Source organism: Glycine soja, chromosome 13 (assembly GCF_004193775.1).
Source record: "Glycine soja cultivar W05 chromosome 13, ASM419377v2, whole genome shotgun sequence".
Lineage (NCBI taxonomy): Eukaryota > Viridiplantae > Streptophyta > Magnoliopsida > Fabales > Fabaceae > Glycine > Glycine soja.
In genome coordinates this window covers 21,020,470-21,078,553 of record NC_041014.1, presented here as the reverse complement: position 1 = coordinate 21,078,553, position 58,084 = coordinate 21,020,470, and the positions used below count along the sequence as shown (strand labels likewise).

At 30.9% G+C, this 58,084-nt stretch overlaps 7 protein-coding genes across 10 annotated transcripts; 2 read left to right on the top strand and 5 right to left on the bottom strand.

The window, feature by feature from the left end:
- Positions 1–3,750: 3,750 nt before the first annotated feature.
- On the bottom strand, positions 3,751–6,086 carry LOC114381139 (AAA-ATPase At5g57480-like). Its single transcript, XM_028340321.1, has one exon. It carries the CDS (start codon positions 5,868–5,870, stop codon positions 4,323–4,325), a length of 1,548 nt encoding a protein of 515 aa, XP_028196122.1. The 5' UTR covers positions 5,871–6,086; the 3' UTR covers positions 3,751–4,322.
- Positions 6,087–17,659: 11,573 nt separating this feature from the next.
- On the bottom strand, positions 17,660–21,802 carry LOC114382509 (protein YIPF6 homolog). Its single transcript, XM_028341980.1, has 3 exons — positions 21,230–21,802; positions 18,311–18,385; positions 17,660–18,152 (listed from the first exon to the last, which is right to left on the bottom strand). Exons 1-3 carry the CDS (start codon positions 21,716–21,718, stop codon positions 17,892–17,894), a joined length of 825 nt encoding a protein of 274 aa, XP_028197781.1. The 5' UTR covers positions 21,719–21,802; the 3' UTR covers positions 17,660–17,891.
- A 941-nt stretch (positions 21,803–22,743) lies between these two features.
- LOC114382600 (mitochondrial outer membrane protein porin 6-like) lies at positions 22,744–28,214 on the bottom strand. Of its 4 annotated transcripts, none has more exons than XM_028342135.1 (7): positions 28,069–28,214; positions 26,940–27,016; positions 26,197–26,264; positions 25,101–25,211; positions 24,569–24,655; positions 24,226–24,434; positions 22,744–23,480 (listed from the first exon to the last, which is right to left on the bottom strand). In XM_028342135.1, exons 2-7 carry the CDS (start codon positions 26,986–26,988, stop codon positions 23,171–23,173), a joined length of 834 nt encoding a protein of 277 aa, XP_028197936.1. In that variant the 5' UTR covers positions 26,989–27,016; positions 28,069–28,214; the 3' UTR covers positions 22,744–23,170. The 4 variants fall into 4 exon arrangements, with proteins under 4 accessions (XP_028197936.1, XP_028197939.1, XP_028197938.1 ...); XM_028342138.1 differs by having other exon boundaries at positions 26,940–27,032; positions 28,069–28,180; XM_028342137.1 differs by lacking the exon at positions 28,069–28,214 and adding an exon at positions 27,915–28,017.
- LOC114381698 (arogenate dehydrogenase 1, chloroplastic-like) lies at positions 27,633–30,289 on the top strand. The gene is made up of 2 exons (XM_028340925.1): positions 27,633–27,706; positions 29,384–30,289. The coding sequence occupies exons 1-2, from the start codon at positions 27,633–27,635 to the stop codon at positions 30,192–30,194; spliced, it is 885 nt and encodes a 294-aa protein (XP_028196726.1). The 3' UTR covers positions 30,195–30,289.
- A 1,729-nt stretch (positions 30,290–32,018) lies between these two features.
- Positions 32,019–33,582, bottom strand: LOC114381464 (beta-1,3-galactosyltransferase 6-like). The gene has a single exon (XM_028340725.1). It carries the CDS (start codon positions 33,348–33,350, stop codon positions 32,427–32,429), a length of 924 nt encoding a protein of 307 aa, XP_028196526.1. The 5' UTR covers positions 33,351–33,582; the 3' UTR covers positions 32,019–32,426.
- A 3,811-nt stretch (positions 33,583–37,393) lies between these two features.
- Positions 37,394–38,385, bottom strand: LOC114381784. The gene has a single exon (XM_028340998.1). It carries the CDS (start codon positions 38,121–38,123, stop codon positions 37,725–37,727), a length of 399 nt encoding a protein of 132 aa, XP_028196799.1. The 5' UTR covers positions 38,124–38,385; the 3' UTR covers positions 37,394–37,724.
- A 10,224-nt stretch (positions 38,386–48,609) lies between these two features.
- LOC114381477 (4-coumarate--CoA ligase 1-like) lies at positions 48,610–55,609 on the top strand. The gene is made up of 5 exons (XM_028340743.1): positions 48,610–49,661; positions 51,435–51,630; positions 53,865–54,078; positions 54,825–54,927; positions 55,261–55,609. The coding sequence occupies exons 1-5, from the start codon at positions 48,663–48,665 to the stop codon at positions 55,384–55,386; spliced, it is 1,638 nt and encodes a 545-aa protein (XP_028196544.1). The 5' UTR covers positions 48,610–48,662; the 3' UTR covers positions 55,387–55,609.
- Positions 55,610–58,084: the final 2,475 nt, after the last annotated feature.

Genomic DNA, 58,084 nt, shown 5'->3' with positions numbered 1-58,084 from the left:
GTGAATTTTGCTACAAAAATATTAATTTTTCATAATTTGTTATCCAACTTTTGAAATTTTATATTTTTTGATAACTTTTCAAAATTATTTTCTTATCTTATGCCTAAATTACTTGTGTTGCAGTGGTCCAGCTTCAGTGCTTCACCTACCCACGAGAGTAGAGCCCAATGTAGAAACTCCAATTAAATTAAACGCTAAAAAATATGAAGAAAATGCCAGCACGTGCTATATAGAGGTTCAAAAAGGTAAAAACAAAAAAAGAATGAGACAATTCATTCTAAGTAAAGGAGGAAATTCATTGTGAGGTGTGACTCTGAAAATCTATTGATTATTGAAGCAATTAACGTATTCTAAGCAGAAACTACATAAATAATAATTTTTTATACCAGAAAGATAAAAAGGAGTATTTTAGGTCAATTACATTAAAAAGAAGTAAAAACTAATTTCATTTAAATTTAAATCTTATTTTTAGCTATAACTTTAAAGTAATTTTTAATATCTAAAAAATCCATGCCAAATGTTATTTACAGTTTTCCTCGTCTTACAAATTTTAATCATTCTAAAAAAATTATTTTATTAATTTAAAATTACTTCATCTTTTTTATGAAACTTTATCTATTGATTACATGTTTTTATTTCATATACATAAATAAAAGATAACAAAGATTTTTTTATTCTATACATATTTTCATAAGACCAAAGTCTTATTTAAAAAAACTAATTACTTATTAAAAGGGAAAAAATAAATATAATAAATGATGAATATTTTTTAAAAAAATAAAATAAAATTTCTATCTGTTTTATGTAAGAATGGGATATTTTTTTCTATTTTACTCCTAATTTAAACATAACAAACGAAGAAAATGTTGGACCGAAATCAAATTTACGGTCTTTTTTTTTCTGATTAATGTAGAGTTTAGAGAGTGTGATGGTAATATTTTTCTAATAATAATTTTAAAGGTAATAGCTTGTCACTTGTGGGCACTTACCACTTACCCTTGAGCCAAGCCCTTCTCTATAGTCTTTTGTTTTTGGTTCATCCCTTTTTCTTAAAGTGCACAGCACTACTCTTAGCTTGACATCCTGATAGCCTTTACAACTCAATATCAAAATCAACAACCAAATATTGTCAACTTTTTCTCATTGCATGAGAAGACTTTCTACCTTCCTTTTCCGAACACACAATATGGGTCTTCACCACTTGTTTTGTTTTCCACTTATTACTTCTCCCCATAGTTCCCAAAACACTCACTCTAAATCTAATCCTATCCACCCGCACAGTTATTTTAAGCATTCCAATTTTTTTAATAAAAGGTTAACCTTATCAATCCAATCAGACACTGATACGTTTGCCAAACTTGAATTAAAAAAATAAGTGAGCTTTTACGAACATTCTATCAATCACAGTACGCGACAAGCGCATGTTGTTTAGTAGAAATGTATTATTTACTATATAATATACTTTTACAATATCTTCCGTAAATCTGTACTATTATTTTTATTTTCTTTGTTATATACTCATTTATCAAATATTTTTTAGTTCCTCGTTTCTCTATTTTATATAAAATATTGTACAATCTTAACGTACAGCTAACACTTCTCTTGCCACTAATCCAGTTTTTGTCTATTTTATAAGTAATTATTAATAATAAAAAACACATATCATTTTTTACATTAATCAGACTTTGATGCCATGTTAAAGTTTCTCTTAAAATCAATTGGTATTAAATGAAGTTGTTCATCAGATATATAAGTTGCACCTCAAGGACTGAAGCAGACGATGTGAGACTTCCTAACATCCCCCTTCCAAAATCTCATTAGGGTGCAGCTTATATATTTATTAAACAACTTCATTTAGTGTCAATTGATTTTAAGATAAAATTTAACATTTTTTTCCCTTTGTTGTGCTACTAGCTTAGAGAGATATCAACCGTTTTCAGAGCTTAAACTATACAGCTGAATTTCGTTGGGCATGGCATTTCTTCACGTTATCCTGCCTACATAGGTTTTAATTTGTTTGAGTATTTATAAATTTATTTTTGAACTAATTTAATCCATGAAAGTAATTTTAACTAATATTGAGATTCAAATAAATATGTTACGGTTAAAAAATTCTCTTAGAAATGATTTTCATGAATGATACATGGATTCTAATATTGTAAATACTCATGTAATACATTTGACCTCTTTTCTCTCCTATCTCATCATATCGCATTTCCATAAAAATTACTACAATGCACAGTCCCAAATTTCAAAGCACATAAATAAAAAAGAAAAAAATGTTATTTTAAAATAAAAAATTGAGCTTTCTCTCATGACATCCAAACATACTAAATGCATGTTTAAAAACCTATTCAACACTTTCCAAAATTACATTCAATACAAAAATTACAATTTACAAAAGAGTTATGTTTTTGTTATCATGAGATTGAAGCAAAGTATTCATTAGTTTATTATTGACTAATTTTTTTAAAATTTGATTGACCACGTAAGATTCAAACTTAAAATCTTACTTAAAAAAATTAAACTTAGGACCACTTTAATCAACAACTTGTTAGTCAAAAGAGTTGCTCTCAGCCAGATATATTCAACATCTAACTAGCTACCCAAATATAGCATTAGTACTAAGCAATAGCAAAAAGTAAATGATGGGTAAGACCATGTAAAAATTCACGGTGTAGATGTTTAGAGAAAATGACCTCAAAGGAAATATTTCCCTACCACTCATGTACAGATAAATCATATATAGATGTTGACCTTAAGAAATTCTTAATATCAAAGTTTGAACTAATTGAATTTTGTAGAATTAAATTGTAAAACTTTTTGTGTATCTATTTTAATTGTGGGAGATATGATCACCGTTAGGAGCAACACACTGTTACACTACACTGGAGACTTGACTAGTAGAGAAGGATGATGGTAGCAAAATGATTATTTAAGTTCGTGGATGATAGTTAAGTGAGATTCGTGAAGAAACCACACTAAAAGTTGTAAAAACAAAGGAACAAATCTAGGAGGAATCATTGACAAATAAGAAGAAAGGGATACAATCAATCTCAAGACTACACTGAATCAGTCTTGGTAAAAATTCTAGAGAAATATCAAAAAAATTGGATCATGATATGATGTTTGTAATAATAAAAGGGATATGATCAAATCTTAAAGAGCCGCATCGAATCAACATGTGGAGTAAGATTACACAAAAATTGACACCAACTCTAAAAATCCTACTCATAGACCCACACTAGTAAACAACCAAGGCACTTCTACGTCCTTAATTAGAACAAATCAAGTAGAATGCCACCAAACTAAACCCTAAGTGGATGATTGCTTTAATACATGTGTGTTTTTGTGGTGGACTTGTAACAATGCGAAGCTCAAAGTCACTTCATCGTAAAAGCATGAAGGTCGTGTTTCTCAAAACATAGGTTGGAATTTGGCATAAGAGTGATTCCAACATGCACTTAATTAAAGTCTTTTAGTTTTTTTTATAAACAAATGTTAATTGTTAAAATATTAAGTTTTATTAGGTTAGAAAGATCCAAATCGCCTTATATCTATTGAAATCTTTCAGTTGAAGCATATAGAAGTAACTTATGTGTCATTTTAACCTATATAATTTGAAATTATTGATACACGGGTTTGTTAAATTAATTCCAATTTTACTGACTGTGAAACTGTGTCATGATGATTACATCATGACCAATTTTATATCATAACATTGTCATATGATGATTACATCATAACCAGTTCAAAAACAAGTTTATATAACTTAGAATTTAAAAATAGGCAGCGTCACAAATCGCTTAGAACAAGGATAATCTGAAGGCACAACCCAAACAGCCCTCATCTTCGTTGTATGATTCAAATTGGCATTAGGTAATAGTCCTACCCTACTTATTACCAATATTCCCCTACACGTCCCATCAAGACACCAACCTTTCCCATGCCATGTGCACCCAAGTGTTCACCAACATCCCAGCTGGCTCCCAAAGCATGTCAGGGTGTAAAGTCCTACCCGGAGCCAAAACAAAATGTACTAAAGGGAACAAATCTTAAACTACATAATCACGATGCAAATAAACTTTCCCTACATATCTAACAATAAAGGAGTCCATTATTCAAAACTAAAAGAGACACAAGTATGTGACATGTTTTTAAAATTGGAAGCCCCCCTAGCCTCTTCCCCTGTATCTCACAAGTCATATCTGATATCCCCCGTAAAAAAAATTGTTGATGATGATCGAGTACTACACTTGGATAGGATCCATTCTCTCCATTGGACGGGGGAACAAACAACATTATTATCACATCACTATATATCACTTGATCTTCTCTTCTTCCTCCTCCTCCTCCTCCTTGCAATTGTCCTCAATCTCTGACTCCTGCTTAGGACTCTCACTGTCCAAAGCCCTCTTCTCTTGCTCTTCCTCTTCTTCCTCCTCTTCAACCACATTTTTCCCCCTCAAAACACCACTCTTCTCATTCATCTCCGCTCTCAGCTTCAACGTCTCCAACAACTCCTCCACCGCCTTCTCCTTCTTGCGCCTGTTCTTGATCAAGACCTCGCTGATATCGGCCGGAGTCATCCGCGCCACGTCGACAACCTCCTCCAGCTGCTTCAAAATCGACTCCTCAAGCTCACACGCTTCACACCCCAAGTAATTCTTCAGCAGAATCTTCAGCGCCGGGAACGAACAGTAACTCATGAAAATATGCATATCCATTCTCCCACTCCGCAGCAGAGCCGGGTCAAGCTTCTCAATGTGGTTGGTGGTAAACACAAAAATCCTCTCACTTCCACAACAAGACCACAAGCCATCAGTAAAATTCAGCAACCCAGACAGAGTAATATTATTCCCACCCTCCTCACCACAACCACCACCTGCTCGTATCTCGGAATCATAGTAACTCCTCGAAGCAGAAACAGAAACAGAACCGTTATTGTTCTTTCTACCGGTGAGGTTGATGGAGCAATCAATATCTTCAATGACTATTATCGACTTGGAGCTGGTTTTCATGAGAAGCTTCCTGAGTTCAGAGTTGTTATGCACCTCAGTGAGCTCAAGATCGTAAATATCATAACCGAGAAAATTGGCCATGGCGGCGATCATGCTTGACTTGCCAGTACCTGGAGGGCCATATAGAAGGTAGCCTCTCTTCCAAGCCCTACCGGTTTTATGGTAAAAAGATTGTCCATTGGCGAAGTCCAGAAGATCCTCCATGATCTCTTTCTTCTTGTGAGGGTCCATAGCCAATGTGTCAAAGGTGCTGGGGTGCTTGAAGGGCACAGATTCCCAAGGGTGGCCCCGGGAGTCCAGGGAGCCACCCCTGGAATTCGTGTAGAGGAGCCGATCCTGATTGTTCCTCCGAATGTCGCTGGCTCTCTCCATAATGTAATCCAGGTAGGAGTTTAGGATGAAGGACTTGTCCTTCTTCTTGATCCGGAGCGTGAAGCCACGCTTCTCGTCGGGGAGTGGGCGCCACGAGAAGGTCTGGGCCTGCCGCTGCGTCACCACGTGCTCCCACAGCACGTTCACGCCATTGAAGGTGTCGACGATGCTGTCATTGTTGGCCAGCCCGAAGGTGAAGCCCGAGGAGTTGACGGCGCGTGTGAGGCTGAGGCGGTTACCGGTGATGGAGACGGAGGAGCTCAGGTAGAGCTGGACGGCGTTGTAGAGCTCGTTGGTGTTGACGCCGTCGATCTCCGTGATGTCGAAGTAGCAGTAGGAGGAGAAGCAGTGGAAGATACGGTAGAAGAGCTTCACGGAAGCGAAGCGGAGCTCCGGTGGGAACACTGCTTGGAGGATGGTTTGGCAGAAGGCAAACACACCAAGAAGTGACGCCAACGAGGTCCAGTATTCATTCATTCTTTTTAAGTATAAGACAAGAAAAAAAGAGAGATGTGAGGTTGGGAAAAGTTGTTGTAATTTAATGGAAATGGTGTAGGGTGTATTTATAGAGAGTGAATGGGAATGGGGGAGAACTGAGAAGAAAAGGTTTGTTTGTGGGTGGGCCAAAGAGAGGGGATTATAACTCAAATAAGTACCGAGAGAGGGTGTGGAAGAAACAAACAAAAAGGTTTTGGGAACAAATCACAAATCAGAGATGGGGCCTAATCCATTGGACTTGAGAGCCAGCCAGTGTGTGTGTGTGTGTTTACGCTACACTACACACCTTTTCAAAGGATTCTCTCTTTTTTTTTCCCTTTACACTAATGTGGAAATTTTATTTTCAACTTTGCTGCTGTTGCTGCCACAGATGGATGGATGGCTGACCATGATTCTGAAATGCTATCAGAATGCCCCGTTTCCATATCTTTTTGCAATTGGACAATCAACAACTAAGTTGGAAAGGGAAGGTTTTACAGCTGGTTTGCAGTGATGTAAATAAATAAAACATCATCTATAACCAGCGTGGGTTAAAAAAAGTTCACATAATTAGAAACCAGAAAACAGAAGAAGATTGTTGTTGTTATTATTATTTCAAAACTTACTCCTAGTCTTACCTACGTACCTGGTGCTGATAGGGATATGTCATATGTGCATGTGTGTTTTGCAGGAATTAATTAGTAGTAAAACCGAGAAAATCATGTGCCATTGGATTTGGGGTATAGTAAATTCGCGGAGGCTTGCACTTTAATTATTGTGCCTCAGTGGAAAAGGGGGTTCAGAATTGGAAGTGTGGGATTTTATTTCAATTCGTTCAACCAGTTAATCCATCTATCTGTGTGAATTTAGTTTTAAAATGTTATCATTGCCACTCTAAACAAAGGAGGAACGGAGACGCATAAGAATATTGGGGCCCCAATCTAGCAGAAGAATTGATTGAAATTTGGAAGGCAATATGACCCCACCACACTCTTGCTCACTTGTCAGTTGAGAAAAGATTGGGGAAATAGTTAATTGAGGGCATCAACATAGAGGGATTCGGTGGCCAGCTCTCCTACAATCAAATTCGAGGCCATTTTGGGAGCATAAAACTGGGGTTTGTTTAATCTCATGTTATTACAATTTTCCAATCCACAATGGGTCCAAACTGCCAACCTCATTCGTAGCATTAAAACACTTCTTTCCTTCTCTTTCTAGACCTCTTTCTTTTTTAAAACAAAAAGTCACTAATAGTGTTGAGTTATTATTTTTTTTATCAAACTATCATTCATAAAAAAAATAAAATTGACATTATCGTTCGACTAATAATTTTCTTATCTCAATTCCTTTAGTTAAGAAAAAAATTCGGGTGCTTCACTTTCATATAACAATTTTCAAGAAAAAAATATTTTACTTTATGTTATTTAATGATATACCAACAATTCATTAGTCTAAACAATACTAGACTCTGTTTTTAAGTTTTATGAATAAAAAAAATGTGATTAGAAAGAGGGAATTTCATGAAGATTATTAAGTTTTTGATTGGCGATTGATCATAATAGAATTGATGAATATTTTACACTAATAATATGATAAAAAAAATATAGATTTAAATATGTTTTTAGTTTATGTAAGTTCATATTTTTTCAATTTTAATCTCTATAGATTAGTTTATTAATTTTTAATCCTTGTAATTTTGTATCTTTTCACTTTTAGTCCACATAATTTATTTTGTTCCTTTTTATTTCTTGTTATAAGTTTATGTTTTTCCATTTCAATTCTTAAAGACTAAAGAATGAAATCTTAAAGAGATTAAAATTAAAAAAAAAAATCCAAACTTACTGAAACTAAAAATAACAATTATTTTTTACAAAAACCAAACATAAATTTACAAGAATAAAAAATATATTTAAAAAAATATATGACTGAATGATACATCAAATTAATTTTCACCATCCAAGACGCATCGAAGAACCAAATAAATATATATTTCGAATGGCAGTAAGATGAGGAAAAATCAATTTTAATTTCATGATGAATATAAAACTACCCTTTTTACATGATTTCTAATCACTCATCACGATTTTGCATGTACTCAATCACACTATGAAGGGTAAATAGTTTACTTTTGTTTCTTAATGTATAATTCGTTGACAAATGCGTTCCTAAAATATGAAAATATAAAATTTAATCATTGAAAGTGTAAAAAGTGCGATAAATATATTCAGTTGTTAACTTTCATTCGTCACTATTAATAAAATAGTCTACATGGTACGGAAGAATAAATTTGTCACTGAAATAATTCTCAATGTGGATTGTCAGCGTATGGGCATATTTGTCATAATATTTTTTTTGACTTTTCGTCTTCCTATTCCGTTAACAAATGCGTTCGTGAAAGATAAAAATATAAAATTTAGTTCTCGAAAGTATAAAAAAATGCGACAAATATATTCAGACATTAATAATAAATTGTATAAGAGAGAAGTTAGGAAAAAATGAATTAAAAAAACAATAAAATACAACTTAATATTTGAACTCTTATACTATCTATCTATTTATCCATCTATTAAATTGCTAATTAGTTTTTTAATTAATCAATATAACTACTTATTTTTTAAAATAAAATAAATTTCTTTAGTTTTATGATATAAAAAATTGAGTTGCCATTTTAAAAAATGAAAGTATTTTATTTCTTGAAATTTTTTATTTCTTCAATTAATTATTAATCTTTATTACATACTCTACCACAGTATGCCAAATGAAATGCAAGGTCGTTGCAGTCCGCAAGAAATACAACTTTACGTTCTAAAGGAAAAAAATAAACCTCTCTATTAGTTTTTTTTTGTTTTGTTTAAGTTAACCTTTGTATTAGTTTGAACATTATTATATTTTTTTAAAATTTATTTGGATTATTTATTTGTTAGTAACCATTTTTATTTCATTAATATTATGTATAATAAGTGTTGTCTCGAGTGAAAAAATATAAGATTTATCCAATGGATTCTTTCATATTTGAGGTATATATATACATTTTATTGATTAAAAAAAAACTTATAATTCCACTTTAGCTTTATCTAGTTTAAATTTTGAGAGACTTTTTTTTTTAAAAAAAATAATAGTTTATTAAATTATTTTTTAAAATAAATAAATTTGGTTCCACGACCGGTTGTGTTTTTTCTACTCAAAATTCTCAACATATTATTTTCAATCTAAATATAAGAATACTTAAATTGAAATTGAGATATGAAATAATTTTAAAGATTAAAAGTGAGAAATTTAATAAAAATTTAATAAAATTATAAGATATAAGATAAAATTTTTTTTTAACAGCAAAGATTAAAGTTTGACAAGGAAATCAAAATAATATATATATATATATATATATATATATATATATATATATATATATTAAAAGGCCATTTTAAAAACATATTGCATAAGTACTAATCAAATAAGAGTAGTAAATTACAAACACATAATAATAATAATAATAATTATTATTATTATTATTATTATTATTATTATTCACAATCTATTATTAACGTCTGGATATATTTGTCGCACTTTCTGGTATTAAATTTTTCATTTTTATATTTCAGGGACGCATTTGTCAACAGAGTAGGAAAATGAAAAATAAAAAAAATATTATGACAAGTATGCCCTTATGTTGGCAATCCACGTTGACAATCATTTTAGTGATAAATTTGTCCTTCCATGTCACGTAGGTTATTTTATTAATTGTGATGGACTGAAGTTAACGGTCAAATATATTTGTCGAACTTTTTATATTTTCAAGGACTAAATTTTATATTTTTATTTTTCAAAAATGCATTTGTTAGTAAATTACACAAGTGACTATTTATCCACCATGAATTGATTATCAAAAGACATGTAGTGTTTGGATACAACATGTAATCGATTTTGAAAGCAAAAATAGTGGTGTGACTGAATTTTTAGAAGTAACAATGTGTTGTTTTAGTCCACCATAGGATCGGCCATGATTTTACTTAACCGTGCCGCCATCCGAAACACACATGTAAATGTACTGTACAAAAAGCATAAGCACGAGCTTATGTCTTTGCAAAACGAACTTAATAAAATAAAGAAAATTGATGAATGTAAACCTCATTTTTCATTATAAGAGGTGGAAGGAAGACCAATATAAATAGACTGTAAAAATATCAGAAGAAAAAGAAAAATAAGAGAAAAAAAGTAAAAGATATGATAAGTAAAGTGTTGTGATAAAAACAAGTAAAAATAAAAATAGAGTGCAAATATCACACTGTTAAAAATACAAACATTTCAGTTTACATGTACTAGTTATTTTTCCTAAACAAAAGTAGTACTCTCTTCGTTTTCAAATAATAATCATCCTAAATTGTTTTATACATATTAAGAAAAATAATAAATAAATGAAAGAATAGTAATTTTATAAAATTAATTTTATATTATCATTACTTTATTTATAAATTTTGTCATCCACTATTAATATTATAAGAGATACAAACAAAACAAAATAATTAATATTATATTATAAAATTACAATATCAAATATTTTGGAACAATTAAAATGGGATGGTAGGAGTACTATTCATCATTCATCAAATTGATTTAAACGATAATTTTGTAATCGGTAGAAAAAGAAACAATAATTTCTGAATGATTAACTATGAGAAGTTCAGTCCAAAGAAGAGTACAACCAAAAGGCATGTTTTTCATTTGAAACAATGCACTTTAAACCAACAATAGTGATCAAAATCCTGCATTTAGAGGTAGAGATACTGATAAATAATATGGATAAACAAGTGAAAAAGGTATGGCAGGAGCGTGGGCAAAAGGTGTAATTTGAATTGATAATTAAGAGAGAGGGTACTTTGCCTAGGGAGAACAATCGAGTATACTTTATCGAATCTTACAGTCCAGAATCCTGTTGTACTCTATTTTCTCACTTTATACGCTTATCCAAAAACGTGCAAAAATGCACAATGCACTTCATTTCCATTCATTGGAATCTGCTGTGGGGCCGGAGAAACTAATGTATATATGTTATAAGATTATGTGATTTCAACTATTTTTTATGAAATATGTAATTATATTTTTTAATTTATGAAAAAAATACTTGATAATGTAATGGATAAAGATTGATTAGGATGACATAATTCTGGATTATACAATAATTTTTTGGATAGACTTGTAGGAGTAAAGACTGGGAAAAAAAAGGGGGACAGAGTAAAAAATGGCCAACTTGCTAGCTGTATTAAATAGATATTTTCTCTATAAATTGAATTGATCGTGTTATGTTGTCTCTCAATATTTGGTTGCATTAAAATAGACTATCGTTCTTATAAATTGTAGTGAATCGAACGCGTTATGTTATCTTTTAACTTTTTTTCTTTCGTCACGCCTATATTTAAACAAGTCTTTGAATATTGAGTTGGTGAAACTAAATATTATATCTTTATGATATACTATGTATTAGTTATTTACTTTTATTATCATATCTGTCATTATTATGCCATTTTAGTTACGATAGTATTTATTTAGTCAAGTATTTGAATATTGAGTTGGTGAAATTAAATAATATCGGTTGTAGAAATTAATATTATGCCATTTTAATTATGAAAATAGGCATTTTTTAAAGAAGATAATAGGTACTAGTATTTATTATTGAATTCTTGATGTGAATGATCATTGCTCACTTAATAGTTAAGGTGTGCCCGTATTCTAATCAAACTAACTATAAAATGAGTTATCTCATTAGACAATTTAGCATGCGTAATTGTGATTTGTGAGAAAACCATAGTCATCATTGACAGAGCAATTTTCTCTCATTTGTTATTTTATACCGTATGAGATTAAAAATTGTATGACAATTAAATACTAGTATTTTAAAAAGTAGTAATTTTTGAGAAATGTATCATAAATCAACACTTTACAAAACTTATCGGAAGGTACAATTAAGGATCAATCATAGAATCACTTGTCTAATTTTGTTTGGGTTTTGCAGAGAAGTGAAGTGACCACTCTGAATCGCAGAGTTCCAAGCGCCTAGTTAATGCTATTAATTGTTACTGATAAGCACTGTACCCTATACGTAAATTAGTTTAATCTTGAAGATTGTGGAGATAAGAATCATTTTTGGGCTTTGTTTATCTGATAGGCTCTGACCCATCGTTGAATGGTAAATTGGTATTCTTCAATTTCAAAATAATAACATTTTAAGTTGTTTTAAACATATTAAAAAAGATAATAAATAAATAAATAAATAATAATAATTTTATAAAAACTAATATTATATTATTATTAATTTATTTATAAATTTTATTATCTATTATTAATATTATAAAAAATAATAATTAATATTATTTGGCAAGATCATGGGTGAGTTTGTTGTTTCACGAAGCACAGGTGCAAGTAAGGTTAAAAGGTCACCCATTACGCAAAGCAAACTCTTTCTATGTCTCTGCCATATCTCTTATTGCCGTACAAATTTCACCATCACGTAAAACCAGAACAGAGACCACAGTCACGCAGTCATGAGTTGCTTGCGTCTCATCAGTTCTTTGCACCGTACAATTTGTTCATTCCTACGCAAAATCAAACAGTTTTATGATTAACACCGATGATACATTGAATCAAAACGTTGACGTACCTATTTCTATAGTTTTAATAATTTCTTTTGCTGATAAATTTCAAAATTAATTGTAATAATAGAAAAATATTTGACTATTTGGGCCTAAATATTTAGTCAAAACCAGGAGCCATGTAGGAATAGGAACACAATTGAACCTATATATATCATGCTTGTAGGAAAAAAAAAATGAACTAAACCGTGTTTGACTACGGTATTCCCAGCTTAATTGGTCCCTCTAAAAATGTGTTGCCACGAGAGGCATCTCCATGACAAGAAAACTTAAATTGACAATATAAAGTTTTTTGTGCTTGTTGTTTTAACACACGTGAAAGGAAATATGCCCTTATCCAAAATTCCAGATTTTCCATTATTGAAATGCAAGGAGTTGAAATCAAACAATTTACACTGCAACTCACATGACCCGATCTTAAGTGTGGCTAATTAACTTGTTTTAAATTTTAATCCTCTTACAATATGTTAACATATACACTTGAAAGTAGACAAAGCTAAATACACCTTTTTAAACCAAAACTTAGAAAATTTCACTTCCGTGTTTTTCATTGCCTTTCATTATTGACGAATAATAAGAAGGATAAGATTGTAAGGATAAATTACCTGTTTGTTCCTTTTATTTTATTTTTGAAGAATTTTAGTCACCTTCTTGATATCGTCCGAAAGTAAATTTGTGTTGAATGGTAATGAATGACTTGCTTTAGTTTGACCAAAAAATTAATTTAGAAACTAACCGAAAACGAAAGGAATGAACTTCTGTATGAAACTTCAACTGATTGTTATTCTCTCTTAGAAATTGACCTAGTTTTTTATATTTTACTTTTACCAACAAGTATAAGTGATAACTAGTTATGTTTCTTAAGTAAATAGTTTAATGTTATTGTCTTAATAAACATGTACTGTTTCCAAATTATTATTTTTTTCACTTAATTTTAACAACAAACGAAAAACAATGAAAGATATAAAAACTTTAATATTTGAAAGTACGACTTTACAGAATGTTGCCAAAAACTTAATTTCAAACTATAATTATCTTAATTTGGTTCTTTCCTTGTACACTTTCGTCAAAATATTAAACTTCAAAAGAAAACAAGTAATAATCTAGAAGATTTGTCAATCTGGAATTTTTTATGATAAGTTCGAGGTTGGACCACCCAATATCCCTCGTTATTGTTCTTATTGGTTAAATGAATGAGAAATTTAGTTAGTAAGAAACTTCATGTACGTACCCTTTTGAGTTTTTTTTTTCATTAATTAAAGAAAATTTTGGTAAGTTTGTCCTGGAACTCACTATTACCAGAATAGAGATACAAATTGTTCGCCCACAAAATTCTTACAATGAATTTGAATGGAACTTACATTCATGAGTATGATTCTTTCAAAATAATTTTTGTTGGCATGTACGTACCCTTTTGGTAAATATACGTCTCTCTCAGCCTCTTTATGATTCAAAGTAATTAAGCTCACAAGTTTTTCTCCCTAGTATCCGTTGAAATTCGGTCTTATCAAACTGCGTATTGCTACGTACTTAGCTAGGTTAAGCAAGTGAAATGATGATACCATAAGAAGAATCTATACTACAAGCCAACTAAATATATATTATTTGACCCTACATACGAACTTATATAGGATGGAAGGCTTATCGTAAAAAATTGGATTTATGGCGTGTTCAATTTCTATCCACGACCATGCACATATAGATGAGACTAGAAATTGGAACGTTCATCTATGGGAAAGAATAGAGACAATCGATGGCCATGCTAAAACAAGGGATCCTATTCATTTGATTTGATCCCTAGTATCACATATTATTTATGTATCTAATTATAAGATTATTTCAATTAATTTAAGTCTTTTAATAAAAAATTGTTAATTTGATTAATTATATTAAATTTGTCAATTAATTATACTATAATCATTAAATTTTTCTTTTTTTTTTCTTTTTCTATCCACTTAATTACTTATTCTCATTAATGTTTGGAGAAAAAATAATTAAGTAAAGATATATATAAAAAAATAATTAACATATCTAAAATTTTAAAAAAATCTTATAAAAAATAATAAATAAATTTGTAAAAATAATCTTATAATTTGGGATAAGAGAATACAAATTATAATTGGAGAGGAAAGAAAGACGCGCGATCCGTACCTTCTTTTGATGTTCATTATGAACTAAAGTGTTTAAGAACTAACCCAGTATCATCTTAAATTTATTCATAATCACATACAACAAAGATGAAAAATACCCTGGCTATAGCTATTAGCTATACAATGATTTGTTGGTGTCCCTCGCCACTTTTTTTTTCTAAGTTGCAATCAAAAGTGAAATGAGTAAATATTAGTAGTAACTGTTGAAAGGATAGGGCAACTAGTCTATACACTAACAGCGTCACCAATCTATATATAGGGAAACAATGAATGCTCTAATGTCTCAATCTTAACCTACTAATCCTAATTATTTAAGCTTTTCTGAGCTTTTTCGGTTACGAGATTCCAACATGTATATTATTATTGTCGGATAGGACGTGACTAAGGAATTGCATTGCAAATGGGTTCTCATTTTAAAGCAACCACTACTAGATCAAGAAAGAAGCAACACGAACCATGTAACAATTTGTTGGCTCACAGTGTGCTGGCGAAGCAACAAATCTGTTATGATTGGCCGAATCAAAGGACTCACCTATTTACTTTGGGAATTTGAGTTGCCAAGTCATTGCTAATAGAGTAATATTATGTACACCACTATTTCTTAAATAGATATTTCTTATATGGTTTCATGTATAAAAAAATATATTATATGCTAAATTTAAATATAAGTAAGTTTAATTAATTTTGTTATATTTAATGTTATTATTTATAAAAAAAAATATTTTATTTTATTTTATTTTAAATAACTCATTTTTATTCATAATAGTAAATTCTAATGAAAATTATTTTAAAAAAAGTTTTATTTTTTATTTGAGATTAAAAAATTAAATAATAATATCAATTAATTTTTTTAATTAGTGTGAAATTAATTATTTTTTATTTATATATATGAGGTGAAAGGAAATATATGTCCAAGTGTCCCACCTTGATTCTTTTAGGTTAATCAATAATTGAAACCCAGTTGTCACAAAAGAGCTGTACCCTGGAGCAGTTCGGATAAGATCAATGTATTGATGGAGGATGCCGTCATTCATTTTAGGTAAACTAATAAAAAAAATTCTTAAAAAATAAGTTTAAAATATTCAAGTAAAAGTGTGTTCTTACATTTATACTCTAAAAATTAATAATAAATAGAGATAAATCATTAAACTTTTTTATGTCAGTTTTTTGTTGTTCAATTTTTTAAAATAAAAATCTAATTCTAGTTCAAAATATTAAAATACTGTATCTAAAGTTTATCCTATAAAAAAGTAATCATATTTTTTTCACTTTTTCTTATCAATCGAGAGACCGTTGAAGAATAGTATCACATGCTAAGCTCTTTTAGTATTGTGAAGGGGTAAAAAGAGACAGAGAACATTAAATGGGAATTGAAAAAAAAAATCTCGTATCAAATAACATTATTGAAAATTTGTTTTTTAACTAAATATATATGATGTGATTATGTGACCCATATAACTAAACCCTACCCAGTGAAATAAAACTACTGATGTTGTACATCCCATCAATGACTCCATTAACTTTATGAGGTAAAAAATGAATTGTTTATTCAGTGCACAAGTAAAAATATGTTCACCCTTAATTTCATCTGAAAAATACACCCGTAATCTGAATCTTAACAAAAATTTATTGTTTTAATGAACAAAAATGGTAGAAAGAATCGCACATCTTTTGGACTACTACTCAGACTGAGCCCAAATCCCCTTCAGGCTTCAGCAGAACACAAATCGCAGCAGGATTGACACAGGTTGAGAACTTACACTGTACTTTTTGGTATAGACACTTACAGTTTGATAGGAAGGAAAATAATATGGATAAAAATAGAGAAAGAAAGAAATAAAATGAATAGAAATAACGTAAAAATATGAGTATTTAACTTTAGAGAAATAAGAAAAAATTAATAAATAGTCGGACAATCAATTATCATACACAAAAAGTCCATTGTTTTTCTTTATTTAAAAAGACATTTTTTTTTTGTTGTGGTAATCAATTATATACTCTGAAAATCAATTATTTGCAGTTTGTTTAAAACCACCAATAAAATAAAGTTCTTAATGCTTAAAAACAGCCACAAAATATCACTCACTTCGCTGATCATTGCTCATTATCAGTGTTTTGCAGGGAGATAAAAAAATGCAAGACCCACACTTTTTTTATTTTATTTTGCTCCGTTTTTTTTTTCTCTCTACTAAACACTATTTTCCATTTCTCACCTATTTTTTCTCTCCATTTCTGCGACATTACTCAGTCATATTCCAATGAGTGATAAAACAATTTTGTTGACTATTAAGCAACATTTAACTGAATTTAATATGCACAGAGTTCGGCCACTCGTCAAGTCTGGAAACGTTATTAAGCGAATTAGCAGTCATCCGTGCGGTCCATGCAACAAAATATTAAATTGAAATCCATGGAAGTAAACAGTATCCGAAAAGTTGAAAACTCCTTCTAAGCATCCATTAATGCCTTACATCTCAAGTATTTTTTTAAGTGGTAGAATCAAAGAACAAGGGTACAAACAGATGCAGCCAAATATAATAAAATGAAAACTATTAAAATGTGAGGTGATATGTTTATAGGAGTATTACATATTTTGCAAAGTTGTCAGCATGACGCTAAGAAAATAAAAAAAAAGCGCATATTGCACTCATGCTTTAAGGTTTAATAAAATCCCACTCAATATCCCTCCTTTTTTTGTCCTACACAACCTCCCATAATTTATATACAAATACAGTATAACACCATATATATATATATATATATATATATATATATATATATATATATATATATATATATATATATTCCGTAAACAGAAACCTCACTTGTATTCTTATGTGGTTATATAAATCAAGGTGTGCGCTCATTAGACCCCTAACATAAGGGGTGTGACTGTAATTTCCCCAAAAAATAAAATAATCCATTTGTTCAATTCCTTTCTTTCTTTGGGTCCTTCAATCCTATCAGTATTCACATTCACACATTAAATAATACATAATAGAAAGAGAAAAACAATACTTATGTAGCAAGTTTGATCCCACCGTATACTTTCCACGTAATATTATACAACTGTCTGTCTTCAAATATATCTAACCAAATTTTAAACAGAAAAAAAGGAGGGGTAGAAATGAATTAAAAAGAAAAGGTTGATCATTAAACAAAAATTCCTATTTAGATGAAGATTCCAAGTGGTTATCGAAATAAAGAAATCAGAAGCATTGATGCATTTAGTCAATGGCAATGATGAGAAAACCAACAGATACATACATGAGAAAAACTGGGTATAGTGCAAGAGCTTTTCTCCTGGGGCTGACTGCAGAACTCATGAAAGGATATGCAGCCCAAGAGCTCCAAGCCAATGTCACACACACCACAACCACTTTCACAATGACATTGTCCTTCAACATACAAATTAATGCACCAACGTCCAGAGGGAACAAGCAATAACCCAACAGACTCAGACTCTGAAAGAAAATAATGTGTCCACCCTGAAATTTTGAAGAGATGATGAAGACAGTCAAATATTTGGCCTCATTCATCAAAGTATACTTTTGAGAATGGTCAGGTCCACCACCCTTCAGCATCACACAAAAAGTTCGGCACTCAAAATATGAGTAGATGAAGAGAGAGAGAAAGAGGCTATTACCAGAAGAAGTACATTCAATGTCAAAATTACAGCGCCAGCAGCAAGTAAAGCAAATGCAACAGCAAAAACCTCAGACTGAGACACAGTCAGATAGAAAGATGTTAGAAAAAATGGCATTCACCAAATTCACTTAATTATACAACACATGCAAACTACAAAATCCAGTACACAAGGTTCCCACCTGGTGAGGTTTGGGGAAGGTAGATGTACACAACCTTATTTCCGAGTCTATTTCTAGGGGATTCAAACCCATAATAGTCTCTAGGTCACCAGGCAGCAACCTTACCATTGCACCAAGACTCACTCATCATGCAAACTACTATGCAGGCAAAAAAAAGAGTATAGACTAGAGAGCCACCAAAGTGAGTAGAATATGGTACAAAGGAACAAGTAGTGGACTAAGAAATTTTAACCCCAGATAATATTTAGTTTACAAGCACAGTAACCATCAATCTAGGAGCAATAAGAATATAGTAATGAAGCCAAAAAATGAAAGATGATGGTGAAATTAATAGAAAAAGAACATAACAAATTAAATACTAATTTTTTTTAGTAGAATGTGAAGTCTAAAGGAAGAAGAAAGAATGCAACATAGGATAAAAAATAGTCCAATAATGTGTGAAGGAATAGAGGTCAAAACAGAAGTAACTTTTTGAGAAATATTTTACCCAAAAAAACCCAATGATTTTCCAGGGTAGAAATCGGTTTTTGAAACCTATATCATGGTAGTGCCACTATAGTGCACGAAAAGGCACTATTTTGGCCACTAATGAAAACAACTCCACTTTAATTCCATAGTGGCAAAAGGCTGCTCCACTATCCCTCTGTAGCACCCTATTTGATTACTATGTCATGGAGAAGAGATAGATTCTGTTGAAAGATGCAATTAGGAGTAGAACATAGTACAAAAAAGGACTGAGGGAGTGGACAAAGATATTTGAACCCGTGATACAAAGTTAACTGCCAGCTTCCATGCCATTTGCTCCCTGGAAAACTCAGTAACCCAAAGCTATGAGTATCTCAGCTCTTCGGGGAATTTCAAATGACAATTCTCACTCTGAGTACTTGCAGTTGATTGTTTATGAAAAAATAGAAAAAGAAATGGCATGCACTTAGATAACTTGTATCTTTGCAAGAAATTAAAAAATGCAAACTTCAAATAAGTTTGCAAACTTGAAGGAATTTAAAGTAAGACAAATTTTTATAAAAGATTAAAAAATACAACAAATCTTCCAGAATTAAAATACAAGTCTCAAAAATCACTTAAAAAAAATCAACACTGAGACAATATAAACTAAAATTAATGCATATGCAGACGATAAAAAAGAAAACAAGGCTTTTACTTCTCTATTTTAAAAATTGATATGTTCCAATATTCCAATCCCAATGCTATAAACACAAACATGGATAGATAATCAATATATATTAAATGTTGACAATATAAAGAACCAAATGCCAAAACACAAATTTAGGACAATCCCAGCAAGAAATTCAATTCTATATGTGATGAGATGAAACTGAGGATAATTAACAATATGGTTATCAGTATTGTATGATTCGTGCAATACAATATGATTCTTCAGCTTGGCAATACAAATTGTGGATTGAATCAATTTTGTGCCTGAATCGCACATGAATTGTGTGAATCACAAATGAATCATGCCTTAATCACATCTTGCACACGAATCTTGCAATTCTTCCACAGCAGGTTGCAGCACCTTGCCGTCCAAGGGCTGTCATGTCACACCTGGCCATCATGGTTGGAGTGGTGCTTTTTGTGGCCAAAAATCACAGAAAATGGCAGCCAGAGAATGCAAAACACATCACACTGCAGTTCTACACCTTCTGTTCTACTCACGGCTGCACTTGCTGCTAGTGGATCAGAGAAGAGAGATGTTGCAATTCATAACCCTAACCCTAAACAACAGACTACTCTTTTTTTTTTTTTTCACTTAAGCAACTTTTGTGTTTTAGTTCCACGACAAAGACCATCAGTTATTGGACCCTTTTATTTATGTGACTCTCTAATCTCTTTTAATCAACATATAGAAAAAAAAATAGTCAAATCTATTTTTATTATAATCAAGTTTTATTTTCTAATCAAAATATTTTGGAAATAAAAAAAATTATTTTGAAGCTTTTATATATATATATATATACACAGAGAGAGAGAGAGAGCGAGATTTTTCATATTTTTATTTATGTTAAAATGTTCCTAGAGTTATGATTCATGATACGATTCGATTCACGTTTCGAAAAAATAGGCGTGCTGGTTCATGATTTGAATCCCATTTTACTACCATGATTAACAATATATAATTTGGAAACTTCAAGCAGAATGATTTAGGAAAAACACTTGGTAGAAATGGTGCTCCACATGACATAGGTAGTACATGTGCAGCAAACTGACGGACATAAATGCTGGTTGGCAAAAATGTCAAGCCAATGCCACCATGAATCCTAACAGGCAGAATCAGAACCATCAACCTAATTTGAAAGGATAAATCACCATCGAATTCTGTAATGTAATGCAGAAATAATGTAACAAAAAGAAACAAGCAAAGTACAGCAAAGAAACCAAACATAACCAGATCAGAAACAGCAATTAAGCATGTACGAATACATTTACTCACTCTGTTCATTTTACGTTTCTACCATACATATACAATCGCGCACCGCATTAAGGAAAGACCCCACACATTCACAATCAGTAACGATCAAGATCAAGCACAATGTGAAACTCCTAAGTGAATTTTAAGTTTCTAACCTAGGATTATTAACAACCAGAGAAATTTCAGCTGAACTAACCGCTAACAAGGTCAAAACCTAACAGCAGGTCAGCTGAGTGATGCAGATCGACAAATTGTAACAATAGATCAGGAATGTAAGATTTGCTATCCGAAATGAAAAACCTAATACCTTTTTGACAGAGGCAGACCAAGAGAGGGTGAGGCCGAGGAAGACAATGAAGAAGAATGGGCCCCACAGATCCCAATCCCGGAGGGCCTTACCGGGGTCCTCACGGTAAGGGTTGGGGAACACAACGAGCTTCAGATTGCTCACGATTCTCGAGAGATCGCGCTTCACGGTGTCCCAGACGGGCTCAGTGAGCGTGTTGGGGGCGGGACCGAAGCCGGAGGTGGCGATGCCGGGGCGAGGCGGAGGTGGGGACGGAGGGACGGCGGAGACGGAGGATTTGGGGAGGGGAGGGGGCGGAGGGAGGTTGGAAGAGATGAAGGGGGAAGGGGCAGTGGAGACGGAGACGGAGACGGGGATGGAGGCGCGTGGGGGACTGGGGGGTCTCGCCGAAGGGACTGATTGGTGAACGCTGGCATTGATGAGGTTCTCGATCTCGTCGATGTCGGATTGGGAAGATGGGTGAAGGGGTATGGTATCGCTGTGCGACATTTTCACACCCAAGACTCACACCCAACAACAAAATGATCACTGCACTTCACTTCTTCCTTTCGTCTCCTTAATCAACCTTGCGTGCTGTTCATATAAACTATTATTATATTCCTCACTTTTCTTTTTTCTTTTTCAATTCTAAGGAATTTTATTATGCATTTGATTTGATGCGTATTTAGATTAATTTATTCAGATTTAATTTAACGTGCAGAAAATAGAGATCTAATAATAAAATATTTTATTATTATTTTTAGGATAAAAATGATTTTTTTTCCAATACTACAAATAATTATAATATAATAAAATATTTTTACTATAACGATAAAATATTTTTTATATATTAATATCAACTGACTTTACTAATAATTAATTTTTATTGAAAAACCTTTATTAATAACTAATTTTCATTAAAAAAAAACTTGAATTCCATAAAGTCTCTTATCTCAAACAGTCAAACACTTTTCTTCATATACTTATAAAAACATTAAATTACTACTACATTTTTAATAATAAATAAATATTCTACTTATAATTTTTATTTAACGCTTTCAAAAGAATCAAACCACCAATTTAACATTTGCCTAGCTCTTATAAATATCAATAGCATTAGAAAAAAAGCCACTTTCTCCATTTCTTTTCATCTATCTTAAGGGTATAATACAAACTATAAAAAGTAATTAAATTCGAGCAATATTATTTGTAAATCTGTTATATATGCTTTATTTTTCTTATTTTTTTTACTTTGACATTTTACATATTATCAATAAATAGTAATTAGTTTTCAAAAAAATTAAACTTAAAGGCATTATGGAACCATTTAAAAAAAACATAAAAGACGGGAAGAAATAACAGTATAAGCTAGTTCTTGAGTCTAATTTAAAATTAAATACTTTAAATATGTTGTCACCCTGTCGTTTTCTCGTTTGATTTCCTTAATAAGTTCACCATCAAATCCATTTTCTCCATAAATTTTGTGCGCCTCTACGGGCAAGGTAACATTTAATATTTAAACTAGGAACCGAAAGTATAAAACATATAATGAGTGTCACTATATCAGGCATATCAACAAATCCACCTGATCATGATAAATTGGTGCCATGAGTAGACATTAGGGAGAAGAAAAAACTATGAAATGAGACATCAGGCATATCAACAAATCCACCTGATCATGAGTGTCACTATATCAAATAATAGAATTTGGCCCCAAAATCATAAGCTAGATCCTGGATGGTAGTGTAATTAACCAGCTACAAAACCCTATAGCAATTATGTAGGTATTTCAAAACTGGGTCCTCCTTACCGGTGCCGCATAAGAAGATTTCACAAATATTACTAGTTTCTTTGGTTTACCTTATGATGGGCTCAAAACAACCCAACATGGGTTTTGGAAACAATGTAAAATGATATGAAAAAAGTTGATGTCGCCAAACAAGATTTAATAGCCAGGGCAAGTTAAGGCTTGAGAGCAAGAGCAAGACCGAACTTGGTGGATGAACCAAAGATCTTTGTGGAGTCATATTCAGCAGACAGGGTTATAAGTGAATTTGGCCTCCATGCTCGTTGGCATTGGAAGGCAGCTTTGCCATCGTCACTGAACCGTGTCTTTACAACTGTCTTTGAATCTATTGACTGTGAGCTCCCAATAGTAAATCTGTTCTCAAAGGTGGAAAAACTGTGGGAGATTTCAGCAGCAACCGTAAATCCATCGGGGCGATCAACATAATTTATGTATGATGCCTTCAGGGTCTGTCCTTTATCAGCCCTGCATAGTGAGTCAATGACATTATATATACCGTATCAATGCAGATAAACACATTTCTTGAACCCACCAACTTTTGTCGACAAAGAAAAATCTTTCACAAACTCTTGAGCAAAAGTAAGAGCCACACACGTTTGGATATCCCCCTCTCCCATGCATTAATTTCAGTAACATAGAACCTTCTATAGTATCGTATCAGGAGCTTCCAAAAAAGACTCATTTAAATTTGTGACTGATAAAGAATTTTATATACTGTGTACAGTCTACAGTTTATAATAAATATCATGTAGTTTCAAGAGATAACTCTTAAATCAAATGAAAATGTAAAAAAATAAAAATAAAAAACATAAAAGATTCACAAATACTCATGCTTTTAAAAATTGAAGCATGAGATGTAACGGGTCATTATGGGTGGTGATGTGATAGAGAAAAAAGTGTTAGTGTATAAATTTTGATGTATAAGTTGTTGTATGTATGAATAACACAACTCTTTAAAAATCACTAAAAAAACAACACCATTTTCAAAGGTATTTTGCTGGTATGGTATCCTCTCCCCATAAATCATAGAACTCACTGTTAGAATCTATGTCTAACTATGTCTTTCCATGCTGATAGGTCTTCTCAGACACTAGTTGAGAGACTTCAGAACATAAAAAAGAAGAAACAATAAGCAGGTAACTGAAACACAAATAACAAGACATTAGGACACGGAACTGAACATGCAATATATGGTATCAACATTACTTACAGCAAAAGTGCCGCAGAGAAATCTGGTTTATTGAAGGCAACTCCAGCATTATATTTTGTGAATGAAGCAGAAGTTGTATTAAATCCAACTTCAGCACCCAGACAAACATCTTTGCTGCCAATTGCAGCTGAAAGCTCCAACAGAGGGGATGGATTCAAACCAATACTAGAATCAACGGCTGCATGAGGATGAAGGTATTGCACATCCAGCTGAGGTAATATTGCATGGTCAGATACATTGTACGAATGCCAAAGTAAATTCATTGCTTACATATTGCTAAGCATAAAAAAGGATGCCCAAGTGCAGAAGTCAGGAGGCTCCCAGAAAGCTAGATTATACCCACCTTTCCTGACTTGTGATCAGGTATGTTGAAGCTCAAAGCGGCTTTTGTACCATGCAAGATATCATTCACAGTCACTTTTGTAGATATCTGAAGAAGTAAATCAGAGATGGCATCATCATCCGTAAAAGATAGTAAAAATTTCAAGGGAGCACCATACTTATTGGAAAATATAAAAATATTCTACCCTATCTTTGAATATCTTCATCCTATAGGATTAGTTTCTCTTTTCCCTCATTATCTCTTAAGATTGATTACCAAATTCAAGATTTGTTTCTGATTTAGTTAGGATTATAATTGGTATATTATTAAAAGTCTATTCTCTTTTATTTTTCTACCTCCCACAATACCTAAAACCCCATAATTTGAACAATACTAACCATTGGTTTAACTAACATAGATAACTAAACCAAATTTGGAAAGCTTGAACTTTTGCTACAATCAGTCATTGACAGATTAAGAGTAGCAGTAGTAGCAACACTATCTATAAATCAAAGAAAGCATATTTGAGTAAAAGTAGACCTCTATTTCTTACATTAGAATATGTATCAACTTTCACATCCACTGTAGTATTTCCACTCTTGTAGAGTGTACTTATGTCACCAACAAAAATTTGATCCTTCTTCAATCCGGTTGCTATAAGCCCCTGCAAAATGGAAATTAGAATTTCAAATCAGGAGCAATAGACAGGAGGACGGACTGAAGGTTGCAGTCATTTTAGACTATTTGATGAAATACAGAAATTAATGCAAGTTTCCAATTTCCTTGAGTATTTCATCCTCCTTAGCGCTCACAAAAATGTGTAAACAACCCATGAAATGAAAGATATGTGCTGCTAACTTTATAAGCCCAACTTGCTCAAGAAAGGAGCAAGCAATATTCATCCTCTCCAACAGCACTGTATTTGGAAGTACAATTCCACATGGGGGAGGGGGGAAGTTTAGATGACACAAATGATTTGTAAGTACACATAATTAGTTATTTAGAGATTTTGATGATGTCTTCCAGAGTTTAGTATATTTGTTAATAACCTTAAATAGATAAAACATGATTCCTTATGAAAAATAATATTTCTATAGGAATCCAGCAGTTAACTTTATCTCACAACCCATGATATTTGACTATAACAGTAAGAATAACTAGATTCAAATATTATTTTAAGGAATGAAATGTTATTAACTTAATGTCATCAATAAATTAATTATTATATTAAATCTATTCATTCTTTCTCTCTGCCTTTTTTTACTCAATAGTTGAAAAACAAAGAATGATGAAAAATGGATGTGATGAACTTTTATCCTCGCATAATAAGCAATAACTGAATGCAATGCACTTACCCTCAGATTTTCGGAAGAATCATGTTACTGTTTCATGGCTGGTCAAAAGGAAGAGAATATATAAAAATAAATAAATAATCAGCAATCACTATCATCATACCTTTTAAATTATATGTTAAGTATATGAAATATACTATAAATGTGCGAGTGACTGCATGTGTGACTAAGATCATAGCATATTCAAGTAAAGGGATTTTATATCTATTAAGCGTCAACTGCAATGAGAAACTGAATACGAATAATTAAAAAAAAAAACAAAAAAAAGATAATAGCAGATAGTGGGTTATGCATTACCAATCCAGTGGAGTTTGGAATTGACAGGCTAAACTTGTGATCAAAGTTGTAATCCTTGTACAAAAGATCTGCAAAGGAACAAGATTATTCACAACGTAATGCTTCTGATACATTTTACAAAATTTAGATGTGACTTGATATGAAATACAGAGAAGCCAACAATCTAGATTTTCAGCCATAGATGTCATGTAACAATCAGAAAGGGGTTTTGAAAGAAGGAAGGTTTTAAAGATAAATTGTTAGCTAACAGTTTTCATATACAACAGATTCAGGGGCTTGGTCAACAATGCAGGTGATGCATTGAGAAAGTCAGTGATCTTGTAAAATGAGAATGTCTATTGAACTTGTTCATGATATTTGGGTTAGATTAGAAGTCTCAATTGATAAGTAAATCAAAAGTGGACAGCGATAAGAAAATTAGTCATGCAACAGAACATAGAGATCCGAAAAACCAAATTATTGAAGATTGCTAGGCATGAAAGCAATCACAAATCTGTTGTGGGTGTTAACCATATCATGTCCTATACAGATCTAAGTGAGGGATGAAGTAATGAATTGTGATACACAAATCAACGTGTTATTTGTCATTTCTATGCTATGAGAGAACCTATTTGCACCCAGAAACTAGCAACAGGATGTTGTTTGTGTCTATAGCAGTTGATAACCATTGATGAGTTCAAAGTACAAATAAAAAGCATCTTCGAGCAATGACATAATATTTTATAATTCCAAATGAAATTTACCTTTTGCCCTTTTTCCAATCTCAGAAAACGGTGCTGGACCATTGGCCATAGTGAATCAGAATGAAATGCACCGAACCCTGTGAAACACAATTACTATTTTATACTTTAATTGTCAATTTCCCTATTTCAGGAAATAAAACTGAAAAATAAAAAAACAGGAAAAAAACAAGGTAGAATAACAATCATAAGACTACAATGCACTCGTGTGCATATGTGCATATGTGCAAATGCAATATTTCCTATGTAACAAAAGATTAGTAATAAAATGATCCAGCAAGCCAGATCATCCTGAATATCACTGGATGAAGAGAGGTGGAACAATGAGTTTTTACACAAATACTGCACTACTGTATGCATGTCATGATGTCAATATATGTGTAACCGATAAATATAAACGGTAAATTGATACACGAAAAGATAAAGTTCAGACTTTTCTGAGCACCACCCAGTGACTCAATAGGACAATAAAGTTGAAGCCTCTGGAATTTAATAGTCACAATAAAGCATAGGAATTCTACTTTGTACTCTACCCAACAGGAGAAGCATTTATGTTCCTTCAAGCTACCCCAACCCTGACTATTGCTATTTTAAAAACAAGACACCACAACCCTTCAGTGCAACCACGGGGCATTTTTCAAAACGATGATTTAATTACTAATCTTTTGTTACATAGGAAATATTGCATTTGCGCATATGCACACAATCAGTATAGGTTCAGAGGAACTTGAGATACAAAACTGGGGGAGTTGTGAACATGAGCTGAACAGGTGCGTTATTTTCACGCGCAAGTCAAACTACAGAATAAAATCACGATTCCACCCACACTTGACAAAAAATTGTGCTAGCAGCTTCTCAATACACTCCACTAGTTCGCTAAGAGACACTACATTATTAAACTACTGTGCATCGCATCTTTTGATTTTACATGCACCAGATGCTCGACAAAATACGCAAATGAGAGAAAATAACTCTTACGGGCACAAACGATCGCAATCAAAAGCAAGGCAATATCAAGAGATCAGGAGTAACAAAGAAAAAGGAAGAAAAAAAAGTGAAACAAATCTGAAAAGTGATGATGATAGAAGGAGTAACAGTAAAGGGTTGCAATACTAAGATGCAGAAGCCTTACAGGGAAGGAATGAATGCGTGAAGCGGAGAGAAACCGACGCAGCCGCCAAAGGAAGAGTCTCAACTCTACTCAACCGAACTCAAAACGGTGACGTGGCCTATTCACACCTAGACCTATGCTTCGTTAAAATAAAATAAAAAAAGAGAAATCTCATTGGTTGGTGTGGGCAGACTCTACACTCAATTTACTTTATTGACACTGCTTCTAAATTAAATGTCTTTTATGTTATTGGTTTCGTGGCCTCGCTTGTGACGCCACTCTTTACCAATGCCCCAATCTCAATTTGTAACACCTTGCTTGCCTCTAATATGTTCACTTGTCCATCTTCTCATAATAAACTTTTTTCATATTATTTTGTTTTTTGGTGCGTATGTTCTGTATGGTAAATTATCTATTTTTCATAAATATGTTTTAAAAAAATTCATTTCATTTTTTCATTAGTTTCTTTCATAACCAATTAATTACTGTATTTTAGATCTGATATTAATAAATTTAAATCATTTTAATTAAATATTGGCACGTTGTTATTGTGTTACATTTCAAAATTAAAAATATAATTAAATTATTAAAATAATTTCATCATCGAAAAAACTTTGTTTATTAGAATTAGAAGCATTATTGAGTAAGAATTAGTTTCGTACCAATTTGTATTAGGAGTTGTTTGATAAGGAATTTACTAAAAATCCTGGATTTTGTGAATCATGATTCTTAGTTTGGCACAAAGAATTGGGAATCACAATTCTAGGTAATATAAATAAATAAAATCTGGTTAGAGATAAGGAATCTGAGAAATATTTATATTATTAAAATGGAATAGGATTTAATTTTGGGTGAATATTATTACACATATTGATTTAAAATAATTTAATAACATTTTGATCCTTCACTTATTTTAAATGAAAATAGATCAAAATTCAGTTGAGTTTTCTTAATAAAAAAAAATTTAAACAGAAATAAATTGATTTTGTTTAAATCTACCTAAAAGTAATGATAGAATAAAAGATAATAGATTATAGTGATAATGTAAATGATAATTTTCTTTGTACAAAAAAGAATTTAACGTGCATAATAAAAGTGCACCTACCTCCTCTGTGCAGCTTTGAAAAAACCTAGGATCATTATCTATGCAAAGTTTCTGTTTATTTGAAAAGTAACGTGCATAATAAAGGTAGGGTGAGTACCATGCCGGTGTTTCAAGTTTTCGGCCGCCGGCAGTGTATCCCAGGTTGTTGCATTGTCCGAGACTCCACTGTCACTATGTTAATGTTTCCTTATTCTCCTCCCTTTCAAATGGCACTTCTTCTTCTTCCTGTAGATCCCTCCGTATACTACGTGCCATCGACCGTGAATCCGAAGTGCCGGCTTGGATACAAGCCATAAGCTCTTTTGAGAGCTTCTGTACTGGAAATAGTAGAGAAGCTCTCAAAAGAGCTTATGGCTTGTATCCAAACAGGCACGTCCAGAACCAGAAGCTAAAGATTGGCATCACAGGCTTCGGCAAATTTGGGCAGTTCCTGGCTCGAACCTTGGTTCGACAGGGCCACACCGTCTTGGCCCATTCCCGCTCCGACTACACCCACGTCGCACTCGAACTCGGCGTAACGTTCTTCGAAAAACCCCACGACCTCTGCGACGAACGCCCCGACTGTACCCATCCCATGTTTGGGCCACAAAGTGCAAAAGATGGGTGGAGTGGTTTTCTTTTTGTTTTTGATAAGGTTAGAATAGGAACAGATGAAGCAAGAACATCACGATGTGATTGGTGTCTCAACATTTTTTCTAGTGAAGGGTGTCAGCTTGTTGAAACGCCATGTGCTGAACATGATCGACAAGCAGCTGGATCGCAATTTATCACTCCCACTGTAGGAAGAATTTTAGAAAAGCTGGATTTTTTGGAGCCAACGAAAATTGACACAATAGGCTTTGAGTCTTTGTTGAATTTAATGGATAACACTGTTAGAGACAGTTTTGATCTCTACTTTGGTTTGTTCTTGTTTAATAAAAACTCCAGGCAACAACTAGAAAGATTCCATCTAGCTTTTGAGTCATTGCAGAATCAGCTTTTTGATCATGTGCTTGATAACTTAAAGCAAGTATTAAAACTTGAAGAAGAATCCCATGATTAGCCAGAGAGGTCTATATGTTGCCTGAGAGACATGAAGATGGTGCAGAATTATCTTTTTCTAATATTGTGGACACTAAATGAAATTGATTTCCCAGATTTGCCTCTTATTGATAATGTTGTAGGCCCCTTATTAAGAAGGGAGTTCACATGTTCATATTTTTTTTTTTGTCCCTTACACAGCTCTCATTGTTAATGACAATAAATATAGACTTGAAAGTTTCTGTTTATTTGATTCCCTGTAAAAAAAAATCTTTACATTTTTTGTGAGTTTTTGACTTTTTCATAACCTTAGTTCTATATGTTGAGTATCTAATTTTGAGTATCCAACAGAGATGTTGGTGAATGCGGAGGAGCAAGGGGAAGTTGATAAAGAGCATTTTTATGGTTGGGTTGTTTGTAGATTACCTTTTTTGTTACCAGTTTAAAAGATGTAATAAAAAAGAAGCTTAATGTTATTTCAAAAAAAAAAATAGATTGGTGATGATTAAATTTAAATGGTTAACATGTGTTTTTCGTTAATAGCGTCTATTGAAATAGGATAAGATAGTAAACTAAATAAATAATCAAGTTTTATTAGATAATTGTGTAAAAGTATTAAATAGTATACGTAAACTAAATTATTTATCTATTTCTATATTATAATATTAGTATTTTATTGTATATTATATATACAGAATAAATTTTCATTTTTATATAATTGAAAGAAAATATACTGAAAATAGTACATGGTTAAGAATATCCTAATTGTCTATCTCTTTAGATCTTTCTTCTTCTATTTTATTTTTAAAAGTGTCAATAATTAAAAATAAATTTATACTACAATTTAAATTATTCATTAAAATCTATTATAATATGATTTATATATTAAAAATATTTTTATATTTTAATTATAGAAAATAAACATTTATCATTGGGGTTTAATTTAGATTATCAAATGTATCAAGGTAGTGTAATCCTGAACAACTCGGGGAAAAAAAATCCGGAACGTACCTAAATGATGCGAAAATGTTCCAATTTTTTCAATCAAGCTATAGAAAAATGGTCCGATGATGCTTATCATTCCCTTTCTGATAGTAATAAAACACCGTTCTAAGGAGAATTACGCAGTTATTTTCTTTAAAAAGTTGGTTTAAAATAACGAAAATGTCACTGCATGCTTTACTACATCGGTCTCCAATAACCGATGTAGATTTAACGATGTTGAATGACCAATTTGTAGTAGTGACTTCTTGTATTCATGTTAGGTGAATGAATTATTAAATCAACAATTGACTACTATTATAATTTTGTAAAAACAAAATGATTATTATAATCAATAATTTATTAATTAACTTAACACGCGACTTGTCACACACTGTATTAAACCTGGTCCAATAACCTTACGCCGCGTGTCCCAGTGACATGGCACTGGCCAATATATTTTTTTGATTATCTAATTTTGTTTTTTGATTTTTTATTCCTTGCAAATATATTTTTATTTTTAATTTATTTAAAAATGTTTTTATTATATATTCAATTATAAATATATTTGTATATTCAAAACTATTTATTTATTATGAGTAGCAATATAAGTATATATTATGGAAAAGGAGTCCAGAGTCGAGAGCACATTAGTTTTTGTCAAATAGAGAAAGGTTAGATTGATATCAAATTGTGTGACGTGAATGGCTGATAACTTAATTCAATTCGGTTGAAGTAAACATAAAGATAAAAAGCTGTAATCTAATAATAATAATAATAATAATAATAATAGTTTATGTAGTGTACTGGACCAAAAGTTAAATAATTAGTTCTCCAGAGTAGAACGTACAAGACAAGAAGAAGATTTATGAAGTTTGAACAGTGAAGAACACAGATATTTAACGTGTTATTTTGCAATGATTGAATTCGCGTAGTGATTACATGACTTGTTTTCTCTACCATGCCTTCACTGACTCTGTATCCCTGATTTCCTTCTTTGAAAGCTCAGATTCACTTAAAAATCCCCTTACATTGTTTCCACAACAATTATAGATCATGGACGATACAAAATTGCATGTAAAACCCACAAATTGAGCATCAATTCGTACCTTTCTCCCTCTTTTGTCTTCCTCAACAGAAGATAACAACTTATTAAGACCCTCAGATGACATGGTAATACTGTTACTATCATAAAAATTAAAATGAAATAAATAAACAAAATGATAAAGAAAAAATGTTAAGACTTAAGATCACCTAATAGCAATTAATTAAGCTAAGGTATATGGTACAGCTTGGATGGCTTCAAAGCATGGGTGTGGTTAAAGTAGGTGAGAGTCCGAATCCACTTCTCCTGATTCTTCAACAAATGAACAGCAATAGTATCATTCCAAAGGTCGTGACTACACACGGAAGGTGGATCAGGATAATTGTACATAGACCACTTAGCATTGAACCTGTTGTTTCCACGGCGAGCCCATCGCATCCAATCTCCGAACACCTTATCCTCAGGGCCCTCCACGTGTTTCCTAGGAATATCAGAACCATGAATCCACTCCACTATGTCCCAGGACACCACAAACCCCATCCCAGACATGTAGTGCTTAAAAGGGTCCATGCTTCCACACGGTATCACGAACCCATAGTATAAATCCTCCCTCGGCAACGGCCTCAACGACCTCACCAAACTGTTCAGCCTCACGTAAGTGTCATCGTCTGCTTTCATCACGTAGTGGTAAGGAGGGTAAGGGACGATACCGCTTGTTGTTGTTTCGTTGTTGAAGATCTCGGGCAGGCTCGTGAAGAACGTTGATGTCTTGCCCTTGTTCATGTTCTCGGTGCAGTTGAGGACGATGATGTCGTTGTAGCGCATGATCTCCAGCGCCACCAGGACTTTCTGGTCCTCTTTAGTGAGGTTGCAGAACACGAACTTCACGTCCACCTTCGCGCCCTCGATGGTGGTTTGCGTGCCGTACACGAGGCGCAGGAAGTGCCGCCGTTGGTATTGGTCGGGGAGGGTGAGGACGGAGATGAGGATTCGGAGGTCGTCGTCTTCTGAGTTTGGGGGAAGAGATTCGTTTGGGAGGGCGCCGTTGAATCGAACCTCGTTTATTGAAGCGAACACGCAGAGGAAGACGATGAATGTGAAACAAGAGAGCATGAAACGCTCCCGGTTGGGCTTTGAGGACTTCACCGCCATTGTGTTGAACTTGGAAATGAAATCATGTGTTGTAGTGTAGGCAAGTTTGGTGATCTGAGTTAGGATACTAATAAAATTTGTAAGTTTCTTAGAAGTAACGCATAGGTGAACATTTTCCCTTTCCCTTTTGACTTCTCCTCTTATAAAGTAGTATAATTGTTTAGTAGTACAAATTCATACACCTTTTTTGTTTAGTTAAGAAAAGAGAAAAAAAGATCATGTGTTAGTTAATTAGATGTAGGCAGAATGTGACGAGTTTGTTAGCTTTTCAAGTAACTTGAGTGGGCTCTTGTATAAAAAGAAAAAAAGATGCAGGAATGGTTAAAAAAGAGTAGGGATGTTTTGGTATTTTTGATAAATATCCCTAATATATGGCTAGTATTGAGCAACTTCAGTCAAGAAATATTAATTAAGTTGAACACTGGCGTGAAGGTGGAGTTGAGCCTGAACGTTGGCCGCGTGCGTGCGTTCATTTGGTGAGTCTCGCTTGCTTGCTATAGTGGATTGGTCAACTTTTCGTAATTAGGCATATTTGCATGAACAAAGGTAGCTTCACCATCATTCACGCCATACTTGATTATCATGCAAGTAACGCCATTGACTAGGAAACAATTCTTTAAGGAAAACTGTATTTTTTACAGTAGGTCCTCTATTAAAAAAATATGGAAAACTGTATTTTTCTTTTTGAATTAAAGGAACAACGCGCCTCAATAAAGATCAATTAATACCCACAACAAAAAAACAATTAAAGATACATCCGTCTCGACAGCTACAGCAATAATAGACAAGACAACTTCATAAACTCTCAAATTCTCTCACTAAGAATCAACCCAAAATTAGCTAGTTGTGTTAAGCAATAAATTTTATATAATTGCTTATATAATTAAAAGAAAGATTAAGAAGAGAAGAGAAAAAAATATAAAATAAATAATCTAATGCAGAGATAAATAGAAAAGTATTATCATAAAGTGTTCAATGTATAATATATTCCTTAAAATATAATTAAAAGTTTGATACTAAAACTAGAAGACACTGTTTTCCGCCAGCAACAGCTTTAAGTTTGGTTTCCATTGTGCTAACCTGCGTGACATTCATGAAATACCACTTTTTCTGCCTTAATAAAAGATACTCTTTTTTGATGGTGGGGGATCTGTTACCCGGTTTGAGCAATCGTGTAACTGATTGGACACAGAGCATGTTCCTTACAGAATCAAAATTGCTTCACAACTGGTTATTGGCACACTAGAGGATTGTTGTTTTCTACAAATTTTTTGCAGGCACACCACACAAAGTGGCTAAGGTAACCAGTGAAAAGCAAAGGGATATTATATCAGAAGAAAATAAAGCAAAAATTTTAGCCTAGTCAGAATGTTCAACAAATGGGCATCCCTTCGAGGCCGGAGCACCACCATATCCACCTCTGCTCTGATCCTTGTTGCCGGCTTCATCAGCTATCAAATTTTTTAAGCATTCAAAATTCAGCCAACAATCTAAGACAGATCAATCAATTCATAGTTTCATACCATAATTAGTCATAGAGATTAAAAAACATCCCAAACAATAGAAACAAATAAAATGACGGTGGCCTTCATTGATTTCATTTTTTTTAAACTCCAACACAAGTACTTTCAAAGTTACTTAGAGCAAGCAACACATGAATGGAGGATAACTAAAACGTCTAAAAGGAAAATACATGCAAGAATAATGAATCATACCTCAGCCAAAAGTAAAGTTAATCTGTCTCTGTCTACACCAAAGATAGGATAACTAAAGGTGTGTAGTGGCACCTCCTGTAACATTTTCTTAATAATTTGTAAAAAAATGTATCAAACGAAAATAAATTTATTAAACATTTAATGTTTTAAAAAATAAACAACATGATTAAAAGCAAACAAAAACACGTAACAAAGATTAAAAATTATATATGTAAAAATATATGGCTTAATGTTATTTTTGATTTATTATATTTCACAATTATTTCATTGTGGTACATTAAGTTGTAAAAAACTTATGCACCACCCCCGCCTACATCTCTAATGCAACCTCCCTATGCGACTGAAATTGTCATCTCACCTAACAACAAAAACTGTCTCATTGTCACTGTCGATGTTGTGTGTTGTCGAAGGCAAAGAAGAAGATTGACAATACCTGATTGTGGATGAGATTTGACCGATTGGTCTTATCAGAATCATCTTTCAATGAAACTCATCATTTGGTCTCTTTTTGCGTTGCTCTTCTTCATCCATCTTGGTTGTAGATTTTGGTGAGAAATCCTCTACTTGCACACTCCAATCATGCGTAATAATAGAAGTCTTACTGACATACTTCACAAAGAGCCATATTATAACATCCTCGTTCAAATATGGGATAATTGGCATGTTAAGGTCATGTTTTTGTCTTTCTTTAAAGACAATTCTTACTCATATGTCCCCTACTTTTGTTTACAATAACATGGTTGTATGAAATGTTTTGGTTTTTCGGTAAGGAGTATAAGACTTTTTGATGATTTCAACGAAATTATGTATTGATGTCGTTAGATTTGTGTTGTGTTACATTTTTTACCTTTTCAGATCTGATAGAGGTTGGAGGAAATAATGATTTTGTGTTGTTGTTGGTTTTTATAAAATAAAATAAAGATAATGGAAGTTTTTTGTCGCCACTATGTAAAGATAATTATCTTAAAAGACTTGATGTCACTTTTGGTCTATTATGTTTCACAATTTTCTCAGAGATACATTGAATTTTAAAGATTTTATTCTAATTTTTTATGTTTTTGAAATATATAATTTTGATCCTTTTTTAAAATTTAAAAATTAATAAAACACTAATGTTTATAATGAAAAATTGAAAAAATGATCAAAATAATATATTTCAAAAATTTTAAAATAAAAATTTTAAAAATTAATATATTAAAATAAAATAAAATAACTGTGAAATATAATACATCAAAATTAACATTAAGTTAAAAATAAATAATTTAAAACTATTCGTACATATTAGGGAGTAAGGAAAAGAACAAGAACTATGTAGCAGCATTGCTTCTTTAGGACAGGCTTGAAAACCCATCAAGCCCAACCCATTCATTAGAAGTCCACAAGTTCCAAGTGAAACGAAGAAAAATATATCCCTATGCAGTAAACACTAATATTTATTTAAAAACATGTTTAGTTGAGCTAAATTTAGTGAAATAATTATTTTATAAAAATATTAAAAATTGAAAGGAACAAGTGATTAGTGTTTCAAAATAAGTTAAACCAAGTAACGTGTCAAAATAAAATAAGACTGCGTATAGTGTATAAGTTTCAAAATCAAAAAATATATTCACGGTCTGGTTATTTAAAAGTTAAATGCAATTAATTTTAACAAAATTAAATTTAAATCATCAGGCATAACTAACATGTGTTTAAACTATTTAATCTCAATTATAATTTTGCTTTAAAACGTGTGTGTGTATATATATATATATACATAAAACACCAATTTTTTGAGGCACATGCTGTTGCCAGAAATTTTAAAATGTTTACTATGTGCGTCATAAATTATGAGGATTTCTAATACGATGTAGTTGGCTGACTCGTCTAGATAATCAAACAGAACAATATAATTTAATATTAACAAGAGGTTATTGATTATTTACAATCAAAATATTGCAATCCGACAGTGATGTTTTCTGTGAACTTTGTATATTCATGTTTTTTTTGTCTACTTTTAAATTTGAGATTATACCTTCTATATAATTGTTTACAAATCAAATCACAGAATAAAACTATATTTTATTTTATTTTTAAAATAAACGTTTTGAAGTATATCTGCAATAACTATTGTCCTCCTAAGAATTGGATACTTTAATTAAAAAAAAAGGGTAATAGATCAAATTTTATTAATCAAGAAAAACTCAAGCCAACTTGTGCCCAAGTATCATTAACCTAGGAATTGGATTCTAATTTTGCTTTTGCTGTACACTTGATAATGCTACTAGTATCTATAACATATTGATTGGACTAATTTGGTTTTTTTTTTTTTATCGAGATAATGCTTCGACCTTGAAGGAATATTCTTTTCTAGAATGATTTATTTTATTATAGTAGGGACAATGAGAAAGAAAAGGAGCAGCTAACAAAAACAGCATATGCTCCCAAGCTATTCTAATTGCTGCAAATCACCCAAGATTAAAACAATCCCAAAAATCCAAAACTTTACAAATGAAAAAAAAAAAAAAAAACCATAAAACTTATCCTTCAAAATCACTCCAAAATCATTTTTTCACAATTTTTGTACATGTTCTCGTGGCGATCAACGCGAACGGCAAAAATGGAGATCCTTCTCGGAAAAAAAACACAAAAGTCCTCCATTTCAAGAAAACTGAACAATTATTCAGGGAGACACCAATTCAAGACTATTCTCCCTGCAATAACGTAGCTGCAGCGAGATTTGCCTCTCCATCTTAAGCTGGCGTCTGAAATTATTTATAAACATCTCTGCTCTCTTATCGATATCATCATCGGAGGGACAACTTATGGTCCTCTGAAGGCTATGCGCTGGAGAAACCAAATCCTCTGAATCAGTTTCATCGGAAGCAGTGCACATCATCAACCCTGGTCGGTCGTTGAAACTGATCTGGCGTTTGCTCAGAGAAACGCCGCGGAGAATGGTTGCAGCATGCCACGCGTGGCTGAGTACGGTGGCGTTTAGTAGCAACTTCACCTTCTGCACCGCCACCCTGAGGCGGCTCAATAGAGACGACTTTTTCTTCTTCTTCTCGTTCGTGCTCATAATGTGGGTTACAAGGGCAAATAATGATTAATGTTAACGTGTTATCGTAGTTTGTTGTGGATATTTATAGAAAGATGATGATGACGTGGAGTTTGAAGGAGGACATGGTGGATTGCAGGGGAAGGAAAAGGGTGCTGAAAATATCGTGTACAAATAGATTACCGTGTTTGCGAGTTGCCACAAGTTGCTGCTACGGTTTGGAAACTACATCTATGTATGGTCAAAAGTATGACTTTTTCTCACTTCTATTCAAGCTTTACTTGTTGTTGGTAGACCCAGTTACACCTTGCTATGTAACAATTTTTTTGTTAAAATATTATTGTTACGAAATATTCATTAACTTATGATAATTAATTATTATCGAAGTTAATTAACAAGTTCTTCGTTATTTCAGATTATGCAGGTAGATTACTAACTTGGCCAATAAGTATTGAACTATGATCCATTTCTATACATGAAATGTGATGCAGAAAATAATATAAGCGATCATTTTTTCAAAATCCTAAATATTAATAAGTATACAAACCAAACCCAAACACAAAAGGATCGACAAACAGACACAAGTCAATAATATGGTGTAATTAGTATAGTATTGTCAACATGAAATCGATAATTTATTTTCATACCTAAAGCTTAGCTGTCAACAGGACGTGGTTAGTTTTGTGGCGGCCGGCCAGAGCTTGTCCTATTCCTTCTTTTATGTTTTTATTTCTGTTATTTTGTATCTAATCTTCAAGTTGGGTGAAACTAATAAAACAGAGCGAAATAATAAGAACAGGTAAAATAAAATAATTAAATTACAATTTTAGTTCCTCTTTAATTTACAATCTATGCTCTTGGTTCTCTCTCTTTTAATCTTGATTTTAGTTTTCACATTTAAGAAAATTTGTAATTTTAATCCAAATCTTAATTTTGCATGCTAATAAATTTTATTGTTTATATTTTAATTAATTAAATTATTGTTTGATGATATTATATATAAATATGTCAGGTCAAGAATTCAATTGAAATGAAAAATAAAAATGAAACACGCATAAAATTGAGTATTAATTAAAATTGATTTTTTTAAAATATAAAGAAGTAAAATTTTGAAAAAAAGAAACCAAAATTATAGCTTATAGATCAATAATTAAAGGGAGAGTAAAATTATAAATTAGCTGATAAATTATTAAATCTAACCCACCAAGTAGCTAATTAGACGCGAGTTCCTCGTCGGACATGTGTAAGGCTCTGTTGGGCCTATGTTTCTGTTGGGTGGTTTAATTGTTTTATTGGTCATGGGGCCGACAAAGAGATGATGATGTCTTGTGGATGTAGTAGCCTAACATATGATTTATTCCAATTCTTCCACTTTAAATTTGGTAACCAAGTCATTTTTTAAACTAAAAGCCCAAAAGTTCTGTTTTTGTTGTGTTATTTTATTCTTCCTTTAAGGAGCTATGTGTACTTTCAGATCCATTATCATTGCTAGCCTCTTCGAACATTAGATTGAATCAATTTTTTAAACAAAATTATTTAACCCAATTTTTTATTTTTTAAATTCATCATTCAATCGATTTTGTTTAAAAAATTTATTTGATCTGATCACATTTTAAACACTTTGAATTTATTGGTTTTTTAATCTTAGTCGTACTTTTATGTTCTTAAGAAAAATACTCAATAAATGATAAGATATGTAATAAAAAATAATGTAAAATATTAAATATTTTATGTATTTGTATTTATGCATCTTAAGTCAAATAATTAATAAAAAATAATCTAACCAAATATTTTTTTTTATAAATAGGTATAAGTTGTATGATAATACAAATATGAGTGTTATTATTAAATTATGAAAAAATATATATACATATGTATAAGTTTAATTTAGATTGGATTTGATTGATTTTGAAATTAAATTTGAAATCCGATTTAATTCAATAAAAAAATGGTTTTTATAAAAAAAATTGTTTAATTTTTGGTTTTTGCATTCATTTTTTTTCTTCTCATTGGATTGATGAACACCCCTGCTCATTACATAAAAAAAAATGAAAATATAAGTCATGAAAACATTTGTCTAAAAAAATATGAAAACATAAAATTAAAAGGTAACGTAAGTGCTGTAAAAAAAAAAAGTAACATAAGTACGTGCTTTTTATTTTTAGCTGTGAGGGTTAATACTGTTTTATTCATATATTCCTCTACAAAGCGTTTAGTTGGACAAAATTTGAGAGGGAAGATTCTTTGAAACTTTCAAATTTTATATATAATATTGTATAATTTTATATATGAGTTTTTAATTAAAATTAGACTTTTATTTCATGAACCCCTCTTGTTTTTCTAATATGTGACTTATCAATATAATATTACAACTTTAATTAAAGAGTATGAACAATGCACATCCAAGATATATATCTAATAAACTTTTGTCCCTTTTAAAAACAACTTATTTGGTTCAAATATTTAGAGAAAACAAGGTTAAAATAATTCCTCCTTACTTTTGTCCTCCTTCACTATTTTAAGTATTTTTATGGAAGAAAAACACTTAAAACTTTTAAGTCTTTATGATTAAATTATCTTTAACTTATAAAGTTTTGAATGATTTTTTCTTTATATAAAACTTATAATCACATTTTATGGTATTTTTGCTCTCGCAAACCAAATCAGGTATCAATCTCCACTTTTCCTCTCCACAAATAACATTTTAATGATTTTTTCAGTTAAGATGCATTTTATTACTGTATATATTATTTCACAAGTCACTTTTGGTGAGATTTTCTTTTTCAATAATATTTTTTCATTTAAAATATTTAAATTTTAAATCTTATTTAAAAAGATGGAATTTAATATCATTCAAACTAATAATTTGATGGAATATAAAAAATAATATACTACATATTTTTATATGATTATAATAGAATAAAGTATTAAAACAATGATAAAATTGTCTACATTTTGCTATATACATAACGGTTAGTTTCAATTTAGTCTTAGATATTTACAATAAATTTTTTTAAGAAAATATTTACAATAACTTCATAACAATTGTGATTTAGACCTAGATATTGACGGCAACTTCATATCAATTTCACCGGGAGTGACTAAATCCGTAATTTAAGTCTCTAACTAACTTTCCTATAAAAATTGGAAATAAATGTTTCACGTAAAAAAAATGAAGAGTTACTTTAATTATTAATTGGAAAAAATTATAAATAATTAACTACATTTTTTTGTTATAAAGAATGGAATACAAGGATCTATTTAATAATTTTACATATGAAGAAGTTACGAACAGGAACTTGTGATGAAAAAATATGACATTAAAAAAATATAAAATGGCTCATTTTTAAGAGTTTGATCTGGAACCATTTTTATATTACATCTCACATTCTCACTCAATCTCAATCGATCATGAGTAAAACAAAAAATATTAATAACTTTGAAAATTATTATATTGGCCTGGAAGATGTAAAATTCACTATAGTAATATTTATATATCGAGAATTAGTCTTATGGTTTCCTAGTTTGGATAACTTACTTTTATTGATTAAATTAAAATATTTTTTAAACAGAAGGAAAAGAAAAATCTGTATATAGAAAAATATTTAAGTTTATTATTTTTTGTCAAATATATAATATTTTAAATTTCACAAGTATATAATGTTTACAAAATACAACGAGAGACTCTTAATATTCTCTATCCTGATGTACATGTTTATATAATAAAATACATGGAAATACAAATTACATAAAATAAATTTTATAAAAAAATATAAAAGAGTCAAAGTGAGTAAAAGATTCAAATCCACATTAATCATCAAATTAAAAGTATCACTTGTTCAAAAGAAGGTCGTCCATTTTATTTTTCCAAAAAGAAAACAAATTAAGCAACAGAACAACATAAATTAACATGTTCAGGATATTATACAAATAATATATAAACTCATGTTCCAATTTCACATCCCATCACATCATTGTGTCCTAGTTTTATCTAGCATAAAGTTCTTTAAAGTCATCCATTCAACCATATGCTCCCACAAACACAAGGTTCAAAATCATCATAGGATTCAAACACAAACAACACACAAAGAGTAAGTTATCACATTTCTAAATAGGTAGACATAAACAAAAGCATATATATATATATATATATATATATATATAGCAAGCTCAACTTAACACAATTCGCATCATTTTACCACTCATTGCATAACATCACTTGTCTCAAGGATTTAATCACATTTCACACCTTCACATTAATCATATGTTCATAACAACATATTTCAAGTACAACATAACATCTCACACTCACATAGTTCATTACCCACCATCACGTAACAAGTTACAATGCTCGTTACATAGTCATTATCACGTCTTATGCATCATACATATATCACATAGTAATAATATTAATATGTTATGTTCATATGATTAATCATCTCATTAAAATAGGCATTTAAAATCATATATGTGCCGATGGAGTTTGAATTATACAATACACACAGGTACTCAATTGTTTTCAAAATCATTTTAACTCGTTGCGCCTCAAAGTGATTTAACTCGTGAGGTTCCTACAGGGGATCCCATCACAATACTCGTCGCGCATTAACTCATCGCCCTTAAAGGGTCTTACAGTTGTGTGATTATACAGTTTGTAACTTACAACTCAATGCGTACAAAATCTCAATACACGTGTATTTTTGAATTCAACACATACTCAATTTATCACACACACTCAATCTTAATCACAATGTTATAATTCGAACACAACATATTATCACACCTCATGAATTATATAAATATCACACAATATTAAAATTTAATGACACAAAACATGTATATATTAAATCAAAATATATTATTTTTAATTAAAAAATTTAATAAATAATTAAACTAAAAATGCATTTAAAGTATTTATCGTTGAATATTAATATTTTAATTTCCTTCAATTTAATTTTATTATTTGAACTATTAATTTCTAATTTATTTTAACAGTTCATATACATATGTGTTATAATCGTCAACATGAAATAAACTTATGAGACCAAAACATGACAAAGAATGTTTCCAATAATCTAATTCTCACGCTAATCTAATAAATTTTGTCCAAAACACAAACGAATTATACAAAAATATTTCTCACAACATGAAGAATAAAACTCTTCAAATAATTTCACATAATCATATCAAAATTATAGGTTCAAAAAACACGAAAAATACAAAGAGCACTCAATTTTATCAACCAATTTGCATTAGGGCATCAATTGGCCCGTCAAATATAACAATCTCATGATTATAATCATAAAGGCAGAATTACAATACAATAAACATCCCAAAATAAATCTCAATTTGATCCTCTAAGGATCCCTACACATGTTCATTCTAACCTTAATTACGGTAAGCCCATCCCTTACATGAGAGTTTAATAATGATAGCAGCGTTTCTAGCGGTTCCTTAAGACTCTTCAAGTTTTTTCTCTGGTTGCTCTATTAGACTTTTCAGGCGTTAGAGAAAAGGAGAATAGGTTGGAACCTTAATTTCAGTGTCTCTTATGAGAGGTATTTTTCTCTACAAACATTATTTTATAAATCCCAACAATGGGAACGTGAGAAAATAAGTTTCATATGTGGTGTCCAAATTTCAGGATGGCCAACGGTTAATCAATCTGAAAATTGTAGTTTTACTCGGATATATTTGGATGTATGCGGGAAAAAAAGACATTTTAGGAGAGGAAGAAGTGAGAATGAATTTTAGAGAGAGAGAGAGAGTAGAAATGTACAATAAATATAAAAACTAACCTTATATATCTCTATTTATAACTAGGGTACTCTAAATCTATTATTTATTATTTTTTCTTTATTTTATTATTTTATAAAAATGAACTCTATTTTACTCTTTCATTAAAAAAATAATCAATTAAAGTATCATTTTATTCTATTTATTTTTTAATATTATGAAATCCTTATTTTAATTAATAAATTTTTTTCTCTCATTTATTTAATTTCTAAAAGTTTTATTAATTTTTAAATAAAATTATTTTTATTTATTTTTATAAAAAATGAGATGTTAGATCGTGTTTGAATATGAATGTATGATACACAGTGCCGAGATAAACCTTATTTTAATTTCATAAATATTTGTTTTTTCTGAAAAATATTTAATGTTTTTTCATGGTCATTGTTAACTCATTAGTCAATAATTGCATGTGTTCTATATTCATTGGGGTTGCAGTCTAGGCATGACCCATGTTTAAAAGTTGTAAGCCCATGCTAGAGCTCCGGATAATGCTAGCCCATTGTGACGAAAGAAGTGACGCTAGTGTGACTATAAGATAGAAATGTACAGTGGTACGTGGATTTGGAAACGACAAATTGCGACTGACAGTAACGGTTAGCGTCTGTTTGATTTTATCTATACTATCTGAGAAATGCCATGGGAAGTGCGATAGTATTTGTGTTGGTATTTTTATTGTATTATTATATTGTATTATGTTAAAGAGAAAAATATATGTTTATTTATACATAGTTGATTAAACCGTCTGTAATACATACTTAAATATTATTTTATTTGATAAATGTATTTATGAAATATTGAAATGGTAATATTATTATATTATGTGTTGAATTTTTTTTCCTATTTTTATTCTTAGGGTGTATATATATCAATTATGAGGATTTTGTATATATATTTCAAAGTAAGATATGTGGTAAAGAAAAAAAAAAGAAAAATAGATAAATATATAAAGTAAATATGAAAAAAATGTAGAAAGTAAAGATTATCTAAACATTTATCTAAATATTTTTTCTAATTGTAATTACAAAACAAAAATAATCATTCAAATCATGTTTCCTTTAATGTATTTTTGTGTTTGTTATCATTTTTAAAATATTTATACCCAAAATTAACAAATGATAGAAATATACAGAGGTGTTTATTTTTCCACTAGCATATGATAAATAAGAAAATTCTATGACATTGAAAAAATAATTAATTAATCTTTTTATTTACCTTTTTAGAAGAAAAAACTTAAGAATAATATTAGGTTAAAGTCATTATAGGAACATGTTAGTTTAAAGATATTAAAATTCATATTTTTTTTTTAATGAAACATTCATATTTTAATGACTTGCATAAATTTATTTCATAAACTCCCTTAGGAGGAAAACTCATCCTAAACACCTTACAAAAGTTCAATAAAATTATCTTCTAACATTATCAACTATCGATTAAACCATTTATTCATAATTTGATGTTCATGATCCAAATATAAATTTTAGAAATTTTTTTATCCAAATACAAATTCAAAAACCAATTTTATTATAAATTTGTATGACTAAATACTAAAAGAGAGATATATCATTATGATCTTTACAATTAGTTCTTTTCTTCTTTTACCTTTCCTATAGACTCATGACTATGGATGGAAATGAGCAAGTAGTTTGTCAAGAGCCTTTGACTCGGCCTATTGCTTAACTTGTTTACTATAAAGGTCAAGTTCAAGTTTTTTAAAAAGTTTTTTTGGATAAAAAGGTCAAACCCAAATTATAAATTTTTTTGTTAAACTTAACAAGCCAACATGTTTAAATAATAATAATAATAACTATTATTATTATTAAATAAAAAAATTTTAAAATGATGATTATCATCTGCACTTTAATTTATTGGTTTAAGGCTGTATATTTTGAATTATATTTTGTTTGCTAGCTTTATAGCAACTGACAGATTAACGATGATTATCTATACCATTTATAGTGCTATGAATGTCAGGATGAAGTGACATAAAATACTTAGAGGATTTACTTGCATGTGTAAAGTTTTCAAAAAGAAAAAGACTAAGCTAAAAGGATAATGACCATATTAATACTTTCAAGGAAAATAATGCTTTGTAAGGATATTTTTAGACAATTTAAATATTTTTGTTTGGCTATATTAGTATAAATCATTTATAATCCATATATTTTTTAATATTATGCTCATTTTTTCTTCATTTTATTTTGATATACTTTGTGTTTTAACGACTTAAATTCAATATGATTTTGTTTATCAATCATTTTTGGATTTGTATATTACTTATACAAAAATTTATAAGTTTCTTTTTCTAGTTAGTATTTCATAGGTTTTAAAATAATCGATTGATCAAATACGTTTTTAAACAAGCTTTTAAATAGACTCATAGGCTAAGCGAAACTTTTATGTAAGCCGAGTCGAGCCTTTGATAAAAGCCTATGACAGAGAATGAGTCAAACTGAAGTCTTACCTATTCAACTCAAGTCAAGTAAAACTTGGCTTGCTCGGTTCATTTCCACCCCTACTCATGACATATAAATTTCAAATCCTTCAACTACACACAAAAATGAGAGAAAGAAAATCATAACAATAAAAAACAAAAGAAAATTAATAAAAGGCAAAATTAATTTTAAAAATTAATTAAAAATATAAATAAAAAAAACACACAAGAAGACAAATAAAAAGTTTATAAAATATGAAAGATTTTCTAACTTTATCTATTCCATTCATCCTCTATTCTCTTTTTCATATAAAAACTTTGTCAACGCAAAATATCATATATATGTTTTTACCATCCTTAAATATTAAAAAATGATGCATTTTCATGACTTTTATTCTCCAAAGACACAAAGATAATAAAAAATAATTAAAAAATCATACAATGAATGAAATAAAGAAAAAATTATTATATTTTATTTTCTTTATCTATAAAAAATACTTAAAAATAAACAATAAAATAAATAAAAAAATACTTAAAATAATACTACTAATACTTTTCCATATTTTTTTATTCCTCAAACAACGTTGTAAAAACATTAATTAGCATTATTCTACACTTTTTTTTCTTTTCATTTGTCCATTGTTGAAAAAAATATTTATTTATTGCGAACATTAAAACAATATTAGCTATTTTTTCAATTATGTTCTTTACACACCTATCATGAATCTAGAAGAAAAAAAGTAGTGGAAGTCATAGAAAGTTAAAAATAATTTTAATATAATTAAAAATATTAGTTACATTTTTTAATTTATGTATTACTAGTTGCATGATCCGTGCATCAATGCCCGGGTAATTGTTTTAGCAAGTAAAATTATTTTATTGTATGATAAAAAAAATCAATTTTGTCGTTAAAATATAACATGATTTTAAAATAAGGAATTTTTAAAAAAATTATAATTATTAAATGATTATTTTAATAATTTTTTAAAAGAATTTTAATAATTTTATAATTATATGATATCCGAAAAATAACAATTTTTAGAGCAAGCATTTTTTTACAATGGATAAAAATAGAAAAAAACTATATGAGGAATACTTTGACAATGAGGAAATGAAATCAATTATGATAGCACAAATAGATCAAACATTTTTGTATTTTGGTCAAATATCATGTATAGAAGAAGAAAGAAAAACATAAATAGAGCAAACATTTTACTACTGAGGTCAGTATAATGAATTAAGCCCATCCCAAATTGTTTTAACAGCTCGAACCAAAACAGATTGGCCGAATTTAAAAATGTAGCAACAACGGCCCTAGGTCATAGCCATTTCTCAAAGTGTAAGGATTTTTGCTTTTGAGTTAAGAGGAACTGAGCTGATAGCATTCCTTAATTTATGTATCATACTTTTAAATAAACAAATACAAAGAAATAGAGGAATTAATTATGAAGGTTAAAATTATTTTTGATTGTAGATATAATTAAAATTGACTACAAGCACATACAATTGAAAGAATTGTCATGTGCCAAAAAATTCTAGATACAAGACATGGTAAGAACTTTCAATTTATACATTAAAAACTTAACATGGAATTAAGTTGAAGTGTTGCTTAGTGTTTTTTTGTCTTAAAAACTTTTTTTTTTAGTCTTCTTGTTCCTAATAGATTCTGATGAATCTAAAATTTAATTAAAAGATAAATAAAATCTGAAAAATTATTTTCACTAAAAATTTAGCTCAGATAATAACTTTAATTTAAATGTATTTATTATTTGTGTGTAATTACTTGAAATTTCATGGTTTGAAAACAAACGACACATACACAAATAGCAACATCAATTCCCATGCTGCCATAACATTACAGAAAATGAGAAAATATCCAGAGACTGATTTTTCTGACCATCAACGTAAAAGGAAAGTGATTTGGAGATTCCTTAAAAATCAAAGAAATTAATGAGTTACCACACATTCTTTTATAATACTAACAGTAAACAATAACAATAAAATTTATAAATAATGATGATTATTTTGAGAGACAGGAATAACAAATATTAAACTGAAGTTATAATTAAAAAACAAATAAAATTCAAACATAATATTAGTATTAGTAAACATCTTTACTCTTTGAACCTAAACTAGAACAATACTTGATCCATGGAAAATAAAAATAAAATCATCCACACGACAAACAGTTCCATTCAAACATGTCAGACAGTCCCTGTCTCACCAACTCATGATGTAACCACAGGCCTTACAAACACCACCCATATATATATATGCATAGATGCTGGCACCACCTTCAAGCAAACTCATAAATTCTCCTACACCGACAAAAAATGGAACTTTCACCACAAGAATTCATTTTCCGTTCCCCACTCCCCGATATTCCCATCCCCACACACCTCCCATTGTACTCTTACTGCTTCCAAAAGTTGTCACAGTTCCATGACCGTCCATGCCTCATCGACGGCGACACCAGCGAAACCCTCACCTACGCCGACGTCGATCTCTCCGCTCGCCGCATCTCCGCCGGCCTCCACAAAATCGGCATCTGCCAGGGTGACGTCATCATGCTCGTCCTCCGCAACTGCCCGCAGTTCGCACTCGCCTTCCTGGGCGCCACTCACCGCGGCGCCGTCGTCACCACCGCCAACCCCTTCTACACTCCGGCGGAGCTCGCGAAGCAAGCGATGGCCACGAAAACCAGGCTGGTCATAACGCAATCCGCGTACCTTGAGAAAATCAAGAGTTTCGCGGACGACAGCGATGTCATGGTGATGTGCATTGATGATGATTATTCTTCTGAAAACGATGGCGTTTTGCATTTCTCAACGCTCACCAACGCCGACGAAAGGGAAGCCCCTGCCGTTAAGATTAACCCTGACGACCTCGTTGCGCTTCCGTTTTCTTCTGGCACGTCTGGGCTCCCCAAGGGGGTTATGTTATCGCATGAAAACTTGGTTACCACGATATCGCAGTTAGTTGACGGCGAAAACCCGCACCAGTACACGCACAGCGAGGATGTGTTACTCTGTGTGCTGCCTATGTTTCACATCTATGCGCTCAATTCTATTTTGCTCTGCGGGATTCGATCTGGTGCGGCTGTACTTATTGTGCAAAAGTTTGAGATCACTACTCTGTTTGAGCTCATCGAGAAGTACAAGGTGACGGTTGCGTCGTTTGTTCCTCCCATCGTTTTGGCGTTGGTTAAGAGCGGAGAGACTCATCGCTACGACCTGTCGTCTATTCGCGCTGTGGTCACCGGTGCGGCACCGTTGGGAGGGGAACTCCAAGAAGCCGTTAAGGCTAGGCTACCACACGCTACTTTTGGACAGGTTTCATTTTCATTATTATTTTTAAAAATTAATTAGTTTATAAAAAGGACATTTTCATTTTTCAAGATTTAACTTCTAATTTTACAAAGTGACATGGCAAATTTTGATTGGTTTATAACAAGTCAGATTTTAGCGACCTAAGCTGCAGTAACAGTCGCAGTCGCAGTTTCTTCACACGCTTCTTCACGATATAATAACTACAAAACACTTAATTTCTATTCATAAAATTAAGGATAATGTTTTATCAACACCCATTAACCTATTTAAACTCGAGAAAGAGAATAAAAAAATTAAAAAAATATAAATATGATAGAATATATGATGTGATAGAAAAAGAGATAAAAAAATAAAAATGTTAATAAAATATTTAAAATAAATAATAATTTGTATTATTACTCAAGAAAATAATCAAATTCCTCAATTTTTTAATTTTTGAATTTAAAAAAGAAATATTATTTATTTTTCATTTTTAAAAATTAAAATAATATTAATTAATTTTTTTTATCAATTATACTCATATTGTTTCATCTAGTTTTTAATTAACTTTATATATATATATATATATATATATATTAGTATTTATTTATTGTGAAGTTGAAATAAAAATAGACGAAAAAGAAACTCCATAATTATTTTATTAAAATTAAAAAATTTATTGCATATATTATTTTTTACAAAGAAACTTCAAAAGAAGATAGATAGAACGATTATAAATAAATTAAAATAAACCTAAAACATACTTATAAGAAAAAAATCCAAACACATCGCATTTATACTTGAGAAATACGAACAATATTTTCTCGTCAGACACTTTATTTTTTAGAATCTCTTTATGATTATTTAAAATTTATTAAAAACTATAAAATTTTAATAGATTTTATTTTTTATTTAATAATTCTCTTATTTATATTAGAAGAGAAACGAAACTTACCCGTGTCGCTGTCATTCCTCTTCCTCTTTGCACTTTGATACGGATCAAATAAATTCTTTATGCAAAGTGCCATTATTAATGGAACTTTTATTTTGGTAAAGTGGAAACAGAAAAAAAATAAATAAGACAAAAACAAACTACCCTAAAGCAATACAACCATTGCCCAAAAACTTCAAAACCCTATCTGGTGGCTGGTCCCAATGTCCTGAACGAGGTTCCTAGCATTCCAACCCTGTAAGTCGATCCGCAACTCTATTAATGGAACTTTAGTTTATCGTATATGCTATAGCTTTATTCCTCCGACCTTTTAAAATATAATTGGAGATTTTATGGAAAATAAAGTTATTCTTTATTTGATTATAATTATAAGAAAAATATTAGTTTTAAAAAGCAATTATAAGCAAAAAGTTTAGACCTAAAAATAAGTGCAATTTTTAACTTTTCAAGCTAAGGAAAAATCTTGTATTTTAACTCTTTAATAGGAAAGATATAGACACTTATCAGCGTCGTGTTGTCGTAATCATCCTATCATATTATTATTATCATTATTAGGAGAAATAAGTGATTCATGTCTAACTGCTTTTTCATGTTTATTTTAAATAAAAAAGTAGAAGTTAATGGGAGATTTGTAAAAATGATTATTATACAAAAAACAATAATTTATGAGTACAATTATAAAATAAAATAAGTATAAAAATATGTACATTAAAATATTCTATTTCCTTCCTATATAGTTATAGATCATTATTATTCCGTTTATATGAAAACAAAATTTGTCTCCTGTGATCTTAATAAACTGAAAAGGAAAAGCAAATGGGATAACTTATAATTTTGACGTACAGGGATATGGGATGACAGAAGCAGGACCACTTGCCATTAGCATGGCATTTGCAAAAGAACCCTCGAAGATTAAACCAGGTGCATGCGGAACCGTTGTGAGAAACGCTGAGATGAAAATCGTGGATACAGAAACGGGTGATTCACTTCCAAGAAACAAATCCGGAGAAATTTGCATAAGAGGGGCAAAGGTCATGAAAGGTATACCATCGTATTCGTATACATGTTTATTGCATACATTTATTATCACTTATATTCATCGTCGTGTGATTTTAACGCATATCCTAAATATCACAGAACAATATGGTGGCGTCTCATGTATGTTGTCTTATAATCAGAGAGAAACATTAGTTTTTTTAATTCACAAATGCTAATCGTTAGTATGTTATATTAGTATTGACTTTCTTATGACTTCTATCCCTATGTTTTTTCCCGGCCATCACCACCAAATCATCGTATGATTTCCGAAAAACACTTATTATAATAGTTAATTGAGATGGTTTTTCATCGACTGGTCAAAATGTCTTCTTTGATAGTACTAGATTTGGTTTAAACATCTGAATCAATTGTCATTTTCATATTAAGATATCTTTGTAGGGGAGTACACTCTTAGTTTATTCCCAAGAAATTTGGTAATTGATATATAATGTTAAAAATTTATGTTAATCTTTGTAAAGTATGTTGATTATATTAGTCTTTAGTATTTTAATTTGTATTAACCTTTTAAAAGTCTAAGTGGAGTTGTTGTGAATTGTGAGCTCGGTGGAGCAGAATGGGTGGATTTGGTTGCTTTAGTTTAGATCATTATTATTATTATCACATTTATATGGCCTCTAGGATGTGGTGGGGACGGTAAATATGTGTGCTACAGTTATTCAAGGTGTGAACTCCACAAAAGTTTCAGCGCCTCAAACGTGTGAAGCACCTTTAATCAGCCACCAAACCATCGGCAATAATTTTACAGAGGGTTTATTGTGTATGATATATAAATAAATGAATTTAATTTATGTTGAAGTACAATAATTTTTTAAGTAAAAATTAAATTATTTTAAAAAATTATTTGCTATACTTAGTTTAAGATATATACGTGTTTTTTAATTTCCAGTTATATACTTTCAAAATTAAAATAAAGTGTTGAATAAAATCTTAAAAAAAGTGTGATTTTATTCTTATTCTTATACAAAAAAAGTATTGTGCGTGCCCACTAACAAGTAGCATTGAGTAACAGTCACATGAGCATATGATATTCTGGTTCCTCCACTCCGTTAAAGGAGGTACGTATATATGTCGTATGTGATACTGTGATCATATTCATATCGATTGCTAACATTCTATAATAATAATAAAAAAACAACTGTCGTATCGATTGCTAACATTCTATAATAATAATAAATAAAAAACTGTGGCCACACTTGCATGCTTATTATATTTTCAATAGCCGTGTTGATATGTCTCTCATGTTTCCCTCCATATTATAGGTGTAAAATATTTTGCTGATAAATAACTTATTCTGAATCAAAGTAAATTAATTTTCTGAGTTGAAGCTTTAATAACTCATTTTGTTTTGAAGCCAGTAAATTGTCTGTGATGAAGATTCTTGGAAAATTAAATTTGGGAAACATCCTAGTAGATGGTTGGATTAAAGTTTACAAATTTAAGTTTTAGTTAAATTTAAATTTGCAAATTGAATTTACAAAAGTATCTCAAGTCTTGTTTTTTAAATTGAGTTTTTAGATAAAATATCACTTAATTCATTTTATATAGTTATAAAATTCTTAATTTTCTTTATTTTACCATCATTGACAGTTGTTGAAACTTGTATGGCTTGTAATAAATAAATCCCCACCAAAATGGAATAATTACTCTACACCAAATATCTAAATTCAACACCAAATGGCATAATGTCAAAACGACATTATGCCAGCTTTGTAGCGGTTCAACATGGAATCTTGAAGCCTGAAGGCGTTGATATAAAGAAATTCCGCAAACAGTTTGGTAGGTGAGTAAACTTGTAACAGAAAGTTGACACGGAAGGTCTGTGGCAACTTTGTTTGGAAGTCAATAGTCGTATTCGCTCACCACTTAAACGAAGTCCACATCCTCACCTAACTCATTTACCTGTTTTTCCCACAATGACGATATTACGTAGTCCAATAGACACAATTATTTAATCATTTAGAACGTGTAAGTCACTCATTATGCTCCACAGCTACCAAGAGTCACATCATTTTAGCATGAAAATAGACAGTTTATGAAGTAGCTGATCAGCGAGCACCTGCCTATTACTGGACTATAAAATGTGTAATTGATTATAAAAGAATAAATGTAAAACTCCACAAACCTAAATTTAATTAGCCTAAGTCTTGTCAAAGGTAATATGTTACAAAAAAAATACCATTACAGTTTCTTGATATGTTCAATTTCTGGTTGGTCAGGATATCTAAATGACCCAGAGGCTACAGAGAGAACTATAGACAGAGAAGGATGGTTACACACAGGAGATATTGGTTTCATTGATGATGATAATGAACTCTTCATTGTTGATCGGTTAAAGGAATTGATCAAATACAAAGGATTCCAAGTAGCTCCTGCTGAGCTCGAAGCTTTGTTGATTGCTCACCCAAACATTTCTGATGCTGCCGTTGTAGGGTAAGTTGGTTACCTAATATCTTTAACAACCTTCTATAAAAAAAAGCCCAACAACTTTCATTTTTCTTCTTCTGACTTTTATGTTTGTTTAATTGTCTCATTATAGATATTTTCAGTAAATATTTTTTGGGGAAAACCCCCCTACAAAAGAAGACCCAACAACCTTCATGGTTCTCATGACTTTTATGTTTAGTTGTATAAATATAAATATTTTCAGTAAGTGTTTTTTTTTTGGGAAAAGCAACCCCCTATTACAAAAAGACCAAATAACCTTTATTTTTGTGTATGAAAAAGCCCCAACAACCTTATTTTTTTTCTTACCTTTTTGTTTGTTTAATTGTCTCATTATAAATGTTTGCAGTAAATTTTTTGGCTGGAAAAAAATGTCCTCTATCTTCTTTTAGGCCGTATTTGGTTTAAAAGAAAAAAATAGATAAAACTAGAAGAAAAATAATTTAAGAAAGGAGGAACTGAGTGGAAATAAAATAATATGTTTTGTTGTTTTTTTTTTAAGAGAAATAGGTGAGAAATAGAATATAAATAATATTATAAACTTGTTTAGTTGGGATAAAATGATAAGAATATCCTCTAACATAGTTAATGTTACGTGAAAATAGAGATTTGAAAGGGTTTAACAGATTTTTTGGCCTTTGTTAACGGCTATGATGACTGAATGTTGCTGCGTGGAACCCACCGCACTCTTCTTATTTTGTACCAATGACTAATATAATCGGTGTTGGTTTCAGTATGAAAGATGAAGCTGCAGGAGAAATTCCAGTTGCATTTGTTGTAAGGTCAAATGGTTCTGAGATTACCGAGGATGAAATAAAGACATACATTTCACAACAGGTTTTCTTTACCAACATAATTGGTTTTTTTATTTATTTATTGGATCATGAGGAGTTTAAGGATCAGTTTAATATTTCTATTATAATTAATAATTCTTTATTTATATTAGTGCTATGCAAAAGCAATCCCACCCATACATATTTAGCTATTATTATCTATCTTTCTCTTTTTCTCTAGCAATAGCTTCAGTGATCCCCCGCTTTATGGTATATATGCCTCTTGTAATTAAAAATAGGAGATAGAATATTAATGAACATGTAAATGAACTATCACTTATATTTTATATGGTTGTAATTGATTTTATTGGGGCTAATGAGCATGTGTTTCTTGCAGGTGGTATTTTACAAGAGAATAGGTAGAGTTTTCTTCACGGACTCTATTCCTAAAGCACCCTCCGGCAAAATTCTGCGAAAGGTATTAACTGCAAGACTTAACGAAGGTTTGGTGGTGGCCAATTAGGTCCTTGTGACAGAAGAAAATCGTGGCTGTTTTACTTACCGCACCACAGGCCCTTTCAGTTGTGGTTTTTGTTCCTATTTTATATCTCGTTCTCAAAATATATATAATACAAGTATTGTATGAATTTATTCATGTGTAACGTATAATGTTGTATATATCTCGGAGACCAGACTCTGTATTACAGCATGAGCAATTAAAATTCAGCAAGTTGTTGCAAACTGTATACTAAATTAGTACTAAACTAAAAAGAATTTCATATTTCATATAATTTAGCTCATTTCTACAATTAAAATTCAGCACATTGTGGAGAAAATATTATAATACACCCTATAATTTAACTAGTCTAGACTATATAAGAAGATTTTCATATTTCTACAACTACTAAGGTCGTTAGAGAAATTTATGTGTAAGGATGTGTTGGTAATTTAATGGTAAAAACCAAATTGGATAAGATATATTGAATTATTTTAAAAAGTCATCCAAACTGAATGGAACTAAGTCCCTTTGATCTTTGGATGGATGGTTTCTTGACTCTCAAAATTAATCCAAACTGATCACAAACACCCCTGGATATAAAGGCAAATAGCACTATAGCAGTCCCAAGAAAAAAACTGGAGAACAAAGAGAGACAAAAGGCTGAGCAACACATATATACACAATACGAATCACGATAGTGCGCATGCCAAGCAAGAAAATTTAAAAAGACAAAAAGGCTGAACAACACAAATGTACACTATACGATAGTACGCATGCCAAGCATTAAAATTTAAAAGAAAGGAAGGCAAAACTAAAAGCCTAGAACTAGAATCAACCATAGTGTGACTTCGATGATAAATCATCATCCCAACTCTTCAGTCAACCAGAACTTTCAAGAGTATTTCTGAATTTTAATAGGAGCAACTTGTCCAATACATTTTTTTCAATCTGTTTTATTTTCATAACCCAACATCTAGGGACCTCATATAAAAAGATTATAGTCACTAGGAAAAACCCATGGATCATGATGTTAACTTTCCTGCTTAATGAGTGAGTGCTGCTAAGTGCACCCAGCATTATTGCTGGTGCACCCAGCACTAACCATGAAAAGACAGAAATACTCCTTACGGATCAAGTTGATCTGTAAGTTAATTTTTAAGACTTACGGATCAAGTTGATCCGTAAGTTTTTTACGGATCAAGTTGATCCATAAGTTTTTTACGAATCAAGTTGATTCGTAAGGAGAGAAATTAGCAGAGACAGTTTTGCCATTTTCAAAGAATGCTGGGTGCACCTAACAACACTCTTAATGAGTCTAGGTTTAGTGAAGTAAGAGTTCAAACCCATGGCCCAACTTTTCATTTTTCGTGGACTACAAAAGAAAAGTTCAACACAAAATATAAAAGAAAGAAAAACAAAAAAGAAGAGAGAACTATTGTTTGCATATAAAAATATTTATTTCAGTTTCATACTTTTTATTAGAAAATAAAACAAAAGATTTTGTTTCTTATTTATTGCCCAAAGAGTAGTGAAAGAGGGGTATAAAGAAAAGATTGTACAAATATTGTTACTAAATAAAAAATTAGTAACTAGTTTGGCACATTTTCGTTCCAAACTTTTTATAAAATTGATGAGAATAATTATTTTTCTCCAACAAACTGAACCTAATAAACACCAGAAGAAGGGATATAATTCATATAATCAATAAAATTTAACTAAAATGTAATTTTTATAATTCACTTGTTTAGTTGAGGATATATATTAAGTATCATTGAGATAAAAGTGTGAGATAAAATTTCATATTAAATAATAATGAGAAAGTTGAACATCATTTAAGTGAGGAGAAAATAATTCATTGGTAAAAATCTTTTCAGTGTTTATCCTTCTTGATTGTCCAACAATTGATATTAGAGGTGATTTGTTCTTGTGACTGATTCAAGTGAGTTTAATGAAATTGGTGGTGGAGGCAAGACAATGTATCCCATGACCATGAAGAGGTAGAGCGTGGTGGTACAATGTATTGGAACATGTTGATGGCAATGGCTAGACAGACTAGAACAACCAACAATTAAGTTATGTCAATTCACTTATGTGATTTGCTCGATAATTTATTGATAAAAATCTTCTTAACATTTATTTCCTTCAAGTTAAAACTAAAAATTATTTAAAAGTGTCAAGACTGCTTAAAAATATATAACTTATTATCAATGAAAGATTTATACTTCTCTCAATTTTATATTAAAATAAATTTCTCAGTCAATGCATATTCAACACATTTTGATAACGGAGCATCATTATTTTCTCACTATTCATACATTATTCGTCTTAGACAATTAACTATTTTTAATTTTTTTTTTTTGTTCGAATTGTAAGAGTGGGCAGGGTGCTTGGACCCCTGGTTGTTGCTGACAATCTCTGGTTTTGGTGGTAAATGTAAACATTCCGACACCGAAGTGAGTGGATGGTTTTATCAAAGTATGAGTATACTAGAAAGTAATTAGGGGAAGACAATGCTAAGGGCTTGATTATTGTGCTCATATTGGGCTACAGCTCAGGGTTTTAGGGACATGTTAGGTGCACTCAACAATATTGTTGGTGCACCCAGCAATTGGGTGAATAGGTAAAATTGTTCTTGTGTTAAAAAAAATAATTTCTTATTAAGTGAATGGGTGTACCTAGCATGTCCCACGGTTTTATTAGGCCTCTACTGTTAAGGATGGTT

Bases quoted from the DNA above. Each gene is read 5' to 3' on its own strand.
- LOC114382509 (XM_028341980.1), bottom strand. From the start codon at position 21,718: ATGTCGCACAGCGATACCATACCCCTTCACCCATCTTCCCAATCCGAC. The intron at 18,386-21,229 runs GTATTAGGTTTT...ACTGTGTCTCAG, and splicing joins GGTCTGCCTCTGTCAAAAAG to TCTGAGGTTTTTGCTGTTGC. The intron at 18,153-18,310 runs GTAATAGCCTCT...TCAAAATTTCAG, and splicing joins CATTGAATGTACTTCTTCTG to GGTGGACACATTATTTTCTT.
- LOC114382600 (XM_028342135.1), bottom strand. From the start codon at position 26,988: ATGGCCAATGGTCCAGCACCGTTTTCTGAGATTGGAAAAAGGGCAAAA. The intron at 26,265-26,939 runs GTAAATTTCATT...GTTCCTTTGCAG, and splicing joins GATTGGAAAAAGGGCAAAAG to ATCTTTTGTACAAGGATTAC. The intron at 25,212-26,196 runs GTAATGCATAAC...TCCATTTTGCAG, and splicing joins TTCCAAACTCCACTGGATTG to GGGCTTATAGCAACCGGATT.
- LOC114381698 (XM_028340925.1), top strand. From the start codon at position 27,633: ATGCACACAATCAGTATAGGTTCAGAGGAACTTGAGATACAAAACTGG. The intron at 27,707-29,383 runs GTGCGTTATTTT...TTCTTCCTGTAG, and splicing joins TGTGAACATGAGCTGAACAG to ATCCCTCCGTATACTACGTG.
- LOC114381464 (XM_028340725.1), bottom strand. From the start codon at position 33,350: ATGGCGGTGAAGTCCTCAAAGCCCAACCGGGAGCGTTTCATGCTCTCT.
- LOC114381477 (XM_028340743.1), top strand. From the start codon at position 48,663: ATGGAACTTTCACCACAAGAATTCATTTTCCGTTCCCCACTCCCCGAT. The intron at 51,631-53,864 runs GTATACCATCGT...CTGGTTGGTCAG, and splicing joins AGGGGCAAAGGTCATGAAAG to GATATCTAAATGACCCAGAG. The intron at 54,079-54,824 runs GTAAGTTGGTTA...TGTTGGTTTCAG, and splicing joins TCTGATGCTGCCGTTGTAGG to TATGAAAGATGAAGCTGCAG.
- LOC114381139 (XM_028340321.1), bottom strand. From the start codon at position 5,870: ATGAATGAATACTGGACCTCGTTGGCGTCACTTCTTGGTGTGTTTGCC.
- LOC114381784 (XM_028340998.1), bottom strand. From the start codon at position 38,123: ATGAGCACGAACGAGAAGAAGAAGAAAAAGTCGTCTCTATTGAGCCGC.